This window comes from Diabrotica virgifera, chromosome 3, assembly GCF_917563875.1.
Source record: "Diabrotica virgifera virgifera chromosome 3, PGI_DIABVI_V3a".
In the NCBI taxonomy this organism is placed as follows: Eukaryota; Metazoa; Arthropoda; class Insecta; order Coleoptera; family Chrysomelidae; genus Diabrotica; species Diabrotica virgifera.
Genome location: NC_065445.1, coordinates 257,670,535 through 257,731,267, shown reverse-complemented (window position 1 = coordinate 257,731,267; position 60,733 = coordinate 257,670,535). Strand labels below are relative to the sequence as shown.

The 60,733-nt window shown below is 32.0% G+C and overlaps 2 protein-coding genes across 4 annotated transcripts; both read left to right on the top strand.

Annotated features, from left to right (window-relative positions):
* The first annotated feature begins 5,980 nt into the window (after positions 1–5,980).
* Positions 5,981–35,478, top strand: LOC114329665 (2-Hydroxyacid oxidase 1-like). Of its 2 annotated transcripts, XM_050647345.1 has the most exons (8): positions 5,981–6,181; positions 20,524–20,675; positions 22,510–22,630; positions 27,758–27,892; positions 29,182–29,443; positions 34,117–34,345; positions 34,661–34,742; positions 35,421–35,478. In XM_050647345.1, exons 1-7 carry the CDS (start codon positions 6,048–6,050, stop codon positions 34,726–34,728), a joined length of 1,101 nt encoding a protein of 366 aa, XP_050503302.1. In that variant the 5' UTR covers positions 5,981–6,047; the 3' UTR covers positions 34,729–34,742; positions 35,421–35,478. The 2 variants fall into 2 exon arrangements, with proteins under 2 accessions (XP_050503302.1, XP_028134646.1); XM_028278845.2 differs by having other exon boundaries at positions 34,661–35,478.
* Positions 35,479–39,333: 3,855 nt separating this feature from the next.
* LOC114329666 (2-Hydroxyacid oxidase 1-like) lies at positions 39,334–60,403 on the top strand. Of its 2 annotated transcripts, XM_028278847.2 has the most exons (7): positions 39,334–39,540; positions 53,404–53,555; positions 53,924–54,044; positions 54,155–54,289; positions 58,486–58,747; positions 59,651–59,879; positions 60,229–60,403. In XM_028278847.2, exons 1-7 carry the CDS (start codon positions 39,407–39,409, stop codon positions 60,294–60,296), a joined length of 1,101 nt encoding a protein of 366 aa, XP_028134648.1. In that variant the 5' UTR covers positions 39,334–39,406; the 3' UTR covers positions 60,297–60,403. The 2 variants fall into 2 exon arrangements, with proteins under 2 accessions (XP_028134648.1, XP_028134649.1); XM_028278848.2 differs by lacking the exon at positions 53,404–53,555.
* The last annotated feature ends 330 nt before the right edge of the window (positions 60,404–60,733 follow it).

Genomic DNA, 60,733 nt, shown 5'->3' with positions numbered 1-60,733 from the left:
ATGTCATTGAAATTAGCTTCAGAAATTTTGACATGACAAGATATCTAACCTAGTATTTGATGTTTTTGTTTGGGCCTGTTCAATATGTGCTGCTACCGTTATTGAAATACGTAATAACTAAATTTAATAAACTTTATTTTAGATTCCGTCACATAGCCACTTAGTCACTCTATGTAAATTGGAAAAAAATACATCATTTAATTATGTACCAGTAACTGTTAGCAACTCGGTTATGGGTTACCCCTAGAGTTTACTGCTTTTAATTGGATATACTATTACCTATTTCACAACATCCAGGATTGGATTTATCACCACAGGAACCCATTAGTTTTTGCCGTGCCAAAAGGGAATTTCCTAGGGGCTTCAACATTTGTTAAATAGAGACTGTGGTTAAAGATAAGTTGTTTACTTTTATTATTTACATATTTTGGGTAATCTATAGTTGCTTGCAGTGTAAACTTATTGTATGCATACAATCAGGTAAACTAGGTACATATTTCTTGATAGATAGGGTTTTAGGTCGTTGTTTTTTTTTGGTTCGATATAATTAGTAGTTTGTTTAAATAAATAAAATCAGGTCTTTTTTAATAATAATTATAAATAATTGTAGCTTAAAATTTGATAGGGAATCGGGGCTAAAATTTTGTCGCGGATTTAAATAGGGAATATGTCTGGTAGGTTTGTTTGTATAAATATGATATAAATAGTCAATCACCAACAAATTTATATAACTCATTATGTAATTATTAGTATTTTAGCAAGGTGAAATACTTAATTTTTGGTAACCGTAGCGTTCTTGTCGTGTATTTCACTCTAGGCTAGTTCAATTTAGGGAATATTACTAACTTTTAGTTGTAAGGACTTTGTGCTATTCTAACGGACTTTTGATTTTGTGAATAATACCTTTGCTTAGCGCAGTGTGTAGGGGATATTTGCTTGGTAGCGGCTTTTTGGTCCTGTTTGACCTTTACTTCACCCCCTACCACTGTTATTGTGTTTAGAGAGTTACATGTAACTTGTAATATATATAACATTTATTATTAATATATTTGTAAGTATTAAGGTTGGTGTTTTATTTAGGTCTGTATTACCAGTATATAACATAGCAAGACAAGATTAGTATTTTGTATTTCAGGTGGTCGTAACCAGTGTCATTTAGTTCCTGTTGTTCGTTACTTCGAAAATCTCGAGCTGTTCAGATTCTGGGCCCAAAACTTAGTTTTTTCTTTTTCGCTACAGTTAAGTAGAGTGAGCTTTCAAATATTGTGCCCCAGAAGTTGAGCTGTCCGAGTTGGCGCCCATTTTCTTCTCTCTTTATCGTCCCTTTTATCTCGATCTCTCTACAGTGGTCTTACCTAGTTGTATCAAGTTTTTGTATTAACAGGTCTCATTTTCTTCCTAGTTCCTATCATTTCATTATCAAATCTTTTCTTTTATATCTCTAAAGCCAATATTCGGTGTATTGAAGCTAGCCCGAGTACTCGCTTGAGATTTAGTGTCTCTCTGCCCTTTTGATTTTTCCTTCTGAGCTAAGCCACTCGTCATTTTTGTCTTAAATCTCTTCTCTCCTATTTTCCCCATATTTCGTCATTCTTTTCTTCAAAAATCTCTATACCCAGAGTATAGAGGTTTCAAACTTTATCACAAAAGGAAAAGGAAAAAATATATAGAATAATGAGAACAATCAACCAAACCCTTGTTGAAAGAGTGACGCACTACAACTACCTCGCCACCATAATAAATGAAGAATGGACCAACAACTAAGAGATAAGAACGCGTATCGGAAAAGCTAGATACACTTTCAACCGTATGGGGGCCTTTTTCAAGAGTCACAACTTTTCTCTTGGTATAAAAGTAGGAATGTTGCGATACCACCTACGTCTTTTCTGTCCTTTTTTATAGTGTTGAATCATGGACCTTGAACGAAGATATGTGCCGAAAATTGGAATCATTTGAGGAGTGGCTATATCGGAGAACTCTTAAAATTCCGTGGACTGATCACAAATGAGGAGGTCCTTAGAAGAATGGGGAAGAACCGAGAGGAACTAAGCACCATCAAATCTCGAAAGCTGGAATAATTTGGACACATGCGAAATGAATCCAGATATTATGCCCTCCTACAAGCCATCCTGCAAGGAAAATATTTGGAAAGCGAGGTCCAGGAAGAAGAAGAACATCCTGGTTAAAGAACCTTAGAACGTGGTTCAACACAACATATGTGCAGCTTTTCCGCGTTGCTGCAGATAAAACTCAGATTGTTATGATGATCGTCAACATTCGTGACGGATAGGCACATCAAGAAGAAGAATGATAACATTACTATACGGTTGGGAAGCATGAAGACAGAGGCAAAATAGAAATATGGAAATAAAAGGGGTTTCTTCTTGCGTAGCGTGTCCAAATTTAAGCGTTGGAAGCCTCCATGAGTATTTTTTCCTACTAATTTCTCTTTTTCTCTCTATCTTTCCGTTGAGTATTAACTTCAGTATCCAGTATCTTCTATGTAGGTACCTGTCTTTATATACCCCAAGTTTTCCGTTTTTTATCATTTTCATTAAGTCTCCTTTGCGTTCACCTATTATGTTTGAAATGGTTAACTTTTATAATGGACTCATTGTTGACAATTAATTGCCTAAGGTCGACGTCTTGTTAACTAACCACAAGTAGCTTTGTGTTTGAAATATTTGTCAAGTCCGTTCTTGGAGCATACTGTAGTGACTCGAGTCTATAAAAAATTAAAGATCTTCGATATCTTCAGCCATGTTCGCTGTATCATTCGCATATCTTATGTTGTTAACAGTTTCTCTCCTAATTCTAGCTCTACATTGTTATTCTAAGCTTTCGTTAACATTGGGGACAAGGCACAACCTTGTCTGACTGCTCTTTGAATAAAAGATTTTGTCAATCCCATCGTTTACCAAACTAGATGCTTTTTGTTTCCGATATAAATGTTGCACAAACCTTAGATCTCTTATCACATATTCCCATCATCTCTAGATATTCAAACAGCCTATCAAACGCCTTTTCTGAGTTTATAAAGCAGACGTAAATTGTTTTATGTACTAATGTACTTAATATAACCTTTGGAATGATGTTAACATTGGGAACAATCTTTCCCAATTCACCACTGAAACCGAATTTTTATTTCCCATTGTTTCTTGGCATTCTTGTTTAATCTATGTTAAACATTTATTGAGAATTATCTTGAGAAGCAGTTTGAGAGAGTGACTTATGAAACTAATTATTAGTCTCGAAGTCTTCACATCATGGTATTAGGTCTTTAGACTGCAGAGTGTCGGATTAATCATTTCTAAAAAGAAAACTCATTTATCGGATGGATAGATTTAGAGTATTTCTCTGTCTAGCACAGGTAGGTAAAGTCGACAGCTCTCCAGAAACTCCCACATAGAAACCGCAGAAACGGTCGCAGCCATCGAGTTCAAGATGATCACCAAATGGACTTAAGAATGGTCGAAAGCTCAACCAAATTCAATTATACCTTGCATCACAGAGAGACTACCTCCTGTATTTGACCTACAACGTAAGACCTGGTGTAGGTACCTACACTTAATCGCATCAGATCTCAACATGGTCAATGTGCGTATATGTTGCACAAGGGTAAATTACCATCCATGTCATGCAGCTGCGGCGAAGTACAATTCATCAAGCACATCACAGAAGAGTGCCACCAGTAGGTCTACGAAGGCCGTCCCAAAAATTTCCTGTTTGCGGCGCTTCAGTCGATTAACTCAAGACGAAAGATTGTGGTTTTCCATTTCTTTTACAATTCAAATTGAACAGTCTCAAATGCAGAATTCACCACTCAATCAAATTAAAATGGTAAATAGTTATTTAAATCTGAGACTCTTCGTGTTGAAAGTTCTTTCTGGTACATCCTTAATCTGCGACTTTTACAATTTATAAGACAGCAGACGACGAATATAGAAAACAAAAAGGACTCCTTGCAATCACATTCTGTTTTCATTCGTCTAGGAAAAGGACAGAAGAGGAACTTTCTAGTACTCAAATCTGAGTAAAGATAAAAAAATTTGATGGTTTTGCTTGTTTTTGATTCAGACGGTTGCATAATCGCTGGAAAGCGGTTTCCACCATTTCAGGCTTCCTCTAGAGGAGTGCATGCTAGCGCTGTTGAGGAAGTCTGAAATGGTGGAAACAGCTGTCCAGCGATTATGCAACCCTCTGAATCAAAAACAAGCAAAACCATCTATTTACTCTTTTACAATTATTTTAGCTTTCCATAGCATTGGATTAATCCCTGAACCCCTTTAGGTTTGAATCGCTTTCTTCTTTAGGTTTGGATTCAGTCACATAGGTTCTGCAAGATGCCTAATCCCAGTAGCATATTTCACAGCCTCCGACCCAAAATAGAGATGGAGCCAAGAATGAGTCTTGTCGCTACGCTACACATCCTATCTTCACTTTCTGTCATATTGGGAGACATTTTATTGTGAATAGTATATTGAAATGCATAGTGCAATGGTTCCCCTTTTCTTCTCCATCGCAGTACCACAACCATTCAAACTTCTCCAGTCATGCTGGTGGTAGTCCAGTGTCAAACCGTTCCAGGATCATTCCCTTTGCGCCTTGAGCTGGTACTGATGATTGCTTCTGCCATTCATCAGGGAAGGATAGGAAATAGGTAACTAGATTTTAGAAGGATAAAGAGATGTGACATAATAAGGAATTAATAGCAAAGCATGGCTCAAAGATGTAGTCTTATTATTCGCCAATATTCCAGTAGAAATTTAATTAGAAATTATACGCAAAAAATATCCATTACCGCAGGATATTCTGAACCTGACGAGGCACTGTTTGAATAACACCTTTTCATGTGAAAGGTCAGCGGTACACACAAGTTGAAGAGCATCGTTGGGTTCACCATTGTCCACCTTAATAGCAAACCGTTTCATGCAGGATGAAGAAACAAAATATATTACTAGAAATGAGCTTCAAGGAGTTATCTAGAGAGTTATGGCGTACGAAGGTGAATAATAATTGATGTTTATGCATTAAAACATTAAGTGAGTCACTTCTTCTTCTTAACGTGCCCTATCAAGTCCCCTTGACGTTGGCGATTAACATGGCGAAACTGTCTCTCTCTCGAGCTATTCTAAATAGGTGTTCTGCTTTCTTTATTCCTGTCCACTCCCGGATATTCTTCAACCAAGAGGCCTGCTTTCTACCAATTCCTCTGCGTTCTTCGATTTTACCCATCATAATAAGTTGAAGAATATTATACCGGTCTTTCCTTACTACGTGTCCAAAATAGGCCATCTTTCTATATTTGATGTTATCAAGCAGCTCGCGGGTAGCATTTGCTCTCTTAAGGACTGCCACATTTGTCAGCATAGCCGTCCATGGTATTTTCAGAATACGTCTGTGCAGCCACATTTCAAAGGCCTCCAAACGGTTAATGGTGGATATTTTTAAAGTCCATGCTTCGACACCATACAAGAGGACTGACCAAATGTAGCATTTAATCAGTGAGTCACTACAAAATTAAAACTAAAAGAAAGAATGAAATTTTGTGAAATATAGAAAAATTAACACCGAAGGCTCCGAGGCAAGAAATCAGAAGTAAAATGAATAAAGATAAAAGAAAAATATTTATACTAACAATGACCCCGATCGGAAATTTGCGAATATAAAAATAATCCGGTCAATAGGTTTTTCCAAGGCCACAACTGAAACACAAGTATTTTGTTTAACATAAACACGTAGTTCTCTTTTCACCTTTATATTTGAAATCACTAATAGTTATAGACATTCAGTGTATCTGTTGACACTAGTTTTGATGCAAAGTATCTGGCAATTTCATGGTAATGATTATGTGAAATATCACTTTTTTTATCTAAAATTTTACTATTAATTTTTATTTAAAATTTTACACCAAAACAGTGATACCTTATCTCATGTCTGATTTATAATAATTATTAAAAACATTGTGAGTGTTTGTATTATTCTTTATGTATTATTGTAAGTACTTGATATAATTCTTACAACAGAGAAATAATTTTCTTGTCAAAATGTCTGATTTATTTAGCGTTTCGGAATTTGAGAAACATGCTTTGGAAGTTTTGCCTAAAAATATTCGAGATTACTACAGAAGTGGTGCAGGACGACAGGAGACATTGGCTGATAACAGAAAAGCATTCTTCAGGTATGTATGGTTGAAACGTAGGTATAAACTATATAATTTCTAATGTTGAACGGGTTGCATATGTGAGTCCATATTAAATGAAGTAAAGAAACACAGACTTACTCACAATCATTTAATAATACTTCGACGACCTGTTTCGATCTCTACACTATTCAGATCATCTTCAGGTCGGCGTTACAAGTAGTTAAATGATGCCGTTACAAGGGATGATTTGGAAGTTCATCGATAACATGTTTAAACGTCCAACTTATGCTAATAGGATAGCTAGGTGAGGGACTGGGCAAGCGGACATGCTTCGTAGGTCAAAACACAGTAAATTGGAATGGATCCTGAACGCAGATGTGTGTTGTGAAACAGAGACAGATGTATTAGTTATGGGAAGACAACGTTCGGGTGGTACCTATATTTTAAATAAAGTCGGGGACAGCCAACATCCTTGCTTTATAGTCGAGGAAATGAAGCTGAAAAAATGGCAAAACCTCGCAATTTTTTCGTCCAGCATCGATTTGTACAAAAATTTGGGATTAGGCTCATTACACCCTCTAGTCTATTTTCTATATTGAGCCGTTGTACGCTTTTGGTTTTTTAAGGGTGAAAACTACCCCTAATTGTAAAAAATTATAAAATAACATTTTAAACTTTAATATTGTCAACATTTGGTTCTTATTAATTACATAATGATTGCTTTATGCTTTAAGATATACTATCATAATATTTCAACCCTTAAAACCACCCTTGTTCGAGCTATATATAAAGAATTTACTTATCCTAAAAGAATAATTTCGGCTTGCATCGATTTACATAAAAATTTGGGATTAGGATCATTTCCCCCTGTACTTCATATTCTATATCATGCTTAAGGACGTTGATTATTTTTAGGGGTGTAAACTATCCCTTATTGTCAAAAATTATATAAAAACATTGTAAACTTTAATATGGGTAAAATTTGGTTTTGATTGGTTAAATAATGATTGTTTTATACTTTAGGATATAATAATATCATTTTATTTCAACCCTTAAAAACCACCCTTAATAACATTACAGTTTTTATAAGTAGATATTTTAATAGATCTATACAGAAAAAAAGTAGAATTAAGAATTACAAAAACTTTTATTTACACAAAAATATGAATTTACAAATATGTACAAATACAAATACAAATAGTTTTTTAGTCATCTTTCAGTATACGAACCGGTTCTGTGGTACTATACATACATTGAAAACTATCCATAAGGAGACTATCCGAATTTTTCGAAAAAAAATTCGTTTTTATAAATATAGCTCCTTCATTTTTGGCAACAAAAAGTTTTTTCAAAAATGACTGTAGAATTTTTTAGGAGTTATAAAACTGTCTAAACTAATTTCCGTAAGATCCCTTAGTTTTTAATTAGGGTGGGTTTAAAGGGCTCGAATAAGGGCGTGTTTGCTCGTAAATAGAGGTTTTAAACAGCTATATCTCGCTACCTGTTCACTGTAGTGAAAATCTATGCACAGAGGAATTTTAGTTAATAAAAAGCTACAATTTAGTAATCCATAATTTTTTTCGTATCTCCAGTATTTTCGGAGATATTTTGAAGCAAAAGGTGAAAAATGGGAAATTCCAAAAAATTAATTTTTCTTTAAACTCCAATTTTTCTAAAATTAGGTCTTTTAAATAGGTCAAACTTCATAAATGTATTGATAAATACAAATATAAAAAGGAATTACAGAAAGGCGAAGACCAATTTTTAATTAGGAGGGTAGTTAAGGGGTTGTTTTCACTGATTTTTTCATAGAGAAAAGCAGGTACCGACCTTTTTTTGATCATAAGTTGCTTAATTTTCAGGCTAGGAACTTTTTATTATTATTTTTTGAAAGTTCTAACTCCATACTTGAAAAAATATTATTTAAGTTTTCCTCAAAAATGCAAAGTTTTTCCGTTATTTTACTTTGAATATTTAAAATTATGCATTTGACGAAAAAAGCTAACTTTTAACATGCCGTATATCGGTTTGTATTGGTCTTAAATATATTACAGAAAAAGAATTTGGTTTGTGTTACTAAAAGATACAATTTTGATATCTACAATTTTTTTGATTAAATGCATATTTTTCGAGGTATTCTCAAAAAACCCTCTAAAAAAGCCGATTTTTTCATCGAAAAACTGTTACTTTCAAGCGCGAATAACTCGAAAAATATTAGTTTTATGAAGAAGATGTAAAAACCATTTTTTTCTTAAAATTACGTTATATATCGATTTACATGGTTAAAATGTAATAAAAAAATTCCCGCCCCCGATATGGGGTGGCAACCACCCCCAATGTTTTAGCGTACAGCGGCATGATATAGAAAATTATCCTTGGACTATTTCCTACATTCTGTGAAAATTTCAAGTAAATCCATGCTGGACGAAAAAATTTCGAGCCAAAATGCTTCATTTCCTCGACTATTAATCCTTTTGATGTTATAAATACTGTTGTTTGTTTGTGTCCCTGTTTTTATTTTTGTTATTAGTTGTTTGTATATCACTTTGACCGCTTTGATTAATTCTATATTAAAATTCGTGCTTTCCATTAATTGTCACAGCTTCTTAGAATAGAATAGAATAGAAATATGCTTTATTGTCACTGAAAATTTTTACAATTTTATGGACAAAGGTTACATACAGTCAAAAGGAAAATAATATCAACAACAAAAATAACAACTACAATTTAATAAAATTAAATAAATCGTCAATATACAGTAAATAAGATATAAAACCAAAGACAAAAACAATTAATTGCAAAATTTATATACATTGCAAATTGAAAATTGAACATACTTACAACAAATAAAATACAACATTAGGAATTGACAGTTTAATACTGCGTATGAAACAGTGTTGCCAATCGCATTTCTCTAGATTATCCGATAATCTCTCGAATAATATCCGATTTGTCACGAAAAGGTACGCTAGGTCAATAATTATTCTGTTATTAAAATGAATGTTGCCAATGTTATTCTTTTAGTCCCCTTAACAACCATCAAATAACAAAATCCTTTGTTCGTACGCCAATCAGTTGATTGTAATCAATTATCATTATGATAATTACCATAATTGATTGATTAATTAATTATTAATTTACAATTAACGTAACAATTATTAAGATAATTGATTAATTAATCTAATCTCATAATTGTAATCAATTATGTTTTCAGCAACCCTATCAAAGTTGACATTGACAGTAATTAAATATTTGATAATGATCAGTTGATTCCATTTCTGGAACGTTCGAACAACCGCAACCGGCCCTTTAATCTACTGGATTCTCTATTTCAAAATTTAAAAATTTTCGTTTATAGATGAAAATCTCGTATCCTAGCTGATTATTACCTAATTCATGTATGTAAATACTATTTACTTACTATTATTATATTATTCGTATTTTGTATTACCGTAAGTGTTAAATTCTAAATAAATAAATAAATCTAAATATTTCGTTATTTGGATCGTTATATTAATTTAGTATAATTATTTAAGTAAAAAAAACACTTTTAAATATTATTTTATTAAAACGTAATGACTACCTAAAACTAGGTACTGGAAAAATAAATAATAAATAAATCAATACAAAATAAACTACAGCTACAATAATAGCATAGGCGCAAAATTTCTGGTCAATGTTTTTAAAATGCATTATTTTTTCGAGTCCTGAGACAGCTAATAATTATTATTCAAAAATTTAAACGCAGAATGAAAGATTACGTTATTACCGAGGGCCGAAAGTCTCTGAAGACTTTTGTAATTTTTATTCTAATATGTTACAGGCGTAAAAGGAAAAGAGAATATTGAGTGTGATTTTTAATTTCAAATATCTCATTCAAAAGAAACATTTTGTTTATTCTAAAGGACTTTCAGCCCTCTATAATAATGTAATCTTTCATTCTGCGTTCAAATTTTTCAAAAATATTGATTAGTTTTCTCAGGATTCGAAAAAAATGAATAAGATTAAAGATTATTGGTCCAAATTTTGCGCCTACGCTCTTTTAACAACTAAAGATTTATTACAACTAAAACAATAGAAATGTATTTGACAGTCTTGTAGTTATGAAGGTATCGAAGTTATTATCCATAATACCTGTGGTACGTTTAACGTTAATGCCCGACTAAATAATTTTTATAAGCAAGAAATTTGAAGGATTCTTGAGTTAATTAGTAGACATCTAGATATTACTAGTTTCAAATAAGTAGATTTTTCTACAACCACTATTCCAAATGCAGTTTTCTGCACAATTTTATGTTAACAAACTTAATATTTTCTCACAGAATAACTGACAGTAGTGTGCAGAAAAGTGACGTTTCTGTGCCGGAAAGTTGTCTACATAGTACCATTACATTCCTCAAAAAAAATCATAAATATAATTAGGTATAACATTAGCTTCTAATAACACAAAAATGTACTGGGTGATTCATTAAAACTAAAGATCATGGACTATGCTAGACTTTCGTGTCGCACCCTGTATATTTAAATCTATGTTTATAAAGCACCCATTTGAATTTAAAAGTTAACGGGTCACATTTTTCTAAAATAAGTACACAAACAATTTGATTCCATAAGTAGTTTCCATACTTTCTAATTTCAAAATTTCACCCTGTATTATTGTTAATTATATTTCGTTAAAATTGGTTGTTAAGCAGCTTTTAAAAATATAAAAATATATAGGGTGTTCCAATAAAAATAAAACATATGGACTCTGCCAGGCTTGCGTCAATCACCCTGTAGATTTAAATTTATATTTAAAAAATGCACATTAATATATATTAAAATCGACGGGTCCCAGCGCTTTTTATAATTCTTTAAAACAAGGACACATATAATTTTATTCCATAAGTGCCTTTCACACTGTATAACGGTTTTTGAAATTTGAATTGGATTAGCATGCCTTAAGTGGATGCACTTGTGCATTTAAATTCTAAACAAAAGAATCGGCACATGTCCCTTTTGTCAAAAGATGAAAAGTATCGGATGTCACTAACATTCATCCAGTATAGGCTATTTATAAAAATTTGGGTGGAACCAAACAAAATTAATGTGTTGTTGGTGTTGGGAATATATGGATGAGAAAGTTTTAGTCGATGGTAGATACACTGAAAAATATCCGCAAATATCCGATTTATTTAAAGGTACGAAGAAGATACGACAACTCTCCAAAAAGGTACGCAAATCGGATAATTATCCGCCGATTGGCAACACTGGTATGAAACCCAATTTTCTTAGTTATTCATTAAGAAATTCTTCTATTGAATAATATGTATGGTCTTTTAGATAGATAGGCTTTTGTCAGTTTACGGAATTTTGGGAAAGATGTTGCAGATTTAAGTTGTAAAGGCAGATGGTTGTAAAGTTTTTTTGCGGAATATAATATAGATTTCTTTACTAACTCAATGAATGGGATCGGTAAATAAATATCAAAGATTGAATTTCTGGTGGAGTAAAGATGATTGGGCCTTGCTGGAAAGGCATGAAGGTGTTTACGAATTAAACAAACCGTTTCTAGAATATATAAAGATGGAAGTGTTAAAATTCCGTGATTCCTGAAGTAACTTCTGCAATGTGTAGATCTTCTGAGGCCAAACAGATACCTTATTGCTCTTTTTTGCAATTTAAAAATAACATCAAATTGAGCAGCTGTACTAGAACCCCAAAAAGGAAGACCATATCGAAGATGAGACTCGAATAACGAAAAATATGTTATTTTAGAAGATGCTAAATTGAGTTCCCTTGAGACAGATCTTATTGCATAGCAAGCTGAGGCGAGTTTCTTACTTAACGAATCGATATGAAGGGAACATTTGAGGTTGCTGTCTAAAAAAATACCAAGAAATTTTACAGAATCAACGGTACTGATCTGGCTGTTATTAGGAGGCAAAGGTTGAAGAGCTCCTTTATAGGATAATGCTACTGTTTTATCTACATTAAAAGAGAGTAAATTAGAGTCCGACCAGGTCTTTATCGTCAGTAGATCCGAAGTTATAGTTTCATGAAGAGATGCTATAGTTGAGTTGCTCCAAATGATACTGGTATCATCAGCAAAAAGAAAAAAATTCCCATCGATTTTTAAATTAGTGATGTCATTTATAAAGATAAGGAACAGAAGAGGACCCAATACTGAACCTTGCGGTACTCCACATACAATGTTTTTGAGACTAGAGTCAGTAGTATCATTTGCTCTAACTAGTTGTTTCCTATTATTCAAGTAGGATTGGAACCAATTCAAAGAAATACCTCTAATTCCATAGAAATTTGGTTTTTTAATCAAGATGTCGTGATTTACACAATCAAAAGCTTTGACATAGTCACAGAAAACAGTGGCAGTATAAAGATTATTGTTTAGTGCTTGATACACCTCATGTAGTACAGAAAACATGGCATCAGTGGTACATTTATTAGTTAAAAAGCCGAATTGATTTTGAGATAAAATGTTTTTCTCAACGATAAAGGACATAAGTCGAGTTTTAATGAGTCTCTCAATAATTTTGGAGAGTACCGGTAATAAGGCAATAGGTCTATAGTTGCAGGCATTAGATTTTTCGCCACCCTTATGAAGAGGAATAATAATGGCTATGTTTAGGCACTCTGGAAATTTACCTTTTTCGAAGGAATCATTAATTAGTGAGACGAGGATTTCCAACACATTTTCTGTGAGATTAGAGAAAATTTTTGTAGATAGTCCATCAGTACTACAGGATGATTTGCTTTTGATACTATTGATTGTTTGGGTCAGTTCAGAGTTATCGACTGGTTTTAAAAAGAATGAATTCGAGACCTTTCTTGAATTAGAGAGATAGGAAATGGGATCTCTTTGCGGCAAAATAGTTGATGTTATATTTTTACTCACATTAACAAAGTAATCGTTTAGACTCTCAGGATTTGGAAGGGAAAATGATTGAGCTGTGTGAGTTTTATTTCGAAGATCGTTTATTATAGACCAGGATTTTTTAGCTGATTTGATAAGTTTAAGATATGTTGTCCTGTACTTCGTGATATATTCAGTGACAGAAACGTTGGTAGTAAATTTCTTGATGTATAGAAATGAACGCATATTCTTGGCTGCTATGCGGATACCTTTCGTAACCCAAGGTTTTCGATGTTTTGGCTTAATAGGAATTAAAGGAAATGCCTTATTGAAGATGCGGATAAGCTTATATAGAAAAACACTGAAATTATAGTCCACGTCCATAGAAGGAAACTGCCACTCAGAAGTTAAGCATAAATTTTGGAATTAACGAAAATTGAGTGGAACGCTGTCGTAGGCTTTCCGTAGGTCGACGAACAACATATGAATTTCTGGATTCCGTGCCATCTTTTTTTCTATTATCTGGATTAAGGAAAAAATGTGGTTAATAGTGGATCGGCCCGTACGAATTCTTGCTTGTTCTTCTGCTTCAGAATCTATATTCTCTCTCGATTCGATTCTTTAAAACCTTTTAGGCCTGGATCCCGCTTATCAAAAAAAGTTGATTAATACCAAGCTCAAAATTTGTTAATAGCTTAACGGTGTCTAGTCGGACAAACTTTGATATACGGGAACACTGGAACAAGGGAAGTTTTAATTGCGGAACAGTTTAAAAATTTGGAACATCAGATTACGAAAACGCCCCATGTATTTTTTCGGACAGAACTTCCAATTGATTTGTTACCGTTTCATTAAACTCTCATACAAAAATCAGAGTGCTATTTATTACCAATATAATTCCTGTCACTTGACATGTTCTTCGTGTTGGACTTATTAAAATATTAAAATACCCAGTTGGTGATAAATACCAGTCTGATTTTTGCATGAGACTTTAATGAAATGGTAACAAAACAATTGGAAGTTCTGTCCGACAAAATACCTGGAACGTTTTCGTAGTCTGACGTTTCAAATTTTTAACCTGTTCCACAATTAAAACTTCCCCTGTTCCAGTGTTCCCATATATCAAAGTTTGTCCGACTAGATACCGTTAAGCTATTATCAATTTTCAGCTTTACAACTGGCTAGTGGTTTTAGTAGGTAATTTTTTTGTTTTTGGCCAATTTTGCCAAAATTGGCAAAATTACTTAGTATTTAGTAGTTATTAACTATTTATATCTGAAGCGTATTGTCGGAAACTGGATGCAAGCCGCACAAAACAGAGAAAGGTGGAAAGAGCTGAGGGAGACCTATGTCCAGCAGTGGACGAGTATGGGTTGATGATGATGATGAACTATTTAGGAATTATTTTATTGCCAATTTTACGAAATTGGCAAAATTACTTACTAAAATCACTAGCCAGTTGTGTCTAGAGTGCCAGAGTTTAGCGAACCGACTATAATATGTATATATATTCCATTCCATAGGGATTTCGTTTGTGTTTATGAATTCTTGACATATTTGTCGAAGATATTCGTACAATTTGTTCGTTCCGTACTTAAACAATTCTCCAGGACTCCAGGTATATCCCTTGATCCGGGTGCTTTGTTTGTCTTCAGTTGTTTATATACATTTTTAATTTCCTCAGTTGCTAATCTTATTGGCTATTGACTATTGAAATTCTATATTGATTTTGGTTTTTACGATCTTGAAATTCGACTTTATTCTCTACCAAAAGTTCTTTGAAATACTCTTCCCAGTCTTCAGAATTTATAATCTGTATTATGTCTTTATTATTTTCTTTTCTCATTTTTTTATCAATTTCCATTTTTTTCATTTATTTTGCGAATAAAATAAATCATTGCTCGTTCCTCTTACTCAGTTGCAATGTTTTCCTACATTCCATACAATAACGAGATGCGTGAAAACAGCCTTTAGTTTTTTCACTCAGGGTTTTTATCTCGCGCCATTTAGATCCCCTTTGAATAGATTTTTCTTCTTCTGTCATTCAAATTCATCCATTTTTTCTGTCCTGTCTTGATAATCTGATTGCTCATTGCCCTCTACTTTTTTCCTCCGGTTTTTCCTGGACCTCTAGCCTCTCTAAGTCCCAGAACCCTTAGTGATATACAAAGGAAACTTATTATAAGGTACCTGACCCAAATAAGGCCCGTCTTATTTAATTATTTTTAAATAAATATTATATATTCAATTTAATTTCTCAAAGCAATGGAAAACGAATGGAAGGTTTATGCTCTTTCATTTTACTATGGTACAGTTTATCAAATTTTAATATTTTAAAGTTATAACGGTTTTTTCAAAATCAGTGTTGTGGGCCTTATTGGGTACAGTAGTTCCAAATAAGGCCCCCCAGTTGATCCAAATAAGGTCCATCTTTTTTTTTAATTGTTAATAAAATTAAATACTGTTAACTGTTTTTGGGGGTGTTTTATTGCAGTATATCCATTAAATAAAGGCATTTATTAAATCAGAAACATATGTTTATTCACATTTAAGAAATTTTACAGTTTTGTAATAATCCGCAGTCTAGAAATCACACTTTGGACAAACAAATGTAGGTGTTTTGTCTCTGCTTGTTAATCCTAAACATTCTTCGTGTACGTATTTAAGGCATTTGGTGCACAGCCTCATATCTGCTATTCTGTCCTCTTGACACAAGTAGCAAAACCAGCTCTCTTCTTTTTCTCCTGAGTTTGAAACCTTAGACTGCAATCCACTTGGACCTGCTTCAAGAATATCTTTTAAGGAAGGTTGAATTTTTTCTTTATCTTTCTTTTCATTGAGGCATTTTAGTTTTATATTATATTCTCCTTTTTTTTGGTTTCGTCTGTTTCCCTTTATCACTAATAGGTTTTTGTCTTGATTTTTATTCTTTCCAGTAAATAAAGCTTTACTTACTGTAACCGCTCTATAATTAAGTGACTTTGCTCGGGGCTGCACAATTTTATTTTTTATTTCAGGTGTACAAAGAATTTCCTGAAAGGAAGTCTCCAAAATACCTTCGTCATTACTGGAATCATCGTGAAAAGATAAGATGTCGGAAACTGAAGTTGTACTTAAATCTGGCGAAGAATAAATCTTTCTTTTCTGACACTTTTTCTTAGAGGGGTCTCGTTCTTGTATCATTGGTGCCTGGCTGTCATCGGTCCTCGATTGAGTAGGCGATGGAGTATCTTCTTCATTTACGTTATCTCGCCTCGACAGTTCAGATGGAGCAAATGCTTGTTCCGGGAAAACATTAAGGTCAAACGGATAGATGCCTGTGGCACGAAACCCAATTGAAACATTATGAGGTGTAGCAGCTCTTAACCAGATTTTGGAAAATATTTTTCCGAAAATTCTTTTATTATTCGTACGCCCTTCGTTAGTTTTTGTGATGGTCCAGTACAACAAAACCTTTTGGTCCCAATATTCTTCAAAAGGCGCAAATACAGATTTGTCCATGGGCTGTAGCTCGTGTGTAGTGTTGCTAGGAATAAAAAAAAGTGTAATGCCATGGAAGTCAGCTGCATCAACAATACCTGCGTCTAAGTGAGACTTAGCTCCATCGAAAATAAGTAAAACGGGACAGTGTGGTTTGAACTTTGCAAAGTGGTGTACCCATTTTATAAAGGTTGATGTTGTCATTGATCCTTTTTCTCTGTCATTTCAATGGTCGAACCAGCTGGAAGATTATCTTGCCATTCCGACTGCATTTTTTTTCCTTTGAAGAGAATCATTGGGGGTATAACAAGAACAGCGGAAGATCTACAACATCTAGTTGAAAGTATGAATGAGATATGTAATAACTACGGCATAAGGATGAACGTCAAAAAAACCAAATATATGACCTTCAGTAAGAATCCAATAAATGACACTAGTATCACAATAAACGGTACCCAACTTGAAAAAGTAAACGAATACAAATACTTGGGAACCCTTATCAATGAAACAGGTGACCAAAATCACGAGATAAAAAGACGTATTGAAATTGCCAGGTCTACTTTTATAAAAATGAAAAAATTATTTGGTAATCGTGATATTAGTATTCATCTACGAACTAGAATGTTAAAATGCTATGTATTCAGTACTTTGCTCTACGGTGTTGAGTCATGGACTCTTAAAAGAGGAATATTAAAAATCTTGAAAGCTTTGAGATGTGGTGCTACCGCCGTATACTAAGAATAAGTTGGGTGGATAAAATTACAAATGAAGAAGTAATACGCAGAATAAATAACAAGGCAGAAGTTCTACTGAATATAAAAAAGAGAAAACTTGAATACTTAGGCCACCTGATGAGGGGATAAAAGTACACATTCCTACAAAATATAATGCAAGGAAAAATCCAAGGACGAAGAAATCCAGGCCGTAGAAGAATGTCCTGGATGAGAAATTTGAGAGAGTGGTTTGGCTGTACCACTAACGAATTGTTCAAAACAGCAGTAAATAAAATTAGAATCGCCCTAATGATATCCAATCTCCGATAGGAGAGGCACTCAAAGAAGAAGAAGAAGGAGGTATAACTTGGCCCAGAGCGTTAATGGGCGTTAATAAGCGGCCGTATAATGTCATTTTTGAGTCCCTTCTGTTGAAACATTATTTTTTCCATTAATACTTTATGATAGAATATACAAATTTATTTAAATAAGTAAGTATTATTGTGTTTTCAATTTATCGATCAAAAGCAAAATGAAAATTAAATTAAATTTTTTTTAATAACGCGGGCACATAAATTTGATACACCCTGTATATTGAGCTGTTTTAAAATTTATTAGAATTTAGTTAGGATGTAAATAGATTTCTCTTTTAACGAGCTTTCCGCGGAACCATTAAAGACTTTTGTGAATAATTAAAGTGAAAAGAACTATGTATTTAGATTTAAAATGGAAAAAAATTGTTTACTGTATAGGTAATTATCAATATTTCTCGAAATTGATAATTGAAAAGAAAGTTGGAATTTTAATATCTTCATTTCAATACGAGTATATGTGGGAGAGTTTCTCCGAAAGTAATTAGGATTGTTGGAACAAATTTGAGGGTGACTGTTGTTTGTCAAATGGAAAAGTCTATGTTTTGATTCTTGGAATGTGGAAGGGGAAAAGATGGATTGGATGATTGAGAGAGATTGAAAAATTATTCATTTGTGTTGTTGGCAGCGAGAAAGAGCGGTCTCGACGTGTTAAGTGCAGAGATAGTTAGCATATATCAGTGGCTGGTTGATAGTGGAGAATAGTGTTGAAAAGTGGAACGAGAGACAGATCAAATCGAGACGAAATACCTCTTTGATTCTGTATTATTGTGAGAAGGAGAGCAGAGAATTTTTGGAGTTTTGTTTGAATCGAGAACGGGTCAAAGAGACACGGTTTGTTGGAGAATAGTGCTGGTATGCTGATAGTTTTGAAGCTGGACAACGGAGAGAGGCTTTGATGAGTAGCCTTTAACATAATCAACGAGGGAGAGCTGTTTGGGGTCACGAGAAGACATCCGAGTGAGGGAAGCAAAAAGGTCAGTCAATTTATGTGAAAGAGATTTTTATGTTCGGGAAATAGATTTTTGAGTAAAAAGCATATGAATTAAAATTCCAATATTTCAAAATATAAATAGTAAATATAGGTAATCTTGCGAAGACATAAATTTGTTTGGTTTAGTTGTTTTACCAAAGTCATCGGGAACAAACCGATAAATTGTTTTTTGTAACGATAATAAATTTAAGTGGTATAAATTTCATTCGGACATCTGTGTCCACAGGTTTTTAGATTCGATAGATTTCAGAGTATTAATTTGATAAATAAAAGACAATTCTGTATTTTTATTTTAATATTTTGCTTTATTTCTTTTCCCTATTTTATCCCGATTAGGATCAACTCAGAGATACTGAACCCACGAGAGAAGATAAGTATAACGTGAGATAATTTGGATTTTTTTTAATAATATAAAAAAAGGCACCCTGAGATTTTTTATTCAATTTTGATGTATGATTTGCGACAATTAAATAATTAATCAAATAAATAATAATTAATATAAAATAAATAAGAAGCGGATCACAACAGTATATAGATACCAAATCATTGTAAAATCGATAAAAATGATATTTTAAGATTCTACATAGGTAAAACATTCAAGGAAAAAAAAACGATTATTCGGACTTCATGTCTAGAGTCTAGAGTGTCAGAAGCTATACACCAAGTTTCACACAAATCGGAAAACTAAGAATGTTTTGGATCGAAAATTGAGTTGTTTTAAATTGAATCATACGTACCTATACTAAAAAAAAATCATTAAAAAAAGTTTTAAAAATGATTTAAAAAGACTCTGGTGTATACTTTGTATACAAAAACTGACTTTAAATAAATAAACATTGCTGAAAATCTACAGGCACCAAATAAGGCCCGCGGGCCTTGTTTAGAACTCTACCGGTGGGCCTTAATAGGGACAGCTTCTTTACTCGTGTCTTGTCCTGTATTTTTATGAAAAACTATAATTAATCAAACGTTACAGTACGTTATTTTACATGTTGTCTGTTATATGTACAGTACGTAAATCATTCAGCTGGACATAGGGAACATACATTGTATATATTTAGATATTTAGATTCATAAATACATACATTGTATTATATTGAGATAATTGTGGCAACTGAGCTCTCTCGATGACAATTTGGTTATTAGCATTAAGGGGCATTAACCTCAAAATTGACAATTCATTTCGACTGACACAAATAAACGTCAAAATATGAGAATGTAGTAGCTAAATATTTTTGGCCTAAGGGAATGGGAAAATTGAAATTAGTTTTTAAATAAAAAATATTTTAAAAATTAAAGTACGTTTATTAACTCATTAATCGTAAATTTGGGGTTTGATTCATTTTTGGACAGCCTTGCTTCAAAACTCACTCATTCTATTCGTTCTAACAGCTCTATTGCACCGAAAACTCGTACTCGAACAGAAGCTTCAACTAGCACAGGTTAACGCAGTTGCCACAATTCTCTCAATGTATATTCCCTATGTCCAGCTGAACGATTTACGTACTGTATAAATTATAAGCTATCAGCTCATATATAACACAATTATTTATCACTTTTATTTCAAAACTTATCAATAAATTCATAAATACCTGAAAATAGTAATTTGATGTGCGCCTAGCGTGTCTGGATAAGCAACTGACATCCATAGATTAATAATATAGTATTACCGGACTGACATCAACATGGCGTAGTCACACTTAACCTCGATTTAAGTTCAGATTTAGCCAATAGATGCCAGTAGCGTCCAGAGACAAACGTCACTTTGAGAAATACTCGATTTTTTTTAGTAAAAACAATCGATGGGCTTTATTTGGAACCGGGCCTTATTTGGGCCAGGTACCTTACTTGTAAGTGTGTTGTTCATCTCCTCAACAACTAATGTGTTTTTGCTTTCCCCTTCTCCTACCTTTTTCCTTAAGTGAAGACTTATATTAACGACCAACTACTTTCGTATCTTTCTTTAGGTATAAAGTAAGACCAAGATATTTAAGAAATGTAGAAAATATAGATTTATCTACAGTAGTTCTTGGAGAGAAGATTTCCATGCCAATTGGAATTGCTCCGTCTGGTATGCAAAAAATGGCTCATCCAATGGGCGAACTGGCTGTTGTTAAAGGTAAATGCCATTGTATTAATATATAGGTATACTAAGAATTTCCACATTGTTCACTATATTAGTTCACTCACCCATTTTCTCCAATTCTTTCTATTTTGTCAGTCCCCTTCCTGCAGGTTTCTTCTTTCCATTGCTTCGTCCAGTTCATCTCTGAAAGATCTTCGGGGTCTGCCTCTCGTCCTTATTACTATCAGGCTCTGCTCTATTATTCTATTTATCTAACGTTTTTTGGCCGCTCTCCTGCGATGTCCGTACCAGCATCTCTGCTGTTCTGTGTACTCTATTAGCTCTGAGTTTATTCCCATTCTTTTCTTAATATATATGTTATTTATTATATCTCTTGTTACTTTGCAGCTTCTCCTTAGGAATTCCATCTTTGTTGCTCTTATTCTGTTTATGGATTTCTTATATATTATCCATTTTTCACATCCATAAGTCAGGATACTTCTTGTCATAGTGTTGTATATTCTTTTCTTTTTTGTTTTTATACTGATATGCCTGGATCCCGCGTACCAAAAAAAAGTTGATTAATAGCAAGCTGAAAATTTGTTAATAGCTTAACGGTGTCTAGTCGGACAAACTTTGATGTACGGGAATATTGGAACAGGGGAAGCTTTAATTGTGGAACAGGTTAAAAATGTGGAACGTCAGACTACGAAAACGTCCCATGTATTTTGTCGGTCAGAACTTCCAGTTGATTTGTTACCCTTTCATCAACCAACATAACCTTTTATCACCAACATAATTCCTGCCATTTGACATCTTCTACGTGTCGAACTTATTAAAATGCCCAGTTAGTGATAAATACCAATCTTTTTTTTGCATGAGAGTTTAATGAAAGGGTAACAAATCAATTGGAAGTTTTATCCGACAAAATACATGGGACGTCTTCGTAATCTGACGTTCCAAATTTTTAACCTGTTCCACAATTAAAACTTCCCCTATTCCAGTGTTCCCATACATCAAAGTTTGTACGACTAGACACCCTTAAGCTATTAAAAAATTCACCCGCATATCGGGCGTAAAGAAGTATAACTTCAAAAATTTTCAGCTTGCTATTAATTAACTTTTTTTTCGTACGCAGGATCCAGGCCCATGACGTTCTTATCCCACAGTACTATTTTTTAGTCTATTTTTTATATCTTTTTCAGTTGTTCCTTTGTTTGCTATTATGAAAGCTAAATATTTGTACTTATCTGTTCCTTTGATTTGTTTACCTTTGTCTATTTCTAGCTGTTTTATTTCTGTATTCTCTATTGTTAGGTATTCAGTTTTCTTTAGGTTTATTTCCATTCCATTCTTTGTATAATCCTGCTCCAGTTTTCTCTTCATAAACCTGAGGTCATCTTCATCTTGTGCGATCACTATTTGGTTGTCAGCAAAACTTAGGGTATTCGTTTCTTACTGGGATGCCCATTCCTTCGCACTTCCTTTTTTATCGTTTCAGGGTTATTTTCAGGAATATTTTGAACAGGGTAGGAGCAGCCCTGTAGTAGTCCCTTTGTCGTATTAAATGGACTCCATATTCTATTGCCCGTTTTGATAGCTACTTTGTTATTAATAAATATAGAAATGTTCCGTTCCTATACATTTTATGACTTAAATCTATTAGTAGTTATCCAGTGTAGGTACCTTGACATATTAGTTAAAATGAGGGCTAATAAGTTTAGCCCTGACTCTGTTATCTTCCCTGTATATCTTATAACTCAAGAATAACAGACCCGTGTTGTAAAAAGTAAATAATATTTATTAACATAAATAAATGTATGTAAATAATATATTTTGTTTAGCAGATTTTAATTTTTTGACATTAACTTTACTTTTTTAACTTCAGCTGCCCAAGAAATGGGTGTAGTTTACACTCTTAGCACCATGTCAACATACAGCATTGAAGAAGTTGCTCAAGCTGCTCCAATGGCTGTGAAATGGTTTCAAGTATATATTTATAAGGACAGGTAAATTTCTATTAGTACTACCACTGTAAATTGCTTTGAAGCTATTTTCTTGTGACATTTTAACTTTTTTTACTGTAACTGTAACTGTTGAAGTTACTGTTTACAGTCCGTAATGTGAGATTTTGCACAGGCACAGCCCTAGTAACCCACGTAGGGCAGCATTTAGGTCAATTGACGCCCTAGGCAATTCTCTAGTAGCCGCCCTTCAAAAATGTACCTACCATTTTTGCGAAAAAAAAATGCAAGCAGAATTTTTATTTAAATAAGAATACACTAAAAATGGATTTAAACTACGATGTTTATATATGTTACAGTTCAAGTTGATTATCCAGTTGACTCCAACTAGTTGGAGTCAACTCTAACGGCTGGTTTCAGTAAAAGTTGATTATAAATATAAATTGAAGATTTATATTCAACATTTACTAGTAAAAGTAGACTCCAACTAGGAAAAGTATACTCTTCCCAATGCAATTTAGTAAAAGTTGATTCTGATTCACACAAACAGCCGATTCTAGAAATTAAATGTTACTGAATATGTTCAAATTAGTCTAGCTGTATCGTCGCCCCCGTTAGGTAAATTACTCCGATTCGAATTTTTTGCACAAACTTACTAAAAAAGAGGTCCTTATAACTTTATAACAAATCTACTGGGTGCCAGGCAGTACCTTGATCGATAAATTGTTTAAACCATTTTTTTTAGACAAATTCACAAAAATAATTTTTTCACTTCAAGTATTTTTTTTAGATCATTTGGGTTATTCTGAGCAAAAAAAGGTATTTTGTGATTTTTCTCTAAAACTGATTGTTGTCGAGTTATACGCGATTTAAAATTTGAAAAATGCGAAAATAGCTATTTTCAAGGCTTAATAACTCGGTTAAAATCCATTATTATGAAAGTCAGAAAGTGACCAAATCAAAGTTTATAGCCCCCTCTACAAGATCCAGCAGAAATTCTTTGTCACTATTTTATTACTAAGCTTTATCTATTAATTATTAACAATGAGCGCTAAGTGCGTATTAGGCGGCCGTCAATGGTGAGTGCTAAAGAGATGCACCATTCCGGCCGTCCAATGGCGAATCTCACTCGCACTCACATTGACGGCCGCCTCAATACACGCTTAGCGCTCATTGTTGATAATTAAAAATAAATATCTTATTAATGAAATAATGACAAACATTTCTTCAGGATCTTATAGAGGTAGCTTTAATCTTTGATTTTTTTTAGTTTCTGACTTCACTAAAATCATTCATTATTGTACTCATTTGCAGAACCTATTTTACTTCAAATCAGGCCCGAGGCACTACATAATTTTCGGGCCCCTAAATATAATTTATTAATAATATTAATTAAGTTAATTAGTTAATATTGATATCAAATTTTTTAATTGTTCTAAGACCTTCTTCTTCTGCTTCTTAACGTGCCCTATCAAGTCCTCTTGGCGGTTGCGATTAACATGGCGAAACTGTCTCTGTCTCGAGCTATTCTAAATAGTTGTTCTGCTTTCTTTATTCTTGTCCACTCCCGGATATGCTTCAACCAAGATGCCTGCTTTCTACCAATTCCTCTGCGTCCTTAGATTTTACCCATGATAATAAGTTGAAGAATATTATACCGGTCTCCCCTTACTACGTGTCCAAAATAGGCCATCTTTCTATATTTGATGTTATCAAGCAGCTCGCGGGCAGCATTTGCTCTCTTAAGGACTGCCACACTTGTCAGAGTAGCCGTCCATGGTATTTTCAGTGTAGGTCTGTTCAGTCACATTTCAAAGGCCTCCAAACGATTAATCGTCGATATTTTTAATGTCCATGCTTAGACACTATACAAGAGGACTGACCAAATGTAACATTCAATCATGCGCTTTCGAAGTTTAAGTTGCAAGTTATCATTTCAGAAGAATAACCTCATTTTTAAAAATGTCGTGCGGGCTATCTCCATTCTACATTTTATCTCTTTATCTGGATCTAGTTGTTCAGTAATATGGCAACCAAGGTATTTAAAACTGAGTACTCTTTGAATTATATGATCATCAACATATAACTGTGAATCTTGATGGGCCAAACGGCTAAATACCATGTATTTTGTTTTTGAACAGTTTATGTTTAGGCCAAACTCTCTTCCCACTGTGTCAATGACATTTAAAAGGTGTTGTAATCTGTTCATATCATCACTAAAAATAACTGTATCGTCTGCATATCTGATTGTATTTATCAGAATTCCATTAACTTTCACACACCATTCCAAAATATGGAGCGCTTCCTTAAATATTATATCTGAATATAAATTGAATAACAGTGGGGACAGTATACAACCCTGTCTGACACCTCTTTGTATTTTGCATATTTCTGTTCATTTTCTTTTTATGCAAGCTGTTTGACGCCAGTATAATTTTTCTATGATTCGTACATCTTGACTATCAACTCCTTAATCCTTTAATATTTTAATTAATTTGTGATGTTGTACTCGATCAAAGGCCTTCTCATAGTCAATAAATACAGCAAATACGTCTTCCTTTGATCTCGGCATTTCTGCAATAATACATTTAGTGCAAAGAGTGCGACCCGGGTTCCCAGTCCATTTCTGAAACCAAATTGTGTTTCATCCTGGTCTTCTTCACATGTATCTCTGATTCTACTGTGTATGATACGTAGAAAGATTTTCAAAGTGTGGCTCATGTGGTTCTAAGACCACAGTTGACAAATTTGAAAATGTATCTTGTTTTATTGCAATAACAATTTTTTAATGATCTTTCCGGGCCCCATTAAAATGCGGGCCCGAGGCAGGTGCCTCATTGGCCTAGTGGTAAAATAGGCCCTGCTCATTTGCCCTCATTTTCGGCAGTAAAGTAACACTTTGTTGTATTGAAAGAAAAATGTTACTTTACCTGCCGCGATTATTAATCAAATTAACCGAGATTGAATGTAAGTGGTCAATGGCAGCAATCGATTATTTATTTGAGTGAAATTAAAATTTATTTATTTAATTATTAAAAATATTGAACAAAATTTATCTTATTATTAATAAAATTTATGTCAAAAAGTAAAATTCTGTAGTGTTTCGCAATTATATTCATACAAAATAGATTGTTACTTCAGACACACTTTAAACCCTTCATGTACTGCTATCTATATTTACAATTTTCACACAATAAAACCTTTACACTTTACATAATATGAGATAGAGTAGATAAAAATTATTTTTATGAATTTGGTTAACAAAAATTGGTTAAACAATTTTTCGACCGCGGTACCGCGTGACACCCTGTGTATTTGTTATAAGGATTGTTATACGGATGTATTTCTTTGAGTAAGTTTGTTCAAAAAATCGAATCAGAATAATTTCCCTAACGGGGGCGACGTTACAGACTATACTAATAAGTAGTTGAAACGGTCAAAACAAAGAAACGCACACTCATCAAAAATGCACTTGAGATTCTCGTATAATCAACATTTACTGAATCGATCCAGGAAGAGTCAACTCCAACTAGTAAAAGTTGATTTAAATTTTTAAAATCAACTTTTACTGTAACATATACACATAATAGAAAAAATTGTCATTGCAGTTCGATCACATTAGAGATTTCTTTCTTGATTTTTCTTTGGCAAAATCATCTATAATGCATAATTTATCGCCTTTGTTACGTCACTTTCTATGGAAAAAATCGACGAATTGCGTCTTGCGTCATACTTGATCGGAAATTATTTTTAATTCTTGACATTTTCGAACATGACCTTTCAGTGGACACGTTTGCAACTGGAATGCACAAATAAATACGCAAAGCAATGTCAAAATTAGGGAAAATATCTTTCAATCCACTCTTCTTTAAATATTTAGATATGTCAATTGGTGATTTTATTGTGGTATCCAAATGACCCTTTAAGTGAATTTCTTCATTGTTTAATTTTGGCAAATCTGTTATAACACGAAAACGTTGATAAATAAGTCGATAAGATTCCAGACGTCTATTCAGGTCTCTTATCAGAGTGTCGATTATAATACCTATATAGAATTATACTATAGAATGTATGGATTTTCATCTCATCACTAGCTGAAAAGTTTAGTTCATCATCGTCCCCCTCGTCAAATTGAATTTTTCTTTTGCTCTTTCTAATTTCTTTAATATGTTTTATTTTGTCACAATTTTTTGGCTTTCTCTTCATAAATGGGAAAATTATTTAAAAAGGAAGTGGCGTTCAGACAGGATTCTGCTGCTAAAGATCCTACTAAATTGAGAGAATGTCCACAGCAAGGTAATACGTAGGTACTCAGCAAGTTTATTGTAATTTTTTATTCTGCCCTGCATTCCTGAATATTTGCCAGACATATTGGATGCGTTATCATATGACTGACCGCTTTTTGAATGAATAGTGTTAAGAGAATGCAATTTGTTTTCTAGAAATGAATTCCTACTTCTATTCCGTTGATGGATGTACTTAAATGTTATTCGATTTTAATTTTTATATAGAAATATTTTTTTGTACAGTATTTTTGCCGCCCTCTCATAATTTGCCGCCCTAGGCAACTGCCTATATTGCCTAATGGATAAAGCGGACCTGTCCTACGTTGACTGGTGTAAAATCTAGGAATAATTTAAACATCACATATAATTTTATATGTCTGCTTATGTCTGATTGACTGAACAAAGCATTTGACAGAGTAAGAATCTAGATGTAATCCATCTTCTGTATAATAGAGAAGTTCTCCTAGATATCATAAAAACTATTGAGAACATCTACCAAAACAACAAAATGGTAGTCAGATAGGTTGACAACTTACAGAACCTATAGGCATAAGCAGCTGAATAAAACAGGGGGACTTATTGGGCCCCATTCGTGGGAAACTTATTCGTGTATGAAATAATCAAAAGCGTCAACAAAGGAAAAGGACACAGAATGGAAAACAAAGGAGTAAACATACTCTAGTTACGCAGACGACTCAATATTGATAGCCCGAGATGAAAATAGTCAGGAAAAATTAGTCCACAGATTAAATATACGAGCAAAAGAATTTAATATGACAATTTCATCTCAGAAAACTTAGTAATCAGTAAAGAACCAATCAGATGTAAAAAATAAAAGTTGATGTTAGAAAAAATTTCTATATTTCTTTTTTTTTTGTTTTTCCAGAGATTTAACTAGAAATTTAATTTTGAGAGCGGAGAAAGCTGGTTTTAAAGCAATAGTATTAACTGTGGATGCACCGTTATTTGGTTTGCGTATTCCTGATTTAAAGAACAAGTTCACATTACCTCCACATCTTAAGTAAGTAATAAACGATGAATTTATTTGCAAATGTGAGTTCTAGCTTAAAAACTTACTAACTTTGAACAAACCGTCAATCTCTAGGATTCTTGTAGATTATGTTGTCATGTAAGTTGAAACTTTAGATTAGGTCTAGCTTTGCTACTTTTGTCTTATCTCCCTGGTAATAATACCCCGTATCCCTACTTAAGTCTGTGGTTAGTCACCCTGAACGACCTGGCTGCGAGAAGTTTTTTTCCCTTCCCTACCCTTGATTGTTCGATTGGATTCGTAATGGGTCTTGGTGTATGGTAGGTTTGGTTAGGCGTTGATTTTAAGAAGTGTTGCCAGCTAAATGGGCGCAGTCCTCAAGGGCCATAAAAGAAGAAAAGAAATGTGAGTTCATTTTTAAAACGTAAAATAACAAGAAAAAATCTGTTTCGAACTTTTTACGATTTGAGCGGGGACCTGAAAATGCTAGAAGACCCATCTAATTTAATGTTTTTTGTTATAGTTATATACTAAGCCATTCTTCTTCTTTACGTACCATCTCCGCGACGAAAGTGGACAATTATCATCGCTATTCTAACTTTTGACACTGCAACCCGAAAGAGTTCAGAGCTGCATCCAAAACATTCTCTGAGATTTCTCAGCCAGGACATTTTTCTTCTACCTATGCTGCGCCTTCCTTGAATCTTTCCCTACATTATTAATTTTAGAAGTTCATATCTGTCACCACGTGTTATATGACCCAAGTTTTGTAGATTTCTTATGTTGATGGAATCCAGTATCTCCCTGCTGTTCTCTATTCTTCTTAATATGTACTTCTTCATTGGTTATTCTGTTTGTCCAGGAGATTCTCAACATTCTTCGGTATGTCGACATTTAAAATGCTTCCAATCTATTGAGACGTTATTTATTAAGTGTCCATGTCTCCACACCATACAAAAGAACAGAAAATACATAACACTTTAGTACTAAGTTCTAAGATTTAGGCTGAGGTCTCTACTACATAATATTTGTTTTATATTAGTGAATGCATTATTCATTACTAAAGTAAGTCATTATTCATTAATAAATTTGGAGAGGAATAATAAACTAAACTAAGAATTTATAACATTTTTGGCCATAGTATTCCCTACTTGCTAAAAGTTTAACATTTTTTACGACTTTTTCGTATATTTGTATTACATTTAGGGATGTTATTCCCACAAAAAAATAAATTAGTTTCTTCTCAAATGTCATTCTATCCCTTAAATGAATTTGAAACATAGTTTACGATTATTTGTCAACACATATGTAGTTTTTAGATTGGCGAATTTCGAAGGAAGAGTTTCGGAAATGAGCCAGGACCCCACAAAAGGATCAGGTCTTAACAACTACGTTAATGATTTGTTCGATCCGTCCATTAATTGGGAAGACATTAAATGGTTGAAGAGTATTACAAACCTTCCCATAGTTCTGAAAGGAATATTGACTGCAGAGGATGCATTACTCGCTGTGGAGGCTGGGGTAGCTGCCGTTCAAGTCTCCAACCATGGGTCTAGGCAGTTGGATGGAACACCTGCTGCGGTATAATATACATTTTCTTTTTTATATTATTAAATTTCGTCACGAAACTATACATCTTCTTGTTCTTCAGCCTTAAGTTATCTAATTTTGGACATATGCCTCCCCCAATTCAATTCAGTGTTTTCTATTTTGCGCCACTTGCTTCCAGTTGTGTCCTCCAATCTTCTTAATGTCATCAGCCCAGTTCCATCTTTAGGGGAGTGCATATAGCTTTTCACTTCGGAAAAAATCAAACAAGATAGAACTTTTTGTTATTTCATTAAGAAATGCTTAATAAACAACATACCAAAAAGTTGTACTCGAGAAGTGGGTGCTTCATTTTTTATTAAACAAATGAACTACGAAGTTTAATGTTTTTTTAAATAACTCCGAAAATATAAATTTTAAAACAAAACTGACTTGACCATTGAAAAATTCAGAAAATTTTACAAAAAAAATCTTACATAAAGAATTTTCTCAAATTAAATCTGTATGTTCTATAATTTTTTATTTATAACGCTAAAGTCACCCTTCTCACAAACATTGGCGCACTGTAAACTAACGTACGGCGAAGTGCACGGTTGAGTTATTTTAATGTACATCTTTAACTAATTGATCAAATACAATTTTACCAATTGAACATGACAGAAGAATAATTAAGCTATCTTATGGTTATAATAGAAAGAAATAAAATGTATGGGTATAAGTACGGTGTGGGCGGAAAGTGAGCCTTACATGAATTGATAACTTTTTTATTATCAGTTTTACGAAAAAAAGTTAATCTTAATAAAATACTCTGCATCGTATATAATCTAAGATTCAATCATCAAATATCAAATTTAATTAATGTTATACGAGGTATGTCAAAAAATATGAATTTCACTCAAGAGTAAAGTACCTCTACATTTCACAATATCGAAAATTGTTATTAAGAAAATTTGTTTGGAATTAAAAAATTTGTTTTAATGTTTAATTACATCCTTCTAATTGAAATATTGTGAATAATAAGATTAATTAAGATAATTCCCCTTAACAAAAATTCATATTTTTTACATACCTCGTACAAAATTAAAAAATATTTAATATATTTCATCATTTTAAAGTCTTCTATTTTAAAATGTATAATATACGTCTGAATTGCCAATATAAATGAGTCAGATTAAATAAATTATTAGAAAAATTTTTTTACTTAGCAACAACATTTTTGTTTATTTCAGTAGTATTTTGTATTTTGACAACGAAACCCGATTCGGTCTTCGAAACGTTAATAAAATTATTTTTTCAATTTAATTGTGGCTTATTTCCCATCTAAACAGTTAATCATAAAAATGCCACAAGGAAATAGCTTCAGAACAAAATAATTAAAAAATTTTGATATCTGATAATTGTATCGTAGATTTTAGACCAGGGAGAGCATTTTATGAAGAATAACTTTTTTCGTAAAAGTGATATTAAAATAGTTATCATAATTGAAATAAAAGGATGATGAGTATCTGTAATTTGAGAAAAAATTGAAATTTTTTTTTTTCGATTAGAATGATGTAATTGTATATTTAGATATGGTTTCTAATTTCAAACAACTTTTCATAATAGCATTTTTTGATATTCTGGAATATAAAGGTTCTTTACTCTTTAACGAAATTCATATTTTTGACATAACTCGTATAAAATTGATAAAATTTGATATCTGATGGTTGAGTTTTAGATTTTTGATTATCCAGAGCATTTTATTAAGAATAACTTTTTTTCGTAAAATTGATAATAAAAAATTTTTCCATGTGGTTCCTAGCTACGCAGATACACTGTATAAGAGCTTCTGTATAAGAATTTTCAAATTGCAATGCCATATTCGGATTCAGCATAATCAAAAACAAAATAGAAACATATTTGATCAGAGTAAAATAATGAATTTATCGATATATTTAAAATTATTTTTCTACAACCGTGTTAAAAATGCAATTTTTAGCACTCCATACGAGCGTTAAAAATGCTACTTTAAGGCACTAGTGCTTTAAAAAATTTTTAAGGCACTGCAGTTCGTATTGATTGTATAGTTGATGTAATGTCAAAAAAATATAAAAATGGAATGTCAGTCAAGTTCAAGTAAAAGTTTTTGTAGATATTGTCCTGTAATTACGTTTGTAGAAAAATATTGTATGATATGCGTGTTAAAAAGTACATTTTTAAGGCACTCTGCACTCATGTGAATTGCAGAACTCGCTATCGCTCATTCTGCAAACTTTCACATGCGTGCCTTAAATGTGTACTTTTAGCACTTATATCATAAATAACTATTATACAAAACAATTGTTATTGTTTAAACAATTAATAAACAATTAGCAGCCAAATCTGCGAGTAGAACTTTTTACTTTAACATGTATAATATAACTCCCCTACTTTTATCCTTCAGTCCGACATTGTGTCCTGCGAAGCTCCATTTTAATTTGGCAGCATGTTCTCCTGCGTCTTTCACTTTGGTTTTGCTTCTAAGCCATTGGTTTGTTTTTTGTCTATAAGTCTCATCCCGAGCATTGATCTTTCCATCGCTCTTTGTGCCTTTGCTATTTTATCGATATTGGCCTTGGTGAGTGTCCACGTCTGTGAACCATACGTAAGTATAGGGAGACTACACCAACACTGATCGTAAACTCTGGTTTTCAAATATTGTTTTCTATTTTAGCTTTTTTCAAGATCCAACTCAGTTTTCCAAATCCTGCCCACGCTAACATTATTCTTTAGTTTGATTTTCTTTAAAAACTTTCATTATAGATCCCAGGTAGATGTATTCGCTTACTGTTTCTAAATGTATGTCTTTTATGTTTTTACTAAGCATAAAGTTAAATAATTAGGCATGCACTTCATAGATATGACATCATAACCCAACGGTACAAAAATTTGACAGCAAACAAACGCTGTTGCCAAATCAAAAACATATACCTATGTATTTACCCTTAGACAAGGAAAGAGAGAGGACGAGTAATCCTTGACCAAAAGTGAAGCCAAACGACACCAGAGATTTTGATCATCGACGTATCTTTGGGGTATTGTTACGCATTGAGTATTTAAAATAAAAACATGAAATGTATTTAAAATGAAGAATTTGTGTACGGTAAATGTTTTATTAAGTTGCTCATATTACGTACATATGTTTCAATACATACATATGTTTTTATTACGAATTTTAGATGATGATTTACTTTATTTTTTATGAAATTTTAACCTTCAACGAACACCCACCACTGGCAACCCATTGTTATTTTTGACGTGACCGCCATGTTTCTGGTGACAAACAAACCAAAAACTGGCTTCACTTTTGGAACGTGTGTTTTAAATGAGTGTTACCCGTCCTCTCTTTTTTCCTTGTCTAAGTATTTACCACAGCAGTTAGCGGCTACACTGTTTCTTTTTGTCTTTAACAGTGTGAAACAAAGACAACACTGTCTGTAATATAAGGGTCAAAGTCATGTGGTCCTATAGAAGGTTATGTAAGACTTTAGTTTGTTTATTTTTTTTTTCTTCTTTTTTATGACCTATAAAAACTGAGCCCATTTAGCCAGCAAGATTTCTTAAAATACGATCTTACGAAATAAGGATAGTAAAGGAAAAGTGAAGTTGGTTAAAAAATAAACTGTCGTTAAAATATTAAGTAAATAAATAAAATATAATTGAAAACAATAATTTGACATTATATTTAACCTCCAATATTATGACAGACGTCAGTTACCATTTACCACCTCACCAAATATAATAATGACGTCATATATACGGACATATTACACATGGAGAGAGATACAACTTGCTCCAACTCATTATGCAGGGAAAGATTCAAGGAAAAAGAAGCATAGGGAGACGCAGAATATCGTGGCTGCGCAACCTGAGAGAATAGTACGGATGTACATCAAATGATCTTTTCAGAGCAGAGTCTCTAAAGCCCGAATAGCTATGATGATTGCCGACCTCCCTCGCGGAGATGGCACTTGAAGAAGAAGAAGACTTCTAGCCAATGAAATACTCGCTGTAATAGGACTGGCATGTCAAGAAAATCTGAGTAATCTAATATGATATATATTTTTTCAAAATTAAAATATGGCAACAAGGGGAAAATTGCGTGCGAGCCTTACCTATTATTTGACTTCGACCATAGCAAAGAATACTAATGTTAGTATTCTTTGACCATAGTAAGTTTTATCTTGGGGCTTCTTTCTGAATGCCCATATAATCCCATTACCTCTGTGTATGTAGAGCAATGTGCTTCGAAAATATTATAGTTTCTGCGTGTCGCTTTCATGGTAACCGCATGGTTTTAACGGGCGTTATGAAATCAGCCCCGAATATAGTGCGGGCGCTTTAAACAAATGTAATTAATGCAAAATTTAGTTCGGTTGGGTAATAAAATATACTTTAATAGAATAAAGATGCAACAGAAAATTGAATGAAAAATAAAAATAAATGAGAAAATATTAACTTTTCTAGAGAGAGCGACGCTCCGTAGCCCTTCCTCACTAGCCACCACTGGGTATCAGATCCGTTTTTCTCCTTTCATGATGTTAATGTTACATTTTTTAATGTTTTTAGTTAATGGCGGATTTCATATAAATATTATATAACTGTATAAATTTTACGTTAGATCAAAAGCTAGAGTTAAATAACAAACATATGTACATGTATATTTTATGTTATATATTATATTTTAGATTGACGCTCTATGTGATGTAGTAAAGGCGGTAGGAGACAAAATAGAAGTTTACATCGATGGTGGAGTGACAGATGGCGTTGATGTTCTCAAAGCTGTTGCTCTTGGAGCAAAGATGGCTCTGGTAGGACGATCTGCTTTATGGGGATTGGTTCATAGTGGACAACAAGGAGTCGAGAGAGTTCTCAATATTCTTAAAAACGAACTCAGGACCGGCTTGGGAATATCAGGTGAGGATTAATGATACAATTACTAATAGAGATATAAGTTATGCCTTCTATTAGTATTTACTATTCCAGTATTATATAGCACTGTAAGCATTAACCTATTTTGTTGGTTTTGAAGGCACATCAAGGATGTATTAATCAGCTGCAGTGAAAGATTGAATGCTTTAATACTGAGCAACGAATTCACAATGAGCTTCTATATGCGATAGTTGCTTTGAGGTTCAAGAAAAGTTAAAATATATTACTGTACCTTGTGCATACTCTTTATTATATTTCTCTATAGTAATTATTTTTAAAATAATAATTTTTCATTTGCAGGTTATTCAAAAATAAATCAAATTGATAGAAGCTTGGTGGTACATGAAAGTTATTATGCTAAGCTTTAAGATGACTGAAGTTGGACCGCATTATGTAATAACGGATTAACCGCCAAAAGTCAAAAATCGAGATAATAGTGCCATATTGCAGCTAGGGTGCAAATCTATGTATAAAAATATGTTTTTTGTAAAAAAATTAAAAAAAAAGCTGTTTTTAAATACCTGTATTAAGCGACATTTTTTATTTTATTAAAAAAAATCTCACACTAGGATTTGTAATATCGAACTAAACGCCAATAATGGTACATAATCCATTGTCATAAACAAAAATCCGCATCTTTGTAAGTGTAATAACGAATCAAGCGCCATGAATAGTCGGTTAATTCTTTATTACAAAACATAACATATTTACTAACGTTTAAGATATCCAATTAAAAGACATCATTTGTCAGGTAACATCAGATTAAGCGCCAACTATGTCTCTTAATCCGGTATTCGGATCTTAACTCATGCATATCTTAAAAAATCATTAACGAATTAAGCGACATTTGATCGAATAACTTTTAAAATATAAATTATTTTTAAAAAATTTTAAACACAGGTACAAGTCTATTTACATTTGCATTAATATATTAAATATGAAACATGTCAGTACTATATTTTAGAAATAGTACCAAAAACAAATTTAAAATCTTTAAACCGATTTATCTCAAAACTACATTTTGGCGCTTAATCCGCTATTACATAACGCGGTCCAGTTGAAGTACTCAGAAATTTACTTAAAACATATGCATGAAAATATATTTTTTTATCAATAAACGTGTTTTATTTTTGTGCCTTAAGGTCAAACAGGGAGAGAAGCGGTCCTCGAAAAAAGACGCGAATTGTATCCGAACGTCTGCGGTCCCTCAGGTGAGTAACTAATGACCAAGTTCATCTCTCAAATAGACGGCCAACCATCATAAAAAAATAATTGTAGAATTATTTAAAAATGCATCAACAAACAAAAATATTAACGCTCTCTTCAAATAGAACCCAATATTTTACAGCAGGAAAAGTGGGACGTCCCAACAATAATAGTTGCAATAGCTCTATTGATGATCGTCTTAGAGCCAAGAAACAGAAAAGTACCACAATGAAAACAATTACACAAAAATATATGCGAATTATTGGTAGGCACATTATTGGTATTATTCGAAGGTAAATTCTTGTGAAAAGTGCAATACGTATTTACGTATAAATAAAAATTCAAATTGTTTTTTCGATATTTTTCCTTATATTACTACTATAAAATTTATTATAAAATTAAAAAATATTTTTTATAATTATTAAATGTAGAAATTAATAATAACTAATAGGTATTCTAGGTCTGGATCCCGCGTATGAAAAAAAGTTGATTAATAGCAAGCTGAAAATTTGTTAATAGCTTAAGGGTGTCTAGTCGGATAAACTTTGATATATGGGAACAATGGAACAGGGGCAGTTTTAATTGTGGAACAGGTTAAAAATTTGGAACGGTCAGACCACGAAAACGGCACATTTATTTTGTCCGACAGAATAGACTTAAACTCTCCGAACAGAGATTAAACTCTCTGCAAAAATCAGACTGCTATTTATCACCTGTCATAATTCCTGTCATTTGACATATTCTACATGTTCCACTCATTAAAACGCCCATTTGGTGATAAATAGCAGTCTGATTTTTGCATGAGAGTTTAATGTCTGTTCGGAGAGTTTAAGTCTGTTCTGTCGGACAAAATACATGTGCCGTTTTCGTGGTCAGACCGTTCCAAATTTTTAACCTGTTCCACAGTTAAAACTATTAAACTATTAAAGCTATTAACAAATTTTCAGTTTGCTATTCATCAACTTTTTTTTCATACGCGGGATCCAGACCTATTCAATATTATTTCATATTATAACCACAAAAGTAATACACAGTAGGTACTGAAAGCGTAATGCATTAGAAAAAGTAATGCTCGCATTTTTGTTATTTACATAGTATAGGTAGGTATAATAGTTTTACATGTATAATCAGGGCCCCCGTAACCGGGCGTGCAACGCGTGCGGCGCACGCGGGCGTAACCCCAAAGGGGCGCCAAACCGAAGGTTTCGTAAAAAAGAAATATTTATTTTAAATGAGATAATCATTTTTTATATACAATTTTAATTATTTCATGAACAGCTAGAGAAATCTCAAAAATCAAATATTGTGTTATTACTGAAAAAATAATGATTCCCGTCCTGAAATGTTGAACTTACTTCGTCAAAAATATATTACATTTTGTTGTTCCTTCCTAATTTTTTTCTTTGAAGTAGATTGAATTACGCTTGGCATACCATCAAATCGATTTTATACGTGCTCCACACTCTCGCCGAGGTTCAACAAGTACGAGAGTGTAGACGGCCACCTTGTGTAACTTTGCCTCACTTCGTTCTACTTCCATTTTCTGTCGGTATGGCGCGTCCGAGTCAAAGGGATCTTTGTCGGTATCGCACCGCTTGAATGTGTTCCTCGCGAAGTAGAACGAGTGTGTAGAGAGGCACTTCGGACTTCGCTCAACTTTGGCGAAGTAACTTCGCCGAGAGTCTGGAGCCGGCGTTGTAAAATAAAGCGACACTCAAAATAGTCAAATAAACATCAAATCACACTCCTTGGCGAGTATAAACATAAATTAACACCCATAAAACGCAACTTAGCAGTTTTACTCCAACAAAAACACAACTTACTGGATCAAGCAGTTCTACTCGTATAAAGTGAATCTTTTACTCGAATTTATGATAATTACCCTTAAGTAAACAAATATTCTATGAATTATCATTATGTATTTGAATTAAGTATCTTTTCCCTTCTTGTCTATGCGTTTATTAGGCACAAACATTATTTACTGTTACTGGTGAAGGGGTGGTTTCCTGCAGTGAAAGGTTTAAAATTTTATTTTATATCGGTGTTAATAGTTATTACCTACGACTAGGTATTATTGCAATAACCGTTGGGTTTGTTCTGCCCTGATTTTAAACTTTTGTTTTCGTGTAAAAAATATTGGACAATCTTTTTTATTTGTTGTTATTTTAAGTGGTGTGGAAATTAAATTAATTGTGAAAATGGTAAGTATCATAATCATTGCATAGAATAATAATAATTCATTTTAAATAGTTATAATCGGGTTTCCTCTAATAAAATCCACAATTTACAATTTATTTTGAAAGAAAAAGAAAATAATTAAGACATTGTGTCTGCGTAACTTGGAACCATATGGGAAACTTTCATAGTGTAAAAACTAAAATGGAACCTAATATAAAATTGTGTCAATCTTATGAGTATCAAAAATAATATGAATTTCGATCAAGAGTACCTTATATTTCACAATTATTATTATTAAAAGTTGTTTGGAATTAATTAAAAACTATGTTTTAATATGCAATTACATCCTTTTAATTGAAATACAGATACCCAAAACGCCCTTTTCATTTAGTACGAATAATGCGATAACTCTTTTATTATTATTGAATTAATTAATTAATAATAATAAAAGAGTTATAACATTATTTGTAATAAATGAAAAGGGCGTTGTTGAAAAGTATAATTAATGTACGATAAAAAGTTCTTTCTAAAAAGCTTTGCATGGTCTAAAATCTAAGATGCAACCATCAAACCTATCAATTTTTTTCAATTTTATAATATGAGATATATGTAAAAAAATATGAGTTTCGATCAATAGTAAAGTGCCTTTCTAGATCACAATATACGAGGCCTTTAGAACACAATGGGTATAAGTGACAAGTTTTGAGAAAACAATGTTCAAAGTTCTAGATAAATTTTAAAAATCTAGGTATATAGGAACTACTTAGCAGGTTTTCAATGACATGTCATTTTTGATCATTTTATTGTTAGTTTATGTAGGAAATTTGAAGCCACCATGTTTTATAAGTGTTTGGGAGTCCATTTTTGTATTTACAATCTGATTTACTAAAATTGTCAGTTATACCCCTTGTGTTCTAAGGGTCTCATTTCAACTAGAAGGACGTAATTGCATATAGAAATATAGTTTTTAACGCTGAACAACTTTTCATAACAACTTTTCAATATTATGAAAAATAAACGTACTTTGCTCTTGACCGAAATTCATATTTTTTGACATACCTCGTATAAGATTCATAAATTTTTATATTTGATGGTTGCATTCTGAGTTCTAGACAATGCAGAACTTTTTATGAAGAATCACTTTTTCTCGTAAAATTAATAATAAACCAGTTTCCCATATAGTTTCCTAGTTATGTAGACACCCTGTATAAAATTTGTTTGAAAACTTTGAAATGACAAAATATTATTGTTTATCGAATAACAACATATGAGTTATGTTTGATTATTTTTACGTATATTATACAGTTTAAAGTTTGGTGCGTTCCTCCCCACTCACCCTGTATAGTGGATATAAAGGGCGCTAAAATATGTCCCGCACGCGGGCGCCAATCAGCCTTGCGGGGGCCCTGTGTATAATAGTTCTGGATTTTATATTGGTTAAGAAAGATGTATGTTGTCTGATGTATGCTGATGGTATAATGTCTACATATAGATGCACCCCCCTTAAAATAATCCTGGCGACGCCCATGCACAAAACAGTGATACCTTATCTCATGTGTTTTTATATTAATTATTATAAACAGTGTGTGCTACTTTCTATAATTATTTATGTACTATTGTAAGTAATAATTCTTACAAAAGAAAAATAGTTTGCTTGTCAACATGTCTGATTTAGTTAGTGTTTCCGAATTTGAGAAACATGCTTTGGAAATTTTACCTAAAGATATACGGGATTATTGTAGAAGTGGTGCAGGAAGACAGGAGACCTTGGCCGATAACAGAAAAGCATTCTTTAGGTGTGTACTCTTGAAACTTATAAATTATATAATTTTTAAATAAAAACGCTGGACGGAAGGGCCGCCCGAGAACTTTATCGTACCGATCTATTATCGTTATCGTACTAGATAGTGGCATTCTATAAAAATAACAAAGTTACTCGTTATTTTGATATTTTAGAAACACCTTGTATACTTGAAAATATTTTATGGTTCTACGCATAATTAATTCCCGCATTTGAGAAAATGTTCGGGGACACACTATAGATTATTGCATAAATCAATAGAATATTAGTCATACTTTCATTTCAAATTAGTCCATTTTTCTGAGAAATTAATAGTTTACAATATTTGCATTTTACTGCATGGATTGTAATGAAATTTTGAGAGTAGCCCAAAGCCCAATTTCCTAATTCAAAGTCTATATACTATGGCGCTTTTATCATGGGGGCGGTTCTCACCACTTCTCGGGGATAGAACATTTTTATTTTCGAATTGCATGGAGCAAAAGGAAGAATTTTAAGAAAGTTTAAAAATGCGCTCTATAATTTGATCTTATTTTTTTCACCCGTCCAACTTTTTGAAAGTAGAAATAACACTATATTAAGAGGTATTGCAAAAGAAAAACAATGCATTTAAATTCTGGTGAATGAGAGGTTAAATGTATGTATTTCTCATTTTTCCTTAAAGTACATTAGTCATATATTTTTTTGCACCATATCTCGCTTAGTTTGAATGTAACCAACATTTAATGGAGCTCGTTTTAAAGGCCTTTTCAAACACTACAAAAGCATGAGCACTTTGAGCATGCACCAAAAAACAAACTCATTTTACCTACCATATCTCTTTTTGTATTATAAATAGAAAATTTACGAAGGAACGAATCTCTTTGTTATTTATAATTAAAAAAAAATTTTATATAGTGTTTTTAGTTTGATGCATAGTTTTTAAGGTATTCACAAAAAACCGTCCGAAAACGTGTCATTTTTAAATGAAAATGGCCAATTTTCAACTACGCATAACTCAAAAAGTATTGAGTTCTCAAAAAAAAGTATAGATCAGTTTTTGCTTAAAAATAGGTTCTCTAGCCACTTCCATGCTTATTTTGACCAATAAATTTTCCACCCCCTTGAAGGGGTGGGAATTGCCTCAAGATAAAAGCGCCATAGTATATAGGGTAGATTTTGTTTCTTGAGCTATTCCCTACTTACTGTGAAAATATCAAGTACATCGATGTAGTAGGATGGAATTCGGAGCCAAATACCCTCATTGACTGCCCTATAATAATGCTCTGCTATGATCGCGTGAGAGGGGACACACACAAGATTCTAGCAAAATTTCAATTTTCTGTAACTTTTCTAGTTTTTGAGTTACAGCAACGAGTTTTATGTCATTGGAAAGATAATTTTACATTCTTTCAAAATATGTAAAAATATACAGGGCGTATGTAAAAAATTAAGATTTTCTTTTCATTTCCGGTTAAACCGGAAGCCATATTGCAGGTAAAATTTATTGTGCTAATAGATAAGAAAGTATTATATATGTCTGCCAAATTTCAAATTTTAGTTTCTATTACAGAGGTAGTTACGGGCACTCGAATATTTTTTTATAAAAAATTCATAACTCCCCTCCTATGAGGAGTTAAGAAACCTGACCAATGTTATTCAATTTATCGATAGGATATCAAAAATATATCAAAAAATAAACAAATTCCTTGGAGTCATTTTTGAGAAAATTTAGTTCAAATTTATGTCAAATTTTGACCCCTTAAATATAGGCAACCCATAACTTTTTCTGAAAAACGATAATATTCTTGTTGTAGCCCCATGTTTAGGCTATATAAATGTTTTTTCAAATTAAATTTATCTTAAACAAGTTTTTAGATTGGTAGGGAAATGTATCGGGTGGGCGGTCGGTCATGCTGGCCGCCATTTTGGATTTGGAAATGTCAAATTCCGTATTTCTATTTACCTATCGATGAGCTAACTTTAAGTTAAATTTCATTCGTTTCGGTCAAAATTTGCAAAAATGGGCCCCAAATAACCCCCCTATTTCGGCCCCCCTTTGAGAGGTTTTTTCAAAAGCTTAGTTTCTCGACAAAATTCTCTTAAACTTACTCTTACTGATACCGAATTTCATCGAAATCGGTCCAGTAGTTTTTGCTGGGCGGTGGCGACATACGTACGTACATACGTACATACTTCCGACATGTTTTTTTATTTGCTTTTTAGACTCAGGGGGACTCAAAACGTCGAAAAAAAGTGAAATCTGAAAAAAATTTTTTTGCACGATCCTATAACTTTATCTATTATACTCATACTGCGTATGTAGTACGATAAAGTAAAATGAATAACAATTTTCATTTGGTTGCAACACGAAGCCAAAGCTCTTTTGCTCCAGCATTCTCTTGGCTTGTATTTTTAGAAGCCACGGAGGTGTAACCAGAAAAATGGTCACAATAAGGTTTTTAGTTTAAAATTATTTTATATTTTATTAAATTCAAAACTTTGACTTGTATGTAATTTTTATATTACCTAATTGTTATTTTTACTTTATCGTACTACATACGCAGTATGAGTATAATAGATAAAGTTATAGGATCGTGCAAAAAAAATTTTTTCAGATTTCACTTTTTTTCGACGTTTTGAGTCCCGCTGAGTCTAAAAAGCAAATAAAAAAACATGTCGGAAGTATGTACGTATGTACGTACACCTGGTTCCAAAAAAAACTGATACGACTCTTTACGCGTATTTTGTAGAAAATTGAGCAGTGTATTTTGAAGGATAAATACCTAATGTTTACATACTGTCAATGTCACTGCCAAATCTTAAAATTTGTCAGATAGCTTATTCTGTTCCACGGTTATTAGACTTTATTATTAATCTTTATTATTAATACTTTCTCCGCAACTGAGGGTATCTTATCAACTGTATTGTTTTTAAACAATAGATGATAAAATAAAAATATTGACAGTTCAAAAATGTGAACATTATTGCATTGTGTGTGGCCTAAGTTTGGGCTGAAAACTGAAATGTATTACATTTTTACAAAATTTTGGAATGTTTAATCACGTAGACCAATTTTAACAGTTGTTTTCAATACAGATTTGAATCATCTACAAATAGTTTCTAATGTCTTTTGATGTCAAATAATTAGGGAAGCTGGAATTCAACAGTTTAGAATTTTACATTGAGTTAATGCAAAATTGTGTCGCATGTCAAAATTCTCAATGTATTTTAATTGTATTCATTTTTTTTTCGAATCCTGAGAAAGTTAATAAATATTTTTGAAAATTTTAAACTCAGAATGAAAGACTACATTATTACCGAGGGCTGAAAGTCCCTGAAAACTTCTATAATATTTATTTTAATAAGTTACAGGGATGAAATTAAAAAAAAAAGTGTGATATTTAATTTCAAATATTTCATTCAATAGAAACTGCTTGTTTATTCTAAGGGGCTTTTCGCCCTCGGTAATAATGTAATCTTTCATCCTGCGTTTAAATTTTTCTAAAATACTTATTACTTTTTTCATGAATCAGTTGTTTGTTGTTTGTTTATTTTATTATTTGTCTGTCATAATAAATATAATGTCAGATCAATCAAATACACTGCTCAACATGATGAAATCTTACTAAGAGTCGTATCAGTTTTTTTAGGAACCGGCTGTACGTATGTACACCTGGTTCCAAAAAAAACTGATACGACTCTTGACGCGTATTTTGTAGAAAATTGAGCAGTGTATTTTGAAGGATAAATACTTAATATTTACATACTGTCAATGTCACTGCCAAATCTTAAAATTTGTCAGATAGCTTATTCTGTTCCACGGTTATTAGACTTTATTATTAATCTTTATTATTAATACTTTCTCCGCAACTGAGGGTATCTTATCAACTGTATTGTTTTTAAACAATAGATGATAAAATAAAAATATTGACAGTTCAAAAATGTGAACATTATTGCATTGTGTGTGGCCTAAGTTTGGGCTGAAAACTGAAATGTATTACATTTTTACAAAATTTTGGAATATGTTTAATTACGTAGACCAATTTTAACAGTTGTTTTCAATACAGATTTGAATCATCTACAAATAGTTTCTAATGTCTTTTGATGTCAAATAATTAGGGAAGCTGGAATTCAACAGTTTAGAATTTTACATTGAGTTAATGCAAAATTGTGACGCATGTCAAAATTCTCAATGTATTTTAATTGTATTCATTTTTTTTTTCGAATCCTGAGAAAGCTAATAAATATTTTTGAAAAATTTAAACTCAGAATGAAAGACTACATTATTACCGAGGGCTGAAAGTCCCTGAAAACTTCTATAATATTTATTTTGATAAGTTACAGGGCTGAGAATAAAAAAAAAGTGTGATATTTAATTTCAAATATTTCATTCAATAGAAACTGCTTGTTTATTCTAAGGGGCTTTCCGCCCTCGGTAATAATGTAATCTTTCATCCTGCGTTTAAATTTTTCTAAAATACTTATTAGTTTTTTCATGAATCAGTTGTTTGTTTTTGTTTATTTTATTATTTGTCTGTCATAATAAATATAATGTCAGATCAATCAAATACACTGCTCAACATGATTAAATCTTACTAAGAGTCGTATCAGTTTTTTTAGGAACCGGCTGTACGTACGTATGTCGCCACCGCACAGCAAAAACTACTGGACCGATTTCGATGAAATTCGGTATCAGTAAGTTTAAGAGAATTTTGTCGAGAAACTAAGCTTTTGAAAAAAACCTCTCAGAGGGGGGCCGAAATAGGGGGGTTATTTGGGGCCCATTTTTTCAAATTTTGACCGAAACGAATGAAATTTAACTTAAAGTTAGCTCATCAATAGGTAAATAGAAATACGGAATTTGACATTTCCAAATCCAAAATGGCGGCCAGCATGGCCGACCGCCCACCCGATACATTTCCCTACCAATCTAAAAACTTGTTTAAGATAAATTTAATTTGAAAAAACATTTATATAGCCTAAAGATGGGGCTATAACAAGAATATTATCGTTTTTCAGAAAAAGTTATGGGTTGCCTATATTTAAGGGATAAAAAATTTGACATAAATTTGAACTAAATTTTCTCAAAAATGACTCCTAGGAATTTGTTTATTTTTTGATACATTTTTGATATCCTATCAGTAAATTGAATAACATTGGTCAGATTTCTTAACTCTTCATAGGAGGGGAGTTATGAATTTTTTATAAAAAAATATTCGAGTGCCCGTAACTACCTCTGTAATAGAAACTAAAATTTGAAGTTTGGCAGTCATATATAGTACTTTGTTATCTACTAACACAATAAATTTTACCCACAATATGGCTTCCGGTTTAACCGGAAATGAAAAAAAAATTCTAAATTTTTTGCATACATATATATTTACACATTTTGAAAGAATGTAAAATTATTTTTCCAATGACATAAAACTCCTTGCTGTTGCTGTGAAAATTGAAATTTTGCTAGAATCTTGTGTGTGTCCCCTCTCACGCGATCATAGCAGAGCATTATTATAGGGCAGTCAATGAGAGTATTTGGCTCCGAATTCCATCCTACTACATCGATGTACTTGATATTTTCACAGTAAGTAGGGAATAGCTCAAGAAACAAAATCTACCCTATACACTATGGCGCTTTTTATCTTGGGGCAATTCCCACCCCTTCAAGGGGGTGGAAAATTTATTGGTCAAAATAAGCATGGAAGTGGCTAGAGAACCTATTTTTAAGCAAAAACTGATCTATACTTTTTTTTTGAGAACTCAATACTTTTTGAGTTATGCGTAGTTGAAAATTGGCCATTTTCATTTAAAAATGACACGTTTTCGGACGGTTTTTTGTTAATACCTTAAAAACTATGCATAAAACTAAAAACACTATATAAAATTTTTTTTTAATTATAAATAACAAAGAGATTCGTTCCTTCGTAAATTTTCTATTTATAATACAAAAAGAAATATGGTAGGTAAAAGAGTTTGTTTTTTGGTGCATGCTCAAAGTGCTCATGCTTTTATAGTGTTTGAAAAGGCCTTTAAAACGAGCACCGTTAAATGTCGGTTACATTCAAACTAAGCGAGATGGTGCAAAAAAATATATGACTAATGTACTTTAAGGAAAAATGAGAAGTACATACATTTAACCCCTCATTCACCAGAATTTAAATGCATTGTTTTTCTTTTGCAATACCTCTTAATATAGTGTTATTTCTACTTTCAAAAAGTTGGACGGGTGAAAAAAATAAGATCAAATTATAGAGCGCATTTTTAAATTTTCTTAAAATTCTTCCTTTTGCTCCATGCAATTCGAAAATAAAAATGTTCTATCCCCGAGAAGTGGTGAGAATCGCCCCCATGATAAAAGCGCCATAGTATATAGGATAGACTTTGAATTAGGAGATTGGGCTTTAGGCTACTCCCAAAATTTCATTACAATCCATGCAGTAAAATGCAAATATTGTAAACTATTAATTTCTCAGAAAAATGGACTAATTTGAAATGAAAGTATGACTAATATTCTATTGATTTATGCAATAATCTATAGTGTGTCCCCGAACATTTTCTCAAATGCGGGAATTAATGATGCGTAGAACCATAAAATATTTTCAAGTATACAAGGTGTTTCTAAAATATCAAAATAACGAGTAACTTTGTTATTTTTATAGAATGCCAGTATCTAGTACGATAACGATAATAGATCGGTACGATAAAGTTCTCGGGCGGCCCTTCCGTCCAGCGTTTTTTATTTTGCGAATAAAATAATACATGCGATTACTCATTCGTCTTAGTTTCAATGTTTTCCCATTATTCCATATAATAACGAGATGCATGACAACAGCATTAAGTTTTTTTACCCAGAGTTTTTATCTCTCGTTATTTCGCATTTCCTTTGAATAGGTTCTTTTTCTTCTTCTTTCATTCAAATTCATACATTTCTTTTTATGTATTGATCATCTGATTGGTTCTCTACTCTTTTCCTCCAGTTCTTAGAGGACCCTAAGCCTCCTTGGATTCCATGACTATTAGTAATAGGAAAATGAATATACTTGTAAGTAGGTATTAGTCTAAGATACAATATAAGGTCGATTTGCACCGATCTGTTTAATGGATAAAAATTATTGGATATGTAATTTAGCATGTCAACAATTACAAAAAACAAGGGTTGCCCGGTCTAATCTTGTTCTAACTATAATTAATTAATAATTAAAAAATTACATTTTTTTATAAATTAAAAAAAAATTGACCCGGGCTGATATTATTTCAGATTTTTAGGTCATTCTAAACAAAAAAAGGTCTATTGTAATTTTTCTCTAAAGTTGATCGTTTTCTAGCTATAAACAATTTAAAACTGAAAAAAGAACGAAAGATGACGATTTTCAAGGCTCAAAAACATAAGTATAAAATATCATTTTTGAAATTACGAAGTACCTAAATTCAACTTTAAACCTTATTCTATCAGTTCTTGATAAGTCCTTTAGACTTATTTCATTGTGAAACATTGTTTTTTAGTTGTTAATGGCCGTCTCCCCATAAGAAACCTTCCTCATTAACAATTAAAAAAATATGTTTTAGAGTAAAACATGGCTAAAATTCTTATCGAGACCTGATAGAAAAAGGTTTGAGCTTTAATTTATGTATAATTGATATTTTTTACTTGTGTTTTTGAGCCTTGAAAATTGTCATCTTTCGTTCTTTTTTCAATTGTAAAATGTTTAACTCAAAAACGATCAACTTTAGAGAAAAATTACAAAAGACCTTTTTTGTTTAGAATGATCCAAAAAATCTGAAATAATATCTGCCCGGGTCAAAAATTTTTTTAAATTCATAAAAAATGTCATTTTTTAATTATTAATTAATTATAGTTTACTTATTAATTATAGTGTAATTGTTAACATGCTAAATAACATATCCAATAATTTTTATCCATTAAACAGATCGGTGCAAATTAGTCTAGGCGCCAGAGGGGTCACCGTGTCATATTCAATTCTGATGGACAAACTCAACGGTTTCTTATGGATTTTTGGCTGCTGATTACGAATTTTGAGGGGGGATTTCGATCCGAGTGGTCAAAAAATTGTTATAAACAATTTAATTGTTTATAAATTGTTTATAAGGCTCTGGCTCATAAACTAAAAGAGATAAAAAAAATGTTTTAAATAAAATTTGTTCCCTAGTAAAAAACGAAGAAAAAACCGTTTACTAAACTTAAATCTAACAATTATAACTCAAGATATTGTAAAATTAGTGCACAATGCAAATTGAAAATTGCAAAATAAGTATTTTTCGAAGCTTTATCGATCGTAACTTGGCTTCTATGCATATGCAAATAAGTCTTAGAAGGTGTCGTTTTAAAGCTTAATTAACAGGCTTCCAAATACATTTTGTTAAATTACTTGATCTTCATTTGTTTTAAAGTTATACCCGTTTGAAGTTACAATTTTCTTAAAAATATTATACATTCATTTGTTTATAAGGGTTTCAAGAAAATTTGAGCTATAAACATTTATATTTTAATGAACAATAATGGTAGAAAAACTCAAAAGGAACAATTTGAGGTTATGAAAATGTTCATAAGTTTATTTTGGGCCAAGATGTCGATATTTTAATGGCGCGCGCTATGAGGCGCAAGATCGGCTCACCGCGTAAAGGTTCACGAGCTAACTTCTCTATGCAAATTATAATTTCTATGTATACATACGTTATCTTCATTTTTCATTTTTGAAGATCCTAATAAAATTTTATCATATAATTCTTATAATTAAATCATCATACTGTACCTCGTATCACCTTTCATTCTATTTACTTTGTCTTCTATTTTTTGCACTTAATGAGAAAAAAACATTAAAAACTTATATTTCAGAAGTATAACTAAAAAGTAAGTTAATATTATTTATTAATACTATTTTTACAAACATTTTTTTCATGCATCTGCAAATCTGGCTACAGATATACAGGGAATATCAGCTTTTTTACATCTGCATACGTTCTTAGCGAAATTTTAACAGTTACATGGTGATACAAGTCTGTTCTTGTAGGCAGTAAAACTACTAAAACTTTTTGAGGCTTCAGAGTCTATTATCTATATGATATCCATATAAAGTGGATCTAGTTCTTTTGCAGCATCATCAAGTCCCGTCAATTGTGTGTATGCCGCCACATCATAAATGCTCGTTTCATATGCAATGATGATGCTGCAAAATAACTCGATCCATTTTTATATGGATATCACATATTGGCTCATTTTCATGCGTAGAAGCCGAGTTACGATCGATAAAGCGTCGAAGAATACATACTTACTTTACTATGAGCCAATCTTGCGCCTCATAGCGTGCCATTAAAATATCGACATCTTAGCCAAAAATAAACTTACGAACATTTTCTTAAGCTCAAATTGTTCCTTTTGAGCTGTTTTATCATTATTGTTAATTAAAGTATAAATGTTTATAGCTCAAGTTTGCTTGAAACCTTTATAAACAAATTAATGTACAATTTTTTTAAGAAAATTATAACTTCAAACGGGTATAACTTTAAAACAAATGAAGATCAAATAATTTAACAAACTTTTTTTGGAAGCCCCTTAATTAAGCTTTAAAAGGACACCTTACAAGGCTCATTTGCATGCGTAGAAGCCGAGTTACGATCGGTAAAGATTCGAAAAATACTTATTTTGCAATTTGCATTGTGCACTAATTTTACAATAGCTTGAGTTCTAATTGTCGGATTTAAGTTTAGTAAACGGTTGTTTCCTCGTTTTTTATTAGGGAATAAATTTTATTTAAAACATTTTTTTTATTTCTTTTAGTTTATGAGCCAGAGCCTTATAAACAATTAAATTGTTTATAACAATTGTTTAACCACTCGGATCGAAATCCACCCTCGAAATTCGTAATCAGCAGCCAAAAATCCATAAGAAACCGTTGAGTTTGTCCATCAGAATTGAAAATGACACGGTGACCTCTATTTGGCGCCTAGACTAAAATCGACCTTATGTCGGATCCTCTACTATATGTTGTTAATCTCCTCCTCTGTGTTTCCCCTTCCTTTTGTAAGTAGGGCATGACTTAAGTCAGTCTATGTCATATTTTTCAAAACTTCAGGTAGATCGTATCTATACCAGAGTATTTGTTGGGCACTAGCTTTTTGAAGTTATACTTCTTTAGGCACGAGGGTGAATTTTTATTTTCCCGGGCGCATGCGCACACCGACAGTATGGTATTAGTCACTACATCTTTTAAGTTATGTAGCGCAAATAAGGTGTTAGTGAATTAGTAAAAGAATATATTTATAAAAATATATTTTTAGTAAATATATTTATTATAATTTTTATGTCTGTGGATTTGTCTTCCTCGTAATAAGTATTATACTCTGGGCTAATTAGCAAAATACAAGGAAAAGTTATTTACCAGCAATTTTATTGCTGGAATCGAATCTTATTATTGTATGTATTAATAATATAGATATGCAAAGTCCGCAGATAGTGTGCTACTTTTTTTATAAACAAAATGGCGCCCGAAAATCGTGTTTTTTTCAATTTTTGCTCTATAACTACAAAGATATTAACTTTAGACCAAAAACACCCAAATAAAAATTCACCGCAATTAAATTCTGCGTAGAGACGTGTTTTTTCCGATTTACTTCGACGAAAACTTTCCCCGGAAAAAGCGGGTTTTTCCAACAAAATCTTTAATTTTCAACTAAACTTTTAGATAAGTAGTTGTTAATCAATAATTAAATAACTTGGTAACGTAAAAGCCCTTTCCGTATATATTATAATTCCAGAAGTCTATGGAAATTGAATGAACAGTTTAGCAACAATTAAAATGTTAATTAAAAATTTACGGTCGCTATAATAACGACAATAATTACGATGCATAAGAATAACTATAATTTTTTCATAAAAAGACACTATACCTATCTAATGTACTTTACAGAATTTGAAATTGGACCATTTAAGCGTCCTCAGAAATATTTTAAAATTATAAACAATTTTTTGGCTTATAAACAAATAGAATATCTCGGGAAATATTAAACTAAATTAAATTGTGAACAAGGTATTCGAAAGACAGCGGCAGGACGCTTTATAAAAAAAAACGTTTAATTATGACAAGTAGTTCCTGAGATACAACCGGTCAAAGTTGACCGGAATTTACGGCAAAGATATAAACAATAGGTTCATAATTTTCAAACCATCACCTTTTTATTTTTGTCCTCTTTCTCCACACCAATTTTCATATCTTTAAAATCCTCATAACATATATTATTATAATAAAAACTATCGATAATACGTGTGAAAATTGCCAAAAATAGCAAAATTCCAATCAAAAATTAGGTTGGAGAAAATGTAACCCTCAAAGTTCAAAATCGATATACGTTAACCAAATGCATTTTCTCGGCTTCCCATGGAGCAATTTCCTTCATTCTTTTTTTGTTCCCTAATAACTCGAGTACAGCCATCGAACTAACGCATTATTAAATGTCAAACTTGCTTTTGTTTTGTTATAATAGATTAATTTATTTATAAGAACAGAAAATTACATATTTTTTCCAGATGTAGGCTTTTTTTTAGATAAACTTACTACAAGTGTACCTTTTAAAGTTAAAAACATAAATATTCTCATTTGAAAGCTGTATAATTATTTAAACAATTTTTATTTAAACAAATTAAAATATTGTGCTATAATAAATTAATTAATTTATTATAACAAAACAAAAGCAAGTTTGACATTTAATAATGCGTTAGTTCGATGGCTCTACTCGAGTTACTTGGGAACAAAAAAAGAATGAAGGAAATTGCTCCATGGGAATCCGAGAAAATGCATTTTTTTAACGTATACCGATTTTGAACTTTGAGGGTTACATTTTCTCCAACCTAATTTTTGATTGGAATTTTGCTATTTTTGGCAATTTTCACACGTATTATCGATAGTTTGTATTATAATAATATATGTTATGAGGATTTTAAAGATATGAAACTTGGTGTGGAGAAAGAGGACAAAAATAAAAAGGTGATGGTTTGAAAATTATGATCCTATTGTTTATATCTTTGCCGTAAATTTCGGTCAACGACTGGTTGTATCTCAGGAACCACTCGTCATAATTAAACGTTTTTTCTTTTAAAAGAAGCGTCCTGCCGCTATCTTTCGAATACCGTTTTCACAATTTAGTTTAGTTTAATATTTCCCGAGATATTCTATTTGTTTATAAGCCAAAAAATTGTTTATAATTTTAAAATATTCCTGAGGCCGCTTAAATAGTCCAATTTCAATTCTGTAACATACATTAGATAGGTATAGTGTCTTTTTATGAAAAAATCATAGTTATTCTTATGCATCGTAATTATTGTCGTCATTATAGCGACCGTAAATTTTTAATTAACATTTCAATTGTTGCTAAACTGTTCATTCAATTTCCATCGGCTTCTGGAATTATAATATATACGGAAAGGGCTTTTACGTTACCAAGTTATTTAATTATTGATTAACAACTACTTATCTAAAAGTTTAGTTGAAAATTAAAGATTTTGTTGGAAAAACCCGCTTTTTCCGGGGAAAGTTTTCGTCGAAGTAAATCGGAAAAAACACGTCTCTATGCAGAATTTAATTGCGGTGAATTTTTATTTGAGCGTTTTTGGTCTAAAGTTAAAATCTTTGGAGTTATAGAGCAAACATTGAAAAAAACACGATTTTCGGGCGCCATTTTGTTTATAAAAAAAGTAGCACACTATCTGCGGACTTTGCATATCTATAATATTTTTACTACAAAAACGTTATTACGTAGGTCAAAATATTTATAATAAACATAGCAATAATGAAAAGTCACATTCTAATGTTTTGACAGTTCTCTTACGTCAAAAATTTTGACCTACGTAATAACGTTTTTGTAGTAAAAATACTATATATTATTAATATATACAATCATAAGATTCGATTCCAGCAATAAAATTGCTGGTAAATAACTTTTCCCAAAAATGGCCTATTCTCCGATAATCAGCCCAGACTATTATTGAAAATGTTTATTTCAATTAATCTATCTGTCACCGTGATTGTAATCATGTCCGAGAAATGATCAACTGAATACAAAAACGGTGGTAGCTGATCGGTAGTGCATTCGCCTAGGGATCGAGAGGTCCCCTGTTCAAATCCCCACGAAGTAATATTTTTTTTTAATTTTTGGTATTCTTTTAGTTCTTTCTAAACTTAGTTTAATATTTAATTCTTAGTTTAATATTCTTTTTTTTTAATATTTTTGGTATTCTTTTAGTTCTTTCTGTATCTTGTGGGAAACTTCTCGGTCTAGTATCCCATTTTGCGTTATGTAGGAGCCAAGCTATTTTAAATTCTCCTACTCATCCTAGTTTTTCCCCAAGAAATTCGATATTCCCAACCATTCCTGTTCCTCCCAACCACATATAGGTACTCTGTGTTCGACATGCTGACATATTCCTCTTCAATGGCCCTTCTCCAATCCTCCAACTTCTTCTCCAACATTTCTTTGCTCTCTTCCACTAACACAATATCATCAGCAACGAGTATTGACCAAGGAGCTCCCTCTCTTACCTTCTCAGTCAGTACATTCTTAACAAGATTAAAGAGATAGAGACAGTGAACATCAATGAATTGTCATTGATGTTTGTTTAATACTTAGTATCGTTTGAGCACAACATATGTAACAGCGCTACAGGCCTTGCAGGGCCGTGGCTTCCAAAAACTTAGATATTTCGTTGTATTTTTCTGGTCCCTTGCTTTTTCTTTCGAATCTCATACGCCTATTTCTGGTAAGTCTTTGGCCGTCCTCGTTTTTCCCATGTCTCCCTCCTTCAGTATCCCTTTAACATTATGGTTCTTTGGCATGCGTATGAGGTGACAATTCTTGTGTTTTTCTTCAGGTATAAACTAAGACCAAGATATTTAAGAAATGTAGAAAATATAGATTTATCTACAATAGTTCTTGGAGAGAAGATTTCCATGCCGATTGGAATTGCTCCGTCTGGCATGCAAAAAATGGCTCATCCAATGGGAGAAATTGCTATGGTTAAAGGTAAATGGTACTATATTAATAAATATGTTAATTTTCCTGTATATTTTATGACTTATGCAAATATATCAGCAGTTATCCAGTGTATGTAAGTTGACATCATCATCATTATCATCATTCATTGCCTCTACACTACAATCCATGGTGGGTCTTGGCCTGTTCTAGAATCAGCTTCCGTTTCTTCTTATCCTACGCCTTAGTTATGCACCTTGACATTTTAGGTAAAATGAGGGCTTTAATAAATTTCGCATGGACTCTGTTATCTTCTCTATATATACTTTCTACAAGAATAACAGACCCGTGCTGTAAAAAGTTAATATTTTGAGCAGGTATTTTAATTTTTAACTTTAACTTTACTTTTTTAAATTTAGCTGCTCAAGAAATGGGTGTAGTGTACACTCTTAGCACCATGTCAACGTCCAGCATTGAAGAAGTTGCTCAAGCTGCTCCAAGAGCTGTGAAATGGTATCAAGTATATATTTATAATAACAGGTAAAATTTCTGTTTAAATTTTTTTGAAGCTGGTTTCTTGAGCATTTTAATTTTTGTAAACAAAATAACCAAGTTATAAAAAATTTTATAATTATTTTTTGTTTTTCTAGATCTTTAACTAAAAATTTAATTTTGAGAGCAGAGAGAGCTGGTTTTAAAGCAATAGTATTAACTGTGGATGCACCGTTATTGGGTTTGCGTTTACCTGATTTGAAGAACAAGTTTACATTACCTCCACATCTTAAGTAAGTACAAAATGATAATTTTTTTGAAAAGGTGAGTTTATGTATTTTAAAAAGGTAGGTGCAGTAAAACAGATTTAGCTCCAACCGCTGAAAGAAGACACGACAGACGTTCATTAATGCGGTGCAAGTGGCCTTGAGAGTTGCAGCTAAATCTGTTTATTTGTAAAAGAAAGAGAAAAGGATTTGTCACTTGCGTTTAAAATTTAACAGATGACGTTTGAAAGTTGATGCTTTTCAAAGACGGATTTATGAATGATTGCGCCATCTATAAATGAGATCCTGCGTTTATTAAATGACGATTACTGAACAAAGCAATAAATATCTTTAATACTAAAGACCGGCCAGAAGATATAGGAAAATATAGAAGAAGAATAAACTAAACTATACGTTTATAACATTTTTGGCTATAGTATTACCTGTTCAACGTTTAATATGTTTTTTCTACGAGCGTGCAAAAAGTCTACTTTCGCGCACGCGTTTTAGTTTAGAAATATTTACTTTTCCGCACGCGTGTTACTTTTCCGCACGCGTTTTACTTTTCCGCACGCGTTTTACTTTTCCGCACGCGTGTTAATTTAGATATGTTAATATGGCCTTAAAGTAATTATAATACATGCAATAAACTAATATTTAAATATTATATGTTTTAATGAAATTAACGCGAGAATTCGATAAAATAAAATAATTTTGACATACTTAATATTCGAAAATCAAATCAGTAGACAATAACAGTGGTTTTGAGTCGTCGTCATGGAAACCAAGATCGTCGTCATGCTAACCAATTATGCTGAAAGTTTGGTTTTGACAATCTTGTCAAAGAACTAATTTGTGTATGTATTTTCATATTAATTAAATTAATTGATTAAGATTTGGTAATTTTTTAAAGACTCATAGAAAAATATTGTTCCTAACGCTTGCAGAAAGTCTCTTTTCCGCACTCGACTGCTTGCCGAACTCCCGCTTCGCGTCGTTCGGCAAACTGCAGTCGCGTGCGGAAAAGTATGACTTTCTGAACTTGTTAGGAAAATAACTATTACGATTCTCTTCGTAAATTAAAAATTTTAAGACGCTATTCCCCACCAAATGTAAATTAGTCTCCTCAAATATTATTCTTTCTGAAAGTAAATATCATTCAGATTTGGTTACAGCACAGGACCAGGGCCTAAACTATGTGCTTATAGTGCGTATTTCGATTTTAAATAAATCTCATCAGAGCACCTCAGAGATTTATTTAAAATCGAAATACGCACTATTACTCTGGGCTAATTAGCAAAATTCATGGAAAAGTTATTTACCAGCAATTTTATTGCTGGAATCGAATTATAAGATCCTATATATTAATAATATAGGTATGCAAAGTCCGCAGATGGTATGCTACTTTTTTATAAACAAAATGGCGCCGACAAATCGTATTTTTTTCAATTATTGCTATATAACTCCGAAGATTTTAACTTTACAACAAAAACACTCAAATAAAAATTCACCGCAATTAAATTCTGCATAGAGATATGTTTTTCACGATTTGCTCCGACGAAAATTTTCCTCGGAAAATGCGGGTTTTCCTAACAAAAACTATAATTTTTAAATAAATTTGTGGGTAAGTAATTATTAATCAATAATTAAATAACTTAGTGACATCAAAGATTTCTTGGTGTAGATTGTAATTCCAGAAGCTGGTGAAAATTAAACGAATATTTTAGCGACAATTCAATTGTTAATTAACAATTTACGATCGCAATAATAACCAAAATAATCATGATACATTGATCAAACTTATAAAGAATATAAAGATGAGATGCTTGTTTAATATTTTATCGAGAAAATGTAATTTTTTCTTTTTTTTGCATAATCTTTAAATTTTGAAAAAAAAAATAGTTATAATACGTTGGTCTAATTAGTAAAGTACAAAGAAAGGTTATTTACCAGCAATTTTATTGCTTTAATCGAATTATAAGATCCTATATAATATTAATAAAGGTATGCAAAGTCCACAGATAGTGTGCTACTTTTTTTTTATAAACAAAATGGCGCCGACAAATCGTATTTTTTTCAAATATTGCTCTATAACTCCGAAGATTTTAACTTTACACCAAAAATACTCAAATAAAAATTCACCCCAATTTAATTCTACATAGAGGCATGTTTTCCCGATTTTCTCCGACGAAAATTTTCCTCGGAAAACGTGGGTTTTCCCAACAAAATCTCGAATTTTCAAATAAATTTTTTGGGCCAGTAATTATTTATCAATAATTATATAGCTTGGTGAAATAAAAGCTTTCTTAGTATAGGTTATAAATTCAGAAGCCGGTTAAAATGAAACGAATATTTTAGCAACAATTCAATTGTTAATTAACAATTTACAGTCGCAATAACAACCAAAATAATCATGAGACATTGATCAAACTTAGAAAGATTTTAAAGGTGTGATGCCTATTTAATATTTTGTTGACAAAATATAAATTTTTCATTTTTTTGCATAATCTTTAAATGTTTAAAAAAATTGTTATAAACAAATTAACATTTCTTAGAAATTGTTTATTATATTCTAATTTTAAAAAATACTTAAAATGCGTATTTCATAGGTCTTGAAAATAAATGCTTTAAAAAAATTTTCCAACCATTTGCAAAAAAGTTAGGGAACAGCAAAATAAATATACGATATCTCCATTGTTTATAATTTGTTTTAATTGTTTCAAAGCTTAAAAGTGAGTCTATGGTACAATCTAATTACTCACAAAAAATGTCAAAAATTAGTGCAATGGTTATATTTTAATCAAAGATTAAAAATACTTTTTTTGTAATTTTTAGCGCGAAAGTAGGCTTGATACAGAGCCGGAGATAAAATGTTCACTCGAAGCAACTGACACGCTTAAACTCGCGCGAGTTGTGTATGTGGGCGGGTAGCTACGGTACTGTATTATTCTACTTTCGCGCGTGTAAATTACAAAAAAATATATTTATAATCTTTAATTAAAATATAACCATTAAGCTGATAATCGATATTATTTTATAAATAATTAGCTTGTACTTTAAACTCACTTCTACGCTTTGAAAGAATTAAAAAAAATTATTAACACCGTAGTAATCGTATGTTTACTTTGTTGTTTCATAACTTTTTTGCAAATGGTTGCAAAAAAGTTTTAAAGCATTCATTTTCAAGATATTTGAAATGCGCATTTTAGCTATTTTTTAAAATTATAATATAATAAAAACTTTCTGAGAAACGTTAATTTGTTTATAACTATTTTTTTTTAAACATTTAAAGATTATGCAAAAAAATAAAAAATTTATATTTTGTCGACAAAATGTTAAATAGGCATCTCATCTTTATAAGATTTCAAAGTTTGATCAGTGTATCATAATTATTTTGGTTATTATTGCGACCGTAAATTATTAATTAACAATTGAATTGTTGCTAAAATATTCGTTTAATTTTCACCAGCTTCTGGAACTATAATCTAAATCAAGAAGGCTTTTAAGTCACCAAATTATTTAATTATTGGTAAATAATTACTTAACTAAAACTTTATTTGAAAATTAAAGATTTTGTTGGGAAAACCCGCATTTTCCGAGGAAAATTTTCATCGGAGCAGATGGGGAAAACACGTCTCTATGCATAATTTAATCACGGTGAATTTTTATTTGAGTGTTTTTGTTGTAAAGTTAAAATCTTCGGAGTTCTAGAGCAATAATTGAAAAAAACACGATTTCCGGGCGCCATTTTGTTTATAAAAAAAGTAGCACACTATTTGAGGACTTTGCATACCTATATTATTAATATATAGGATCTTATAATTCGATTCCAGCAATAAAATTCCTGGTAAATAACTTTTCCCAAAAATGGCCTATTCTTCGATAATCAGCCCAGACTATATAAGCACATAGTGGAGCTCCTGTGCTCTAATCAAATCTGAATCATCTTTACTTTTAGTTCATTTTTATTCACTTTTGATAGTATAAAGGAACTAGTTCGCTAAAGATTATTGTCATGGTGAACGACAAGTCGTGCATGCAATTTTAGATTCCCTTGTCGACTAATTCATTACTCTGTTTTGCTTTATATTTCCATCTTAAAACGCATCAGAGGACAATAATCCGAATTTTAGTTTTCCGCCTCTTGTAACTTATTATTCTTTCTCTTAAATTAAATTGTAACATTCGTTATGATTATTTGTCAACACATATGTAGTTTCTAGGTTGGCGAATTTCGAAGGAAAAATTTCCGAAATGAATCAGAATCTCACAAAAGGATCAGGTCTTCAGAACTACGTCAATGATTTATTTGATCCGTCCATCAACTGGGAAGACATTAAATGGTTGAAGAGTATTACACATCTTCCCATAGTTTTGAAAGGAATATTGACTGCAGAGGATGCATTACTCGCTGTTGAAGCTGGGGTAGCTGCTGTTCAAGTCTCCAACCATGGATCTAGGCAGTTGGATGGAACACCTGCTGCGGTATAAAAAACATTTTCTTTTTTATATCATTAAATTTCGTTACAATACTATACATAGTACTAGTAAGTTGATCTTGGGGCTGATTTCTGAAAGCCCATATAATCGCCTTAGCTCTGTGTCTGTTGAGCAATGTGCTTCAAAATATTGTAGTTTCTGCGCGTGCGTCGCTTTCATGGTAACCGCATGCCTTTATCGGGCGTTATGAAATCAGCCCCGAATATAGTGCGGGTGCTTAAAACAAATGGAATTAATGCAAAATTTAGTCCGGTTGGGTAAATATATTTTAATGAAATTAAGTTGCAGCATAAAGATGAATGAAAAATGAAAAGAAATGAAAAAATATTAACTTTTCTAGAGAGGGCGACGTCTAGAGGAAATCTATTAATCGCCCCAGACTAGGTGCGCCACTGATGTTGATGTTGTATTTTTTAATGTTTGTAGTTAATGGCGGATTTCATATAAATATAACTATAAAAAAGAAAGAAAAAATATATACAAAAAAATACAAAAAAAAATAATAGAAACAAAATATATATAATAATTAAAAAATATAATAAAAAAAATGTAGATAAAAATGAATGACGAACTTGGACATAGTAAAAAGCTAAAAAGAATGTTGCAGTTTTTGCTGTGGAACTCTGAGAACATAATTTAGAAAAAAAAATACAAAAAAAATATATTATAAAAAATTATTAAAAAAAATACAAAAATAATTATTTATTAGTAGAATTGTTTATTAGAGATTAATATTATTATTAGTTTTAGGATAAGATACGAAAAAATGACTAATACAATAAGAAATAGTAAAATTGGCGAATGGATTCGCAGTCATATAAACCCAAATAAACAACAACAAAATAACTGTAAATTATACTTTATAGATCTCCTATATTATAATTTTAGATTGACGCTCTCTGTGATGTAGTAAAGGCGGTAGGTGACAAAATAGAAGTTTACGTCGACGGCGGAGTGACAGATGGCGTTGATGTTCTCAAAGCTGTTGCTCTTGGAGCCAAGATGGCTCTGGTAGGACGATCTGCTTTGTGGGGACTGGTTCATAGTGGACAGCAAGGAGTCGAGAGAGTTCTCAATATTTTTAAAAACGAACTCAGGACCGGCTTGGGAATATCAGGTGAGGATTTGGTAAATATTATAAACAGAGAAAAGTTATGCCTTCTATTTGTATTCACTATCCCAATCCCAATATTATGTAGCACTGTAAGCGTTAACCTACATTGATGGTGAATGCACTTGAAGGAAGTATTAAAAAATTGCAGTAAAAGATTGATATGTAGGTATATAATAGTTTGAGCACCAAATTCAAAATGAGGCGATAGTTGCTTTGAGGTTCAAGAAAAGTTAAAATATATTAAAAATATCACAAGGAAAATTTCCTTAAAATATATTATTGTACCTTGTACATACTCTTTATTATATTTCTTTATAGTAATTTTTCTAAAACAATAATTTTTTATTTGCAGGTTATTCAAAAATAGATCAAATTGATAGAAGATTGGTGGTACATGAAAGTTATTATGCAAAGCTTTAAGATGCATGCAACAAATATGAAAGAAGAAAAAACAGCATTTCCTTTTAAATAACAGAATTAATTGAAAAATATCATTTTTTTATATAAAATAAACCGTCTTTATAAAATTGTTATCTATTTATAAAGTCTATAAAACAATATAAAATCAAAAAAAAATTATAGACATAATCCTTTAATTTGACCCTGTCAAATGCTTTCTTAAGGCTCACGAAACGTAAATATGCATATGACTTCATTCAATTTGGTTGTTATCACTTTGGTTGTTAATTTTAATGTTGTGTTTAATAAGTTAATTCCTCTGTAATTCTCCGTGTCTGATTTGTCTCCTTTTTTGAAGAGAGGTATTAGGATGCTTGATCTCCATTCTTGTGGTATTCTGTTTTGTTCTATTATTTTTTGTATTAGTTTTAATAGTTGTTTAGTTACTTGTCCTCCGT

Excerpts from the sequence above, each read along its gene's own strand:
- LOC114329665 (XM_050647345.1), top strand. The coding sequence starts at position 6,048 with ATGTCTGATTTATTTAGCGTTTCGGAATTTGAGAAACATGCTTTGGAA. Across the intron at positions 6,182-20,523 it reads AACAGAAAAGCATTCTTCAG|GTATAAAGTAAGACCAAGAT; the intron begins GTATGTATGGTT and ends ATCTTTCTTTAG. Across the intron at positions 20,676-22,509 it reads CGAACTGGCTGTTGTTAAAG|CTGCCCAAGAAATGGGTGTA; the intron begins GTAAATGCCATT and ends TTTTAACTTCAG.
- LOC114329666 (XM_028278847.2), top strand. The coding sequence starts at position 39,407 with ATGTCTGATTTAGTTAGTGTTTCCGAATTTGAGAAACATGCTTTGGAA. Across the intron at positions 39,541-53,403 it reads AACAGAAAAGCATTCTTTAG|GTATAAACTAAGACCAAGAT; the intron begins GTGTGTACTCTT and ends GTTTTTCTTCAG. Across the intron at positions 58,748-59,650 it reads TGGATGGAACACCTGCTGCG|ATTGACGCTCTCTGTGATGT; the intron begins GTATAAAAAACA and ends TTATAATTTTAG.